At 38.4% G+C, this 72,089-nt stretch overlaps 2 protein-coding genes across 3 annotated transcripts; both read right to left on the reverse strand.

The window, feature by feature from the left end:
• Positions 1–2,644: 2,644 nt before the first annotated feature.
• On the reverse strand, positions 2,645–12,131 carry LOC145777144 (protein NLRC5-like). Of its 2 annotated transcripts, none has more exons than XM_082588447.1 (5): positions 11,162–12,131; positions 10,409–10,477; positions 3,303–3,568; positions 2,879–3,061; positions 2,645–2,787 (listed from the first exon to the last, which is right to left on the reverse strand). In XM_082588447.1, exons 1-5 carry the CDS (start codon positions 12,114–12,116, stop codon positions 2,734–2,736), a joined length of 1,527 nt encoding a protein of 508 aa, XP_082444573.1. In that variant the 5' UTR covers positions 12,117–12,131; the 3' UTR covers positions 2,645–2,733. The 2 variants fall into 2 exon arrangements, with proteins under 2 accessions (XP_082444573.1, XP_082444572.1); XM_082588446.1 differs by having other exon boundaries at positions 2,645–2,790.
• A 47-nt stretch (positions 12,132–12,178) lies between these two features.
• Positions 12,179–16,796, reverse strand: LOC145776825 (uncharacterized). Its single transcript, XM_082588047.1, has 6 exons — positions 16,418–16,796; positions 15,428–15,513; positions 14,848–15,004; positions 13,910–13,999; positions 12,267–12,487; positions 12,179–12,193 (listed from the first exon to the last, which is right to left on the reverse strand). Exons 2-6 carry the CDS (start codon positions 15,443–15,445, stop codon positions 12,179–12,181), a joined length of 501 nt encoding a protein of 166 aa, XP_082444173.1. The 5' UTR covers positions 15,446–15,513; positions 16,418–16,796.
• Positions 16,797–72,089: the final 55,293 nt, after the last annotated feature.

The following is a 72,089-nucleotide window of genomic DNA, read 5'->3' on the forward strand; positions in this document are numbered from 1 at the left end:
AGTTTCATAACTGATTTTCTTGAAAAGTTGAAAGTTTACGTTTACGAAAGTTTAATTTCTTGAAAGTTCACGCGGCAAGCGGCGCGGCTTCGTCACTTCAACCTTCCACGCGGCGCGGCGCGGCACGCGGCGAAAAAGTCAAAAGCGGCCGCGTGCGCGGCGCGGCGCGGCTTGCATCACTAAGTATCAACGCATGCTGAGCTCGTCTCAGCATGCAGAGTTGCCAGGTCAGCAAAGTTTCCAAATTTTGAAAACGAACAGTTGTTTCGAATATTGAAATTAAGAGAGCGAGGTGGTTCTGTTATTAACATTTTCAATTTCTACGCATAAATTCGTTGTTTCTGAAAGATTTCTGATTTCAACAGAATTGTAAGGCATACAGTGCATGTCTTGCATGCATGGAGAATACGCCACTGCATGCACAGCATTCATCTGCAGCTTCGAACAATCTTTTACTTGGTAGTTAAGGTAAAGTAATGTAAACTGCAACACAAACTTTACTTTTATTGATGTTCTAACGCCTCCAAGCTGAAGAACATAAAGAAGGGGTGTTGATTCACAACACTAGTGGTCGTTGAAGAGACCTTCAAGTAGAGGTTATCCCCAATCTTTAATAATAATAATGCTATGGTTTTGTTTAGACTATTGTCACTCTACAGCAGCTAAAGTCTTTTAGCGACCGAGCTCATTTTTAATTTTATATCAGGTTTACGATGTCATCACATTATTACATGACTTATTCTCACTGCGTTATGCAAGATAGATATGCAAGAATGCAAGATCCGCCCCGATAGCTCAGTGGTTACGCGCCGGGCTCAAGATCACGCGGCGCTGGTTCGACTCTCGGGGTGTGCGCTTGAGCAACGCATTTCAGGACTGCTCTCCATTCAGCGGCACCTAGTGAATGGAATAATTTCTCGGCAACAAGACTTCAACAATCGGAAAACTTCACTCTGCCAATCTCGGTAACCGGCCCTGCGTCAAGTGCCTCTACAAGTATGCGAACAAGTACCAGGAATAACCTATCAAGGCTTTGTCAGTCCGAGGATAAAGATTCAAAACCAAACCAAAACCAAACCAAACCAATAGCATTTGGTAGGCTACCGGTACCGCTTTTTAAAGTCTTCAGTTTGACCCGACCTGGAATCGATCTCAGGTCCACCAGCATTAGAGCCAAATGTGATAACCACTTGACCTCTAAGTGGATCGTCACAATCCTTTGCTAACAACACATTGAAACATCATTGTCATTGAAGTTTAGATTGATGCAACGTCGTCTATCGTTGATACTTTGTCGTCGTCACACAAGTCAACCATGTAATAAACAATTTACGGATAACATCAATTTATTATAATATAACATCAAATAATTAACGCCCCATTAGATCAGTGGTTGCCCGCCCGACTAAAGATCAAGCAGCGCTGGTTCGGCTCTGGAGGTGAGCGCTTGAGCAACACATTTCAGGACTGCATTTCATTTAGCGGCACCTAGTGGATGGAATACCAGGCAACAACATTTCAACAATCAGAAGCTTTGTTCTGTCAATCTCAGTAACCGGTTTTTGTGTTAAAGCCTCTACCAGTTTGCGAAACTACCAAGAATAACCTATCAAGGCTTTGTCAGTCCGAGAAAAAAAGTTCCAAAACCAAACCAATAATATCTTTCAAACGTGGATCCTTGTTGTGTTAATGCGATTGCGATCGCCATCAAAGTCAACTTAGATCGTACCCATCTTTAACCAGTGGCTCACCCACAACGTCCTTTATCTGGTGTAATATTCGAGTTTTCGTAAGTGTAGTTTTGCCTAACAAACTGGAAGATGCAAAAATGCATCCAGCTGTCGTGCCTCCTTTTCATTCTTAGATGCTATTTTCCTTACGCATACTTTGCAAGGCAAAACTGTGCTTTATGTTACTTGTGTCGTTCCACTTTACAGCCAGACTGGCGAACCGGAAGTTGTTTAGTTTTGGTGACGAGTTTAGTCTTGCAATATGTATTTATTACAGAAATTGTGATTCAATTATTTGAGGCAAAAATCGCAGAACTGGCAACTCTTACAACGTGTCAGGCAATATCGGCACTTTTAGGGATTGGCAAACATTTTAAATGGTTATTGCATCAAGTTTAGTTGTTTCTCCCCACCTTAATCGGTAAAACTATTCCCAATGAAACTGGAAACCCTGACAATAAGCATATAGGTGAACCTCTTGGAAGAGGTAGGCAGTATAGTAGCGCGCTACTTTCGTTATCGGATCATAATGTTACCCTAACTTTAATCGGTAAAAATAGTTCTAACGGAATTGGCAACCCTGAGAATGGTCATTTAGAGTTTGCAAGTCTCCGATTTAAAAAATGTAATCTAATCTGGCAACACTGTATACAAATAAATTGATTTGAGGTCACCTGCAATGTGCCTCATATCGATGGCTACTTTTAGATACAACTTATCAAAATTTAAATATTATCTCATCTGGCAACACTGTAAACAACATAGTTTGAATTCTTCATATAAAAATAAACAAGTTTAAGAAACAAACTTGCTTTTGTTGATGTTTGTCGACCTCAAGTTGAAGAACATAAACAAACCTTGGTTTGATAATATTATAAACATTTTTGTTGATGTTACGTCACCTGATGTAAACGAGCAGTTTGTTGTTTTATTTTTAATTCAACCAAACAAAATTACTGGATGACATAATTTTATTATAAACATCAACAAATAAATAAAAACATCAACGATCCTTGTGCTTGAGGTAATCACCATTGATGTCAACCTCGATCTTCAACTTCTGTAAAAGACAAAGGGAATAATTGACGTTGATTCAATGTTGACACAATTAATTGTTATAACGTTGATACAACGTAAACAACTCTCACTTTATTGTCCAACCGATCCAGTGCTTCTTGTAGCTTGGATATTTCCTCCAGGTTCGGATCTCTGCTCCTCCCATCTCCACAATCGAGGGAATGATACATCTCAACTCCCTCCTCAACCTTGTGCAACACCTCGATGACGTCATCTACAGATAAGAGGTTGCCTTGGAGATCCATCCAAACAATCTAAACACAAATTAATTATGATTCAACAATTAAACATAAACAATTTATTTATGTCGTGACTTTTTGTTTATTTACTTTATGTTTACAAGAATTGTTAGAAAATGATTAAAATTGGAAACTCGAACTTACTTTGTGAAACTTGTTGAAACTCAGACGTTAAAACAACGCAATGTGACGTTGAATCAACGTAACAACTGACCATAAATCAACGTGTTGGTTATAAAAATTAAACATGACTTACGGATCCAGGCATCAATTTAATCGCCTCCTTCCATGGACAGAATCGGTTGGAAGTCATGCCGTACCAGGACAGAGAAAGGATTCCAAGTCGTGTCGGTATCGACTTGACGAATGACGTCACCGCATGGATGTCATTCTGAGTGTCGGAGCGATACATCCCTATCCTCCCTCCATCAAAATGACGTCCTGCTGTGACAGTCACTTGTAAGTCGTTGCCTTCGCGCAAGATCTTTGAGATGGCTATGATGGAGCGACCATCATCATCATCTAACAATGCAGGAATAAAATCAATTAATATTAGCTCGGCTAACCAGGTTGTCATCTAAAACCCAGTGTTCGAAATTAGCATATTTTTACTTCTGCAAAAACGTTTCCGAAGCCAAACGGCAAAAGTTGGAATTGCTGTGAATATTTATTACGAAAAGATTGTACCAAAACATGTAAAACGAGAAGCGAAAAATATGCTAGAGTAGTCTATCACAACCGCATTGTTTGATTTGTTGTGATGTAATAATACCAAAAGTAACGATAAAGCGAGCAACGCGATACGCACGCTGGTACGGTAATTCACGTTGAATACCTCACGGGGAGGAAAAGTAAGTTAATTTTGGGTTGATTCAACGTTCGAGTCAGCACAAATCGATTTAAGTTTTCCAGCGGGTTATGGAGCTAACAACAATGCCCAATAAGGAATTTACGTTTGTTTTTCTACATCTAGCGACGTTGAATTATGATAAAATAACGGTAATTGCACAACCAGGTACCGGTTATAAATTAATAGCTCCCTGAGAGAAGATTGCCTCGATTTACGTATACCGGTAAACTAACATAATTTCGGCACAATTGGGGCACTGAGAGCAACACAAAGTCTGTTTGATTAAGAACTAGTCAAAATCGGTATCATCAGATGCTGCATCAGCTGGACGAGATAATGGAAAGAGAGGCGCAATAAGGAGTAGATGCTTACAATAATTTGACGTCTACTGGCGTTAAATCAATGCAAACAGGGTGATATTTCTATAAAAGATTCAATACTCCCAGCTCGGCACGTGTCTAAGCGCTGGCGAAGTAGGAAGTAACCAAAATAAAACATCCAGCAATAGTAAGATTGAATCAACATCCTAGTCTGGTCTAGTGTAAGAAAATTATTGTTTTGGTAATCTTATGGTCCTTATAAGCGCTCGTGTGGCTTCGGCATTTTTTTGCCGACGCTAATGCGCCATTCATGCATCTGCGTCAGCAATCACCTCGGCAATTGCCGACGCTAATTTCGAAGACTGAAACCACAGTTTGGTTCTAATCATAAAATAATCAAACATTGAACACAAGCTGTTTACTAAAAAAACAAAACATTAATTCATTTATACCGCAAACAAAAATATAAACAAATTGTTTTGAACAAAAATTTCAGGTTTGAGTCAAAGTTTTAATTTGAAGAATGATATGATAACCTGAGTTGACTTTTGTTAGCTGGTCACAAAATCACAAGTTTTGTCTTCAATCAATCAGTCAATCAATCAATGTTTTATTTGTCAGTAACAGGAACATAGGTAGCCTACATGTTTGAAATATGCAATATACACAATACAAAAGTTACACAAGTTCCCATACCGACAAGGAGACAACGAGACGACCATACGGTCTACTTGTCAATTGCCACCCTACGGAAATTACGATTTTGCCATTTAAAATAAGCTTACAAGAGAAAAAATAAAACGTTGAAACGTTCCCGCGCTTCAACAACAACATACGCAGAAAAAAAAACATATTGATGATAACGTAGGCCTAAACCATGCCTAAACACAAAATTCCATGAAGCAAGCAGAGAATAATCAAGTTTCCGAAGAAACTGACAAGTTGGTTTCCATAACATATCACTTACGATGCACTGTAGCTTTGTAAAATTAACGTTTTGATCTCTTTTTTGAAACAATGAAATGATAAGTTTTTTAGCCTACTTGGAACCTCTGACCAGATCGTATTATTATCGTAAAGTTTCTTGCTGTTGTTTCTCTGGGCAAGAAACTTTACGATAATTGCCTCTACCTAGTGATCGATTTCGAGTAATGGGTAGTACCAAATTTAAGTCATAAGTAAAGTAGACAACCGGAAACAGACATTGCTGTCGGCTGCAGCGTTGGTCAGGTGTATGTCGGAAGGCGTACACCGATGCATAGCGCTCAAGTCCGCTTTTCCGCAATGCAGGATAAAGATAAACAAACAAACAAAGCATTGGTCCCAATACCTGCATGGACTTTTTGCCATATTCTGTGTTAGATCTATTTATAAAATAGTTGTTGCTTGTTTGATATCTTGTGTTATGCTGATGAATAGATGAAGCATTTGTAAATAAATCACAATACGTAGACGGATACTGATTCATATGAACTTTGTACATATGTTTTTTTTATTTCAGTGTTATGTATGTCTTTTAGTTTCAAGATGTTCATTTTGAAAAAAAAAATTAGTGTGAGCATAGTAATTTTGTTTCGTAATTATTCTTATAACCTTTTTTTGTAATTTTATTAATGGATCCAGTGCACTGTCACAGACCTTTCCCCAACTTGAAATACAATATTGCAAATGACAGTAAATCAAAGCGTGATACACATCTTTTAAAGTGTCTGTGTTGACATAATTTCTGGGTTTAAGCAACGCCCATGAACCTTTTGCTACTTTTCCACAAATTTTATCTATGTGATATTTCCATGTTAATTTGTTATCTATGTAAACGCCAAAGTATTTTATTTGGTCTTTTTGTTGAATGCTTGTGTTACCAATGTTAATGTTAAAATTTTTTATGTGTTTTGTATTTGTTATTAGCATGTATTCAGTTTTTGAGGAATTTAACGATAGCTTCAACCAGTTGTAAACTTTTTGCATTTCGGCATTCACATTGTTCTGCAAATTTATTTCACATTTGTCGCTCATGGTAAGATTGGTGTCGTCAGCAAATAGTTTATCATTCATGTTTGTTGAATTCGGTAAGTCATTTATATAAAGTAAGAAAAGAAGGGGTCCCAATGTCGATCCTTGGGGCACACCGCATGTAACCTGTCTTGAGTTTGAAGAGCTTCCATTGACGACCGTGTGCTGTAGACGATTGCTGATATAGCTTTTTAACAATTGTAATGGAGGGCCTCGAAAACCATATGTTTGCAGTTTCTGTATGAGAATAGTGTGATCAACTGTGTCGAAGGCTTTAGCTAAATCAAGAAACACAGAGCAAGTTGTATTTTTATTATCTAGGTTAGTTAAGATGTTATCACAAACGTTTGACACAGCTAACGAAGTGGAATATTGTGGTCTAAATCCATACTGATGTGGTGTGATCAGGTCTTTTTTTTTTGTTAGATAATTGTACATTTGTTCATACAGGCATTTTTCGAATATTTTGGTGAAAGGGGACAATAGTGATATGGGCCTGTAGTTGGAACAATTTTTCCTGGAACCACTTTTGAAGATTGGGGTAACTTGAGCTACCTTTAGTACATCAGGATATACACCTTTATCGATACACTCATTGAATAAGTTGGTGAAGAAAGGGCCGATTATTGGTGAGGATAGTTTGACAAATTTTATAGGTATTCTATCGTGTCCTGTACTTTTAAAGACAGAAAGATTATTAAGATGTTTTAATACTTCTTCTTGAGTGACAGGTTTTAGGAAAAAGGAGAATGGAACACTTTGCAATTTCAGTAATGAGCCAGGAGACGGCAGAGGGATTTTAGATGCCATGGAAGGACCAATTTCTGTGAAATAATCATTAAAACAGTTACTTATTTGTGCAGGGTCAGATATTTTTTCATTGTCAGTGCTAATTATTTCTTCTGGTATGTGAGCTGTGTGCTTATGTTTCGAAGTTTTTCGAAGTCTTCAACGGCTTCGAAGTTTTATCAAATTAGAATCAAATACTTAGGCTAGCTTTGCAGGTGGAAACTAAACTTTTGTTAAAACATTAAACTAACCAGAGTTTGCAAATTAAAATAAACTTTGATTTTTTTGTCGATAAACCTTCGAAGCAACTTTACAACTTGGTCATGAAAATTTCCCAATCAGCCATTTCCTGCTGCAGCTCAATTGAAGCTGATGCTTTTCCAAACTCAGAAGACATGGACAGAAACAAACTTTAAAACATTTGTCTGATGAAACCAAGCAGAATGATGACAGAATTGAAAGCTGAACCAACTATTTCTTGCTGCAACTGAATCAAACCTTTCTCTTCAACCAGTAAAACGACTGAAAACAGAATGGCTGTCACCTGCTAATTTGAGCGGGAGTTTTTATGTAGTGTTGCCGAATAATTTAAAACGTCAAACTGTAAAATAAATTTGTAATACCAAACCAGTTGGAAAAAAGCAATAATTTTAAGTTTTATCAAAGATAAATTCAAAATTACAAGCAACTTTGCAAAGAATTAGGAGCAACTTGAAAGTTGCAAAAAATACGCGTGTATTTATAAAAGCGAGTTTGAGCTTGTTGATAAACTGCAAAGTTGGCAACTCTGTCAGCTGCCAACAAAAATTGTCGTTTGCAGCATTTACGCGGCCATTTACAGCGGTAGGCACTTTAACAAGCAGATTTCTAATAAATCACGAACCAATCAGAAGCTACGCTGTTCATGACGTCATTAAGGTTGCGTTTAGGAAGAATAAAGGAAAAACGCAAATCATTGCTAAATTAAGTCATCAGTTGACTTGGCGCAGAGAGTTAGGGCGGTGCTAGTCATTTCATTGACGTGGGTTTGATTCCCACCACTGCAACAGCTCTTTTTTCTTTTGTAATTACAGAACAAAGTTCAAAGTAATAATCAACTCTCTGGCTGAATGCTGGAATGGTCACAATTGGACAGACAACGTAACATCTGATTGGTTCGTGGTTGGATTGGATATCTGCACTTTAACAAGCAGATTTCTAATAATCCACGAACGTATCCAATCCAACCACAATCCAATGAGATGCTACGTTATCTGTTATTGTGACCATTCCAGCATTCAGCCAGAGAATTAATTATTACTTTGAACTTTGTTTGGTAATTACAGAAGAAAAAAGAGCTATAGCATAGGTGGGAATCAAACCCACGTCATTGTAATGACTACTACCGCCCTAACCCAATGCGCCAAGCCAACCGATGGCAAAGCGATGATTTAATTTAGCTACAATTTGCGTTTTTTCTTTATTCTTCCCAAACGCAATCTTGATGACGTCATGAACAGCGTAGCTTCTGATTGGTTCGTGCTGGATTGGATATCTGCATGTTAAAGTGCCTACCATTTACAGCATTTCTGCGTGGTGTTGCCCAGAAAAAAAAATATAAACACAAATTTAAGTAGGAATTTGTGACAGAAAATTAATTGTTTGGATATTTCATTAAAAGTAATTTGAATAACCGTTTTTTGAAATTGAGCGTCAAGTATTGAATTTAATGCTTTCAAGAAAAAATATTAACGTTTTCTTAGTTCTAGTAGGCTATATACTATAGCCCTTAGAAGGGCCGTAGGCATTGTTCTCTCGAGCAGAGGACTGTCCATAATCATGAAATAATTGAAAGGTTATAGTCGAAGAGTTGCCACCAGAGATGAGGAGCGGTATGGCTTTTACGGGGGCGTAGGCTAAAGTGTTTAAAAATAGTGAAATTCAACATAGGGTCAAACAAGGCTGTGTGATGTTACCAGATTTGTTTAACTTGTGTAGTGAAATGATTCTCACAGAAATAGAAGGCATTGATGGAGTTTTAGTAAACGGAACGTCCTGAAACAATATTCGCTATTCTGATGACACTGTGCTCATAGCGACATCCCCGGACGGTCTACAAACACTAATTAACAAAACTTCAGACATCAGCGCAAAATATGGAATCCAAATTATTGAAAAAAAAAATGCATCACTATCTCAAAACAAAGTCCTGAACCCCACTTTGCACTTCACCAGGGAAGCAGCACAATTGAACAAGTGTCTTCTTTTAACTATCTTGGATCTCTCTTAACAGCGGACGCACGATGTAAGAAAGAGATAAGAAGAATAGGCCTAGCCAAAGACGCATTTAATAGACTACGACCTATTCTATTGGATCGCAAACTTTCTATTCCTCTGAAGGTGCGACTTCTCAAAGTGTTGGTGTGGTCTGTTCTCCAGTATGGTTGTGAAACATGGACCTTCAACACAGAAACTAGGCGTAACATTGAAGCAGCTGAAATGTGGTTTTACAGAAGAATGCTCAGGATTTCATATACTGATCACATCACAAATGCAGAAGTTTTAAACCAGGTACATCAACATAAGGAACTATTGAACAACATAACTCAAAGGCAACTCAAATTTCTCGGTCACATTATCAGAAAAGAAGAATTCGAAAATCTTTGTCTAAGCGGTCGCTTTCTCGGGAGACGTGTTTGCGGCAGGCAACGCACATTTGTATTTAAGTTTCAACGAAATACATCAATCAGCCAACCAAGAACACTTTGGGACACTGCACGACAAAGGGAACATTGGAAGAATTTACGAACCGAGCATCTAGTTCATTAAAGGCGCATCGGCTATGATACTGTAGTAGTAGTAGGCTATCTTGTCAAAAGCATTTTAATTTCAAGGTTTTGCTTGGTAAATAAATTGACATTTGTTGCCTGAACCTTGACCATGCTTTTTCCACTTTTGTTATATTAGATAGCTTACTTATTGTGCTTTTATGCTAACTGTGTTTATACCTGTATCTGATATTTGTTGTTTTAACTTTTGTTCTCAAACCTGGCTGATTATATTCACTTGATAATTTTACAGTTTTGGATTGTCTTAAATATCATAATCATCATCTGCCGTCTCCGATCCGAAGGTTGGCTGTCATTTGCTTCCACATGTCACGTTTATCTGCTGCTCTTTTGGCTTCTCCAATGCTCGACAAGTCAGCCCACTGCTTCACATCATCACCCCAAGTTTGTCTCCTTCTTCCCCTGCACCTGCTTTCTTCCACCATACCTTCAACAACCAACTGATGCAGCTGTCCACCGATCTTTTCAAAACACGTCCCGCCTTAAATATAGGCTACCCTGAAACTGGTGAAACATTTTTAGAATAGAAAACTGTGTTGAACAGGTAAAAATATTTACTTACCTGCAGCAACTTTCCGAGTTTTCTTGTGCAACTCTGAAATAAAAACTTTCTTCTTTTGCATATCTTCACCTAAAAAAAATCACATTCTCATAAAAATTAAGGCTTGCCATCATCAGTTCATCACTTTTGCAGAAGTACAGCAACTCTCTCTAAGCTCTGACAATAACTTCTTTAGCCTACTGAACATTTTAGTTTGTAATCTGTTGTAAACTTTTGACGAGCGGTAGGCTACAGGTCTGAGTTTTGCCAAAATGTTTGCGAGATAACGTGTAAAAAACATAGCCGATTATTTTTTAAAAGGTTTAGCAAGCGCTAGATGTACAGACGAAAGTGTTTGCAAATTTTATTTAGTGTCATGCTGAATGCTGGGTTGTTGTTAGGTTGCGTTTGTTTATGATTGATTTAAAAATAACTTATAATTATATCTTTTGTGAAAGTTTAGCTGATTTCACATCAGAAGAGCGTATCATGATGCTGAATAAAATGCCCGAAGATCAGTCTCATTTAAATTTTAATAACAAGTTATTGATTGTTAAATATTTGTTGACGTTGCAATTAAATTTGTTTTTGAACATCATGAAAAAGTAAATTAGTACACTTAGGAATAACAAAAAACTAAAAAAAAATTTAAGCGTTAAAATCTTCAACTTTTTTCAGCATTCTAACTATAGAAATGCAAATCAAAGATAAAAATGGAAAATAAGAAACAGTGAGCTGTTTGCAACAATGGTTTTTTATCAATCGTGAAGTTACCATTTCCTGTGCTTGGATCCAGCAAAAGACCGCATAGAAATTGTACAACAATGGACCAATGATCATTGAGCAGATTGTTTTGGACGAAGGAAGCGAACTCTCTTGATGGCATTTGATGACAAAGATACAAAGCTGAAAAGTACTCCTGGAAGGTTTGATGTGTGAAATACAATTGTTGGTTACCTTCCAGCAGGGGACATATTTTGTTGGATCCTAATAAAGGTACCACAAAATCCTGAACTTCACTGATGATCAGATTTTTTTGTGTAAGAGTTTTAGCATTAATAAGTACTGTACCCTCTTTTGTCGCGTCATAGGCGATTTCAGTCAATTTCATAACAGTTTCATCTGACAAAGAACCTGTATTGTCAGACGCTTTTAGATTTTTAAGCACACAACGAAACACATTGGTCATTGTGGAAATGCACTTCACTTGTCCAGATGAACCCAACGAAGCTCTGACATAAAGTTGTAACATAAGTGGGTTGTGGCATAATGATTCTAGCTGGGGTGCTTTACTGGTTAATGATTCCCAGAGTTCGTCGGCTTTACTCTGGTTATTCAATAAAGCATCAAACAATTTTCTCATATCTGAAGAGGTTAAGTCACGAAGAAAGAAAATAAGACTTGGTCTGCAGTTTTTAGGAATGGACAGCATAGCGTGTGGACGAGAAGTGAAGATGAGGTGGCAGTGGCGTAGAAATTGTCCTTGGCAAAGGCTTGAAACTAGTTCCTGAGAAGTAAGAGAGCTGTTATAGTTGCATTTCTTTACAGGTTTTATTATATTCCATTCCACTTGATCAAATCCGTCAAGAATGATACAAACTTTTTTTGGATTGTTTTTGATCCATTCAAAAGCAGAAGTGGCTTCGTTCTCGTTTAAGTTATAGTTGTTATCTCCTAATAAAAATTCTTTCAAAGTATATGTGTCTTCATCACTGTCGCTCATGTCCATGAAAAGCTTCCTTAAAACAACAAGATCACCACACTGACAAAGACGCCTAGCCAGGCGTTTGGTCAAGATTGGATTCCCTGCCCCAGGATATCCAATTATTGAAACAAAATCGTGCTTTTGAGCATCCAAAACTAATTTATCAAAGTCAACTTTTTCGTCAGATTTGGTTAGCTTAAATTCATGGGATTTGGGATCATATTTGTTGTCATCGGGAACAATATTTCCTTCGTAAAATTTAACCAAAAAAAGTTCAGCACACACGTCTGGCAAACCATCTGAAAAGATGTTAAAATGGCACAGGTCGACGTCATGTTCAGGGTCATACAGCTTGAGGGTCGTTTCTTTTAGCTTTTCTATTCCGATGTTTGAGCCTAAAAAACAAAAAAACATGTTTCTTAAATTTTTGCATTAAAAAGTAGAAAATGTGGATACTGACGTTTTTCAATTGTCTCTTTCAGTTATTTCCGCACATCATTACAGATGGAACGACTGCGGAAAAAAAAAAGAATTAACTGAAAATGTAATATAAGAAAACACATCTGTTAGTATTCACCTAAGCTAATTAAGCTATTTGTAAATTTATCTTTACAGAACATAAAACAAACAAAAGATGCGCTCACACTACACAGCATACAACGCTTTCTACCCAGGTCCCAGACAGGCACTTCATCTGGTCCAGAATGCCTACAGATTAAGTGCGTGCCGCAAATGTAGGAATGGTTTTGACACAAGGGACTGTACATAAAACACGTCCTCATAAAATTGCAAAAAAATTTCCCCCCTCCTTCCATTTCCGCACAATTTCCGCACTGTTTCAACTCCCTCTTCCTCCTTGTCCGTGCGGAAAACATGACCGATATCTCTGAAGTGCAAGTGGCCATAGCAGTTCTATAAACTTGAATTGCTTGCTTGAGACTATATACTTCTACTGGAGTGGTGGTTTAAAATCCTTCTTTATAGTCAACTACTTCTGATCCGGAGTGGGCCAGTTATAAATCGAGGAGTCGGAGTCGCGATCGTATATTTTTGCCCGACTCCACAGCTCTGGTTACCGGGTTGACCAACTTTTCTAAATACGTCCCTGCTGCTTTTGGAGCCAAACTTTATGGCATTAGTATCGGTTATACTTGCTGAACTAGAAACATAAAGTCCACGTGAAATATGGATTACAAGGTACGGTGCCGATAGAAAACGGCTTCCCAAAGCCACTTTCCAGTTAAATCTCTAAGATCCACAACAAGTGTCATTATCTCCAACTATTTCCAGGAGATACTGACTGTGACAAACATGGTTTTCTGCTCATTTCTAATCTGCTGCTGGAGGTTTGATTTCTTTGGGCTTGATGTACTCTGCAGTAACTGAATATGAATATTATGAATTATATTAGTAACTGAATTATATTATTATGAAATAGAATTATGAGTATTATTATGGATATTTGGTTTCCATAGTTGAATCGAGTTTAAATTTGGAACCGTTTCTTAGGGATACGTCATTTTGAAATAAACAGCTCTACTACATTGTTGATGTTTGTGTATGCCTGAACTCCTACGAGTTTTGCAATCAGACGTAAAACCTGATTGTGAAATCGGTATGGGTCAGATGATTGGTAAAGTGATTTTGTTGTAGGCCTATGGAGGCCTACTATTAAAAGAATGTCCGCATTCCAGGAACCCTCCCTTCTCTCTTGTTCACAAAAGTTTGCAATTTATAAACCCCTCCCCTTGACTGCGGACGTCTTTTATAGACAGCCTCTAATAGTGAAGCTTTTATGAAGATTCGTTTAAACTTACTTTGTCGATGCAAGGGGTGAGAAGATGCAGAAGTTGATCTCGGTGTTGTTTGCTCATAATGCTCATTGCGAGAAGTTGCTTCCAATGTACCTTTATTAACATGTGATCAAAGTTAATTAATGAAACTGCAATTATATTATCTGCGACGGTTGAATAACATTATGCTTCTATATAACCAGCGGAATCCGCTACTTTTACATTGATTTGACGTCTGTAGAAGCTGAATCAATGTAAAATTCTAATCAGCACAATCCGTTACTTTGACATTGATTTAACATCAGGTTCTTATGTTGAGTAGTGACAATTATTTTTTACCCAATCAAGATATCAAAAACGTTTAGTATAAAATGAAGGCGTAAAACAATGTCATTTCTATGTTCAGACGCAGTAGCGGAGCTACTTTCAAAGTTGCAACTTTTCTATTTTAAAATTGGCAAAACTGATTAAACTAGATTGAGACTTCAAATAAACTTTTATCAGACAGATATCATATTAACAATGGCTCAGTAGTTGCCACTGATTATTGAAACGCAGCAGCGGAGCTAGAAACAAATTAATTGTAGTTTCAAGCTATTAAAAATTGTAAGAGAAAATGAACAATGGTTGTGACCACGTTCCATCCTTAGGCTTAGATTCGCTGATTCACAAACAAAACCGGTTAATTATTTTATTGCGTCAAAATGACGGCTATCTAGATTTTATTGTGACGCTAACTGACCGAACAATTCAATTTATAAATTTGAAACAAAGTGTTTTAAAAAAAACTCACAAATTACCCAATCGAAAGTGTTTTAGCTTTTTTTTGTTTTTGGGGATAGCACGTGACCAAGTGCCCTCTTGGATCAGCTATTGCACACACCCGACAAACTAGAACTCTTTCAACATAGAAATATTGAAGAAACAGCTGAAAATATGTTTCAACATGAAAACCATCTCACCTGGCGGAAGATGATGGTGGTGGTGGTGGATGTTCACCGTTTGATTGACTGTTGGATTCTGAACAACCGTCCCAGCTGAAAGTATGGTGTTTTCAGCGTGTCCTACATGAATTGATGGTCCAGAAGACAAACTACTGCCAGATGCCACTGACCGTTCCTGAAAAATGCAAGTTTGAAAGATTGATTGAATCTTTATCTTCGGACTGGAAAAGCTTCTTGAGAGCTTAATTCTGGCAGTTTCGCATACTTGTAGAGGCTTTGAATCACTGACGCTAAGAATTAGTTTAAACAGTTAAAACATATTAACAGTTAAAAAAATAGCCAATCAAAAACAAAATCAGAAATCTAATTTTTTCCACGTGGGATATAAGAATTCAATGTTGGTGATGGTACAAAGCAATTTCTCAAAACAACCACATAGTACTATAAAAGGTTTAGAATACGTTACAAAGGGAGCTTCGGGCCACATTGTAAAAACCACAACATCGAGTGGCCACTGCTAACCGCAAGATTATTATCCAAGAAACGTGGACATTGTGCTTATTTAGTGAACAACGATTTGTTGCTGATGTTGACTCACCTCAACATTTCTGCTCATGTCCCCTCCAGTCGCTATTCTGCTCACTTTTGTGCCCTGAGTTTGACCTTCCAGGATCTCCCTAGTATCTGGAAAGTAAAAGATGGATTCACATTCAAAAAAGAATAACCAAGACGTCTTGACATATAATCTACAATATCGAGGTGGTACTAAAACATATGATTGTTATCAATATCAACATGACGGTTAACAGAAAGCATTGAATCAAGTTTGATATCGATCATTTTCACACTGGTGGTCGCAGGGGAAACATTGAAGTAGTCGACAGCGCTGTGTTCGATCTTTGGCCTTCACCATTACTGGGTTCACTCTGATCACATTCTTTGTCGACGTCATTCATTAATGATTGCCTTCTCTCCATTTTGCAACAAGCTGCTTGCTATAGAGCAGTGGTTCTCAAAGTATGGGTCGCGACCCAAACATGGGTCGCGTAGGGTCAAAAAATGGGTTGCGCTATGGCGATTCAATTCTGCCTAAACGAACTTTTTTTTATTTCATTTTTTAAGTATTTTAATTCCATTATGACTGAATTATTGCATCATTTTTTGTGGCTTCTCAGTTACTTTATCTCAGTAACCTGGAGTATTGCATCATAAGTGTTTTTCTGAGAGTTTTGAAGGCAGCCAGCTACAGTATAGCCATTAGCCATAGCCAACTACAGTGGCTGCTAAGACTCGCTTAGTTTTTCAGAGAATCGCGTTTGTTATTAATTTTATATAAGTTGGAGGCAGACAATGCAAAGAGGATAATAACTAGGAATGCAGTTCATTTTTACGTTTACGAACAGAGAATTCAATGTACCGGCACCGGCCGTGACTTTTATAGTTTGCAGGATTTTTGATATATTCATAAGGTAAACTTTCCACAGCTTTACAAGAAGTGGATGTTAAAAGTATGTTACTTAAACGCCATCTTCACCGCAGTGAACGATCTTAACACATCAAAGCAAGGCAGAAATCAAAATATCCTTACTCTCTCTGAGAAGTTGTTTGCCTTCTAAGAAAAGCTGCAACTCTGGAAGATGAAACTGGAGCGTGGACGAACAGCAGCGTTTCCATCCATGAACGAGTATCTGGAGGAATGGAATCAAATTTCAATTAGCAGATTTGATGTCATGAAACCCATCTTATTGGAGCATTTAGAAAACCTTATCACGGAGTTCGATCGCTACATCCCGGATGTAAATATGGCATCTCAGGTGTGGGTCTAAAATCCGTTTATGGCAAAGGTTGACGACTTATCAGAGGATAGCCTATTGCAAGATTACAGGAAGAGCTTATCGAACTGCATCACAATCAGTTCCATAGACAACTTTTTTCCACAGCGTCACTTGGAGAATTCTGGACTTCGGAAAGGAAAAGCCAATGATTGATGACGAAGCAATGACTTTTCTGCTCCCGTTTGAGACCACGTATCTGTGCGATCAATGTTTGAGACCACGTATTTGTGCGATCAATGTTTGAGACCACGTATCTGTGCGAGCAATGTTTGAGACCACGTATCTGTGCGTAGGACTGTGCGAGCAAATTTTCGGCACTGACAGTTACTAAAACCAAGGCTCGCAATCGCCTCGATCCTAGTGATGGTCTTCGTATTGCGCTCACTAAAAGAGAGCCGTGCATTGAAGATATTGTAAAGGAAAAACTTCAGCTTCATCAATCACACTAAACTAAATCAATCATTTGTTTGCGATAAATCATTGTTTCATAGTACTGTTGTACTACTACAACTACAACTAGTACTACAACTGGTTGTCTGTATCTTTTTTTATTTCATGCATAATAGAAAAAATACATTTTTTGATGTTTGAGGCTTGGGTCGTGAGGTGTTCATAAAACTCAGATTTGGGTCGCGCTCAAAAAAGTTTGAGAACCACTGCTATAGAGAAACAATGAACCGCTGTAGCCATAGCATTGTTGGGCAGCACAGTAGACTATGTGGTGTGTCAAAACAGCGATGACCCTCCAAGCAAACTTACCAGGATTGGTAGATAAGTCAACTTCACCCACCACTTCCTTATTTGGAACAACTGTTCTGGTTTGTTCGTGAGACATTTTGTATTTAGTTTAAGGAACTTGAAAAAAGAAACTGGTTTAAAACTAAGAATCTGTAGTTGATGCTGCAAAACACAAATGTGATTGATTTTAATGATGCTTTCCTTAAGAAAAATATGACGAATCAAGCAATGATAAAATTCCATTGAGCAAGCCAACGAAAACCTTTATCTTTAAAAATAACTTCCACTAACGCTTATTAATTTTCATGCTTTTTTGGCGAAAAACCAGCTTGTTTAACAACAAATGATACAAACTCACCCACGCGAGATTCCTAAGTTATTTTTCTAACTCAAATTTATTTTTACTATCAGCACTACAAACAACACAGTTTAATTATTTTTCTAACTTATTTTTTCTAAGTTATTGTTCTAACTTATTTTCACCATCAAGACTAGAAACAACACAATTTAATTCGGTTATTTTGTTTTCACTTTTATTGGACTACAACCCAGACCTCAAACTTGTCGATTGGGCTGAGAATTGCTCAGCTCCGCAACTCGGGTTTTATAGGGAATGGTCACTTGAGCGAACCATAAACAGAAAAGATGAAAACTTCTTTGTGAGAAACAAGCAAACCTCCAGCAACATGCGATTTAGTTTATTGCGTTACATTGTTGGCACATGTTGAATCAATGCAAATAAAAATATTAAGGTTTTGCTTGATAAAGAGTCAACTGCTTTTTGCCTTTGCTGGCCATCTGCACTTTCACTGCGAGGGAGAGTAGAAAATAATTTACATATAAAATTTGATGAATAATTTACATATAAAATTTGATTTATTTTCTATATAAAATTTATAAAACAATATAAAGTTGTGTTTTTTTTAAAAACACAGATTTTTATTGCAACTCATTACTGTTGAGCTCAAACCAGAGATAAAGGACAAGGGATGGTGCCTGTAGAATATAGTCGACATATAGAATTTACAAAGCATCATCAAGTTTAAGCCATGTGTTTAGAACAGTGGTTCGCAACCGCCGGTCCGCGGACCGGTGCCGGTCCGTGTAATGTTTTTGCCGGTCCTCAGAAGATCTTACTTTCTGCAAAGCTTATTTTAATGTGGAGTCTCGTGCACAGCTGTAAAACTGACAAATCTCCACATAAAATTGTTTGATAATACAGGTGAACTTTTTGATGACATAATTCTGTGCCGTTGATAATGTTTTTGTGACAAATTGCGAGTAGTTTTCAAAAAGTTTTGAAACACAGAAATACATAACCAAATAGGGAATTTTGTCCTTGATTTTGAAAAATTTCAAAGTCGTTGGAGACGAAAATTTGGAATTAGATAAATTTGAAGTTCGGGATAAAGTCAGGCCTGCAATGGAAATTTTCCAGAACCGCAGTTTGAAAAAGCAAAGATCTTGTTTTTCAAAGACTATGCGGAAAATAGCGCTTCGGAATAGAATGAAGACAAGCCGATTTGCTGTGGAAAATGCTGGTACAATGGAGTGGTGAAAAAAGTAAAAAGAGGTGCTGAGCATTGTGAGTCAACACTTGAAAGAGTTGGCTAACAATTTTGACGATTGTTTTGCGTACGGTAACATGAAGTTCCTCGACATGGAAACTTTTGGATAAACAATCCATGCATCGATGATATTAACATTATACAACCTTAATCTTCATGAAAAAGAGAGTCTGATTGAATTACAATATGTTGTGCTTTTACCTTACAGTCCAGATTCGAAAAACGTCATTGTCACACTTTTGGTTATCTTGCAAAGAAATTCGTATGCCTAACTTTCAAAACAATCGATTTGATGGTAATTGTTTCAACTAGCTATCTAGAAACGACGATTCTTTATCATCTCTAGCTTTAATAACAAAGCAAAGAAATCGCCTGGATGCCGAAACAGAGTTAGCCTACGTGTTTTGGAAACTTCTTTGATAACTCGTTTTCCTCACATACTGGCAGCGTAACAGTAGCAAATTTCCCACTGACTTTGATTTTGTATGCAAATGGATTGACATTTTTATGTTTTGAGTTGACTTGATTTTTATTCCAATTTTTGTTCTGAATACAAATCATATGCCTTGCATTCAATGCATTGCATTATGGTGCGCAACGACAACTTTTGGTTAACAAAACGTTACAAATATTCATTCTATACACTACGATCTTTGATTGCCGGTCCGCGAACATTTTTTAAAAAATTTGCCGGTTCCCCACTGTTAAAAGGTTGAGAACCACTGGTTTAGAAAGTGAATTTTTATCGCATACCATTATTATTAAACGCAAATCAGTGATACAGGGTTCAGGCTGTTGGCGATGGTTTGATAACCTTTGGGGAACTGGGAGTTGACACAACAATTGACGCAGTTCGTACGAGGGTTGATACACTCCATACAACACTCCTAGCCTTTGTACATATTTAAAAAGAATACTATGCTCCTGTTTAGTGTCGGAATACTCGCTGCCGCAACCTTAATCCCGGCTAATAATAGCCTTGTGTCTTTATTTCCCTCATGGGAGAAATTTCTAGCTTCATCCTTTGCAATCATCACTTGTGACACAAGTTCTGCCAAAACTTTGTTTGAAACGAGTTCAAGCTACAAGCTATGATTCCCCTACACTTCAAGCTAACATGTTAGGATTCAATTCGGACAAAGCAATGCTTTCAGTTCCAATTATACAGGTATAACTTTTCTTAGACAATGTTGTTTTTAACACGAAGTCCTTACCAGGTCACTAGGAACTCGCGGTCTCTATTATATCAAACACAACGAGGAAAGTTCAAATTACCAACGACTCAAAGAATCCAAGCAATTCCATCGAGTTTACAACAATGCGTTTGTTTACTTTTGTTAAGCTTCGTCGACCCACAAGGCAGTTGTCACAGTAATCTGTGGTCTGTGGTGACGAAAAAACTTTCATGTCCATTCTCACACATGCCGAAAAGTTAAAGATATTTCAATGGAGAAAACTTCAAAAATGTTTTATGTTTTTAAACAGTTAAGACAAAAAATTTGCCGTTGACGCTGCTCTGCGGTGTCGACAACAGCAAAAGCAACGGGCACTAGCGTACGCAGGGGGGGGGGAGGCATTGGGCCATGATGGTATGCCAATGTAGCATAGCCTATTATAATATTATAGCAATGCCAAAAACGTATTACATTTACCGTATTACCGAAGAAAAGATGATCTTATTCTTTTGCTATGCCACCAGACAGCACGATTTTACAAGAATATTCATACCCACATTTTTGTTGAAAATGCTCTCAGAATGCACCAAATTCAAAGTAATTTTTCAAAATTTTCTGGGGGAGGCCCCCCAGACCCCCCCGCCGCTGAGTGTCGTCTTTGGCCAATACGCCGTCGGGCTTCGCCCGCCGCCCATCAAAACCACCCCCTCTCAAAATTCCTGGCTACACTACTGATGCCAGTAACCTATCAGCTATTATTACCAAATGGGCGTTTTTTAATTTTTTTCGTTTCGATTCAAAAGCATTTTCAAAGGCCCCCCCTTGAGAAAATCCTGCGTACGCCACTGGCAACAGGTCAGATTTTTATCCAATTATTTTTTATTGGATTATCATTTCCTAATTTACAGTAATATTTCACAAAATAGTTACAAATTAAATAACAAACTTTGGTCATATTCAAATGATTAATCTCAACCCTTACGTGCAGCGGCGTACGCAAGATTTTCTCAAGGGAGGGAAGAACATTCGAAATAATTTTCGAAACGAAATGAAAACGAATTAAAAAACTACCATTTGCTAATAATAACCAGCAAATTGTAATTGTATAAGATTGACCTACCATAGCTATTGTAGCGGATAGTTAGCTTATCTGCCCATACCTAGCTGTGGAAGTTTAACCTACAGCGACATTCCGAGCGCAGTGATCGCAGGAAATGATCGAGAACAACGTCTAGACTTCTTAGTTATAAGTATGCTTTTATTGTAGAAAGAAAACTTCACGTCACCGTATAACTTAGGAGGTTGCAACCATCTTGATCATAATAGATCACAATTCAAATCACCACAACCGAGCTGGACCATGGCCTAGGATTCCCGCAATAAGAACTGAACAATCGATAAAGATGAGATTGACGCACAGAACTACGGAGAGAGTAAACTAAAAGAAACCATACTGCAATAGCATAGAGACCTACACTGAATGCTGAATATTATAGAACATACCGAACAGCGAACGGCATACAAGTACTGAGAATCGACTGAACGTTGACTGACTGGCCCAGGGATGTCTAACCTGCGGCCCGCGGGCCACACTGCGGCCCACCTAAGATTTTTGTGCGGCCCGCTAGTCATTTTCACGCCAAGTAGTATTTTGAACTTCATGGAGAAAAAAAAACAAAATGTGAACTTTATAGAAAATGAAGAATGGTTGAATGATTTTTCTTTCTTAGTTGACCTCACAGCAGTGCTAGCTGAGCTCAATTTGCATTTACAAGGGAAAGGTTAGTTGTGTAGTTCAATGTTCGAGTGAATATACTGTAAGTAGCTTTACCAGGAAATTAAAACTTTTCATAGCACAATTGAAAGCTGGCGAAATTGTACATTTTCGTAGCTATCTGAAAGAGTTCAAGACAGGTCTGTAAACTATGAAAAGTATGCTAAGTTACGTGGAGATTTGCTTGAAGAATTTACAGTCAGATTTTCTGACTTCATAAAGGTTTAAATTGAATTAAAATTATTCAGTGACCCATTTTCATTTCAGTGTGATAAAGCGTCACCCGAATTCCGACTTGAACTGATTGAACTGCGAAGTCGAAAAAGTTTGAAAACTTTCCACAGAGAACACACTCTTCCTTTATTTTATAAAGAATTACATTCATGTAATGAATTTATTAAATTAGCTGTGAGCAGTTGTTTTTATCCATGAAAAACATCAAAAATGCAGAAAGAAACAGACTGACCGACAAACACTTAGCAAACATCCTAAGAAACAAGACAACGTTCTTTAATGCAAATGTTGAAAGCCTCTTAGCTGGAAAACAATGTCAAAAATCTCATTGACTCTGCACCGTAGAAATAAATTTTTGTTTCTTTCTATGTGTGTGTTATTAGTTCTTATTTTTGAAGATGAAATTAATGGTTTTTAATTGTTTCTTTATGCACCTATTTTTCTTGAAATTTAATAGGTCCTGCGGCCCATTGATTTATTTTAAGTGACAATGCGGCCCACTATGATAAAAGGTTGGACATCCCTGGACTGGCCAAAAGTAATACAGCACTGCACCAAAAAATGATATTACTACTGGCAGAATTGAACGCTAGATGCGGTATACATAGGCGCTGTGGCATCCAGCATCTGTGGGCCACAACGTTGAAAAGACGTAAAAACCACGCATATGTGATTGAAACTGCCGGTTACAAGAATGCGTTTAGCTATTTGGCATTCCAATTCTTGCGAAGCACACGAATGCTTAATCACGCCTCAGAGTCCTGAAGCACAAATGCGCAAATTGCTTGAATTCCTAGCCAGCGTTTCACATATACAATAAGCGACAATTTCACGACAGTAACAAGACGTTAAAAAGACCTAAGCAGAACCGCAGGGCGCTACAGCAGCTAGGTTACTCATTTAGATAGATTCTGTATTGAAAACAAACAATATGATACAACACCCTTGATTTAATCAAATGCAGCTAGTATTCACTAAAGTTCTTAACAGGCTGTCTCACCCTTATTGGGATCATTAGAGGGGTCTGAAAACCATGCAAAAATGCTAATGCAAAAATAATAAATCGGTAATTCTTGAAAAATTATAGAATATTATAACTTTAATACTGTTTGCAAAAAACTCAGAAATGTTAAAGGGCTACTACCAGCGATAGCCGCATAATCCTCAACTAATGCATCTCTAACAAAACCAATACGTTAAATAACAACAATGTCGAAATATATGGAAGTATTTTAACTAAAAAAGTGGCTTAATATGCGACACGGAGTCACGGACATCATTGTTTATGTTGCAGTTCATGGTCTGTGCTGCCTTGTACCAACTTTGTAACTAAAGTTTGTTGCTACTGCCATCTCGTGGAAAACTATACACACGTTTGTTTGATGAAAGATTTCGTTGAATCCAATATCTGATGCATTCACAATCGTATGAGATTTTTTTTATCAAATATTCTTCGCAAGAATAAACTTTAACTATATCAGGGGTGGCCAGAGCTGTTTCGTGGTCGAGCCGCGTATCACAAAATCTAGTTTTAAATGAGCCGCAACACAAAAAGAATTAAAAAAAAGAATTTATTCACTCACAGTGAAGTGTAGGTTATCGAATAGTAGTGAGTGCTGCGTAGTAATACTATGAGTCTACACCTCGGCTGCAAGATGTTTGAAATTAGACTGCTATGATGTCAAAGCAGTTCTGAGCAGTTCCTCCAAGTGTTGGTTTGTCAATGCAGAACGGTGTTTTGACTTCAAAAATTTCATCACGGAATAAAATGACTCACAACGGCACTGAAAATAGTGCTGGTGTGTCTATGTTGTGCTGAAAATAGACAGCAAGATGGGGAAAATGCGTGTGCTGTGCAATTTATTAATTTTCTTCAAATGAGCTTCTGAGGGCGAAAGTCCATCTTTTTACCATCTCAGTTTCACGGTGTTCCCGAACTATGCTGGAAGGCTGCTATAGAGAGCAGCCAGTTTTTAGTTTCATCATCTAAGACACGTAGACCTTCCACTCCGTTAAGTAAATTGAAGATGATGCAATCGTTGATGATGTGGTGTGCGATCTGTTTCTCAGCATCACATTCACGAAGAACAGGCCATTCCTCATTGGTGCATGGTTGAATGGAAAAACCCGACGCTATACGAAGACGGTTGAGGCGCACCCACTTGCATGTCTAGTAGCGTCAGGCCTGTGGGACAGGTGTAAGCGCTGGGGTTGAACGAATGGAGTCGGGTGGCTAGCCGTCTCGTATCGGTTGCTTTGACAAATTGTTTATGAAACCGAAGGTTGACGGTTCTAAATCATATTTTAGACAAATATCAAATAACTATACCGCAAGTACAGATACAGACGCCGTCATATCAAAGAAGGAATAAATGACGGAAGCCTACATTTGAACACTTTGTGAACTCCATAATTCACAAACCTGTAATTACGATCTTCACTGGGAATTATATTGTAAAATATGTTGGTTTTGCCGGCCGGAGTATGACTACATTGCACTGGCGTATCCTGGTCGGTTGAGCAAAGGAAGTTATAAAGCTGGTGGGGGTTAGAGCATGTCGAAGGCACGCGCATTCTAGAGGGGTCCGGGGGCATGCTCCCGAGTAAATTTTTTGCGAAATTATACTCAAATAATTAATTATAGTGCTTTCTGGAAACACTTTTAGGGTAATATTAGTAGGAAATTTATTAGCAGATAAACCGCTATTAACTTATTAAAGATAGCTCTTACACACGAACGGGGAACAACTGCGGCTAAAATTAAAGAACACCAAAACTCAGCTACCTACTGCTGTAGTAGCTTACACCAGTATTCATTTTAATCAAGTCTAGCCTAGACTTCACATATCCTGTCTTATACCAAAGCCTATCCAGCCAGGATAACAGTGTAAAGCTGCATGAGGCTCTAACTTTTCCTTACGAGGCCAATATAAGCCTAACAGCACTTTAAAATTTATAGTTATGTAGCCTACTATACTCTAGGTATAGCAAATTAGTCGTTTTTTACATTAATTCAACGTCTAATTGATTCCACAAATTAGTAAAAAGAAAGGTAAACGCGTAAACTTTGTGCTGCCTTTTTCCTTTGCTTTTCACTTGTTTCTTTGTATAGCAAAAACAAGAGAAGGGATGCAATACGAATTTCTGCTTCCGCAAGCTTCCAACTTTTTTTGAAATTAAAACCGTGCTGAAATCATACGGGGACATGAGTTTTGTATTCAGATAAAAAAAATTACAAAATTGTTTAACTGAAAACTATCATTTATTTTATCAATTTTGACAGGGGAAGCTATGCTTCCCTTGAGGATACGCCCCTGCTGCATTGCAAAAATGGAAATACTTTCAGAAGACATCGCTTATTTGAAAACAAGCTGAACATATCCAAAGAATGCGAACAACTGAGACAAGTCACAAGTGTTCTTTGACGAGAAAGTGTACAGTACTCAACCGCATGTAGTGAAAGAACATCTTAAACAAATACCTAAAAGCAAAGCTACTTCCTTGTATGAGGTGTACAGAAAAGATTGTGAAGTGCGTCAGCACGATGGAGTGTTTTGGCTTTGTAAACATTCCACTTTGAAATACATTATGGGCAACTGCACTGTCAATTTCAGTTTTTTTTTTTCAATTTCTGAATTTTGTTTCTCAACTTATTTTAAACAACCGCTAAGTCAGCTTGATTTTACTGCAGAACTATCACGCAAGTAATTAAATACCCGATCGAACGAAAAGGGAAAGCGCCATACTCGAGTTTCACCCTTGTTTGGGATCGTTAATGGTGCATATCAATGTGGATTGAATGGGATCGAACTTCCAAATTTGATGGGAATCGTGAACGTCCTTGACTTGAGTGGGAATTTAATCTCCGTCGAGATTGTATTAGCCCTAATTCAATGCATTGACGCAGTTAACGCGGAATAAGACGCAGTTAACAACAGCTTTATTGTCTTTAGACGTGGCCGAGTGGTTAAGAACGGCATAGTGGACACTCAGTGGACACCCTAGTACAGGGGTGTACAACCGGTGGCCCACGAGAAGGTTCTGAGTGACCCTCTTGGTATTTTTTAAAATGACATGTATAATCAACTCAGTCGAGTGCGTAATTTATCGGGAACTTACATTTCGAGAAATTGGCATTTATTGTTTGCTTTCGTTGTCTAATATTCTATAGTTCCTAGTGCAGGAGTGTGCAACTGTTCAAGTTAATTTTATTGCATCACAATGTAATTGTTACGCACTACATTTTCCACATTGTTACGCCCACCTCTTTTCCACATAATTGTACACGTACTTCAAGAGTCAGGCAATCAGTGATAAACTTATTTCTTGTTGTAAGGGAGAAGTTGAAAACTTTCTAAAGCTAGAATTTTACAAAAAAATTGTTTTTAATTAAAATATCAGAAAATTCAGAGATTGGCAGTTTTCGTGACATCATTATTCGGCAGCACTTACTTGTGCGAGCAGGTTTTTTCGCGGATGAACCATGTCAAATCCTCCACGATCACTAACTTCTGACAGCCATATGGCAAACTCGCTTCGCGTTGCTACATAGTCCATCTAACTGCATATGGCCAAACTTGTTAGAGAAAAACAGTGCCAAACTTCACATTGAAATGTCGACGTGTCGTAAAAACTTTGTTGACTTTACTATATCTTGGTATGTCTGTTGTTATAGTTCTGTTACTCAACGCAACAAACAGTTTACGAGCCTCATTTTTTAATCATAAATCGATTTTGCTGTTACAGTATCCTCAGTATGATCATGTCAAGACCCCTCAAGATTTGAAGACTTTTGACATGATCATACTGAGGATGCTGTGATAGCGAAATCGATTTATGGTTAAAAAATGAGGCTGGCATACTGTTTGTTGTGTTGAGTAACAGGGCTATACTAATGATACGAGACAGTCAACCGCTTCAAGTTGACAGTTTTCTGGATTAGTTCACAAAATCAGAAAAGTTTTATTATTCAATATGTCTATTGTTCTTATAATTGTAAAAGAGGATAATACACATTTCTAAGATTAGAATTTTGGTGTGAGGGTTTTAATTAGAAATTATAAGACAGCCATTTCTAAGATTACAAATTAGAAGTAAATACTCAAGTGGCCCGAGCAATCATTCGTAAACCGCATGTGGCTCTTTGGCCAAATAGGTTGGACACCCCTGCCGTAGTACAATCTTGATTTAGGCTGCAGCTTTGCAACCTATTAGGACGAGCCGCCACTGCTCACATTCCCTTAACACAAGTGGTTGTTTATAGATTGCTTTTCTTAATCCGCCCTGGCTTATCACGATAAGAATGTGAACTACTAATTAAACTGGGTATATTTCACGTGATACGTGTTTGATACAAAAGTGGATTTAAATTCTACAGTGTTGACAAATACGCTTTTGAAAAAGTTTTTATTTATTCAAAACTCTATGACGTCATATTCAAAACTCTATGACGTCATATTCAAAATCAATCAATAAATTAGCAAAGCAGACTAATAGCATACGGCATAATACAGAAAGAGTGTTGCTTTTTACTTATGGACCTAAATATTTACTTCAGAGTGGATAGATAGAGATGTATTGGTAGAACTATTGGTTGATTAATTTATTGGTTGAATAGAGTAATAGACCAATGTTTTTACAGAAAATCACTATGAAGGTGTTGTTCCAGACGGTTGTTCGCCTGGTCAAACGTCATATAAAAACCGTTCAAGTCTACTGAATATTACGTCATGGAAATTCCTAAAACATGAGCCAAAATTGCGCCATCGTTCGTAAGACTGTGTCAAACCGGTTTAAACCTGTTTCAGTTTGAAACCTGTTTGGACATGAAATATTGCGTCGCGCTACTGCTGGCGTGCCTTTGAGTTATCACAAATTTTTCTGATTCATTCTTGAAGTTGTTTGTTGGAAGTCGGTCGCACATTTAATTGGTTTATTTCGTGCTTGCTAGCTGGACAAACTCTCCGTCTTTTATCCAAGTAATCTGTATCGTAGTGACAGTTTTTAGAGGTGCAAGGCGTTGCATCTCGATTTCGATAGCCGCGGGCTAATTTTACAGGAATACACTTATTGAATAGACGTTTCAAGGAGTGTTTCCTTTTCGGTCACTACATGCAGACAAACGGATCCGGGAACTTTATGTTACAATTTTCCCACGATGAGATTATGGTTTACCGCTGTGACCAGGTGTGTCACGATTTCTTTCTATCTCTTACCAGGAAAAAGACTTGGAAAGGTTCAATGACGTAGTTTAATGGGTTATAACCGAAAAGCAGTCAATTAAATTCACGGATAGTTCTACTGGTGAGAGTTTATATGTAAAAACGCTTGAAGGACTCCAACGAATGGTTCACCACTTCCAGCAATTAATCAAAGTAACAGTAAACAGCAATAGATTCCAATGCTTGCGACTATTGATCAAGTTTAACGTAATCCACTCACAGCTTCTCATACTATTCTAATTTCAATCAGAAATTATATTAGCATCAACTTTGCTTTAACCTTATGCAATACTTCAACTTTTGATCAACAATAATCTTTGCTTCTATTACCAACTGCTACTATTACAGCAATGATCTCTCATAACCAACTCATCAGAATACAACTCCCATAATACAACTCCCATAATACATGATCAACTCAATAATAATAATCATTACACAAATTACACCACTATTTATAGAAGGTTGTTTCGGTCTAGTAACTTCGAGAAGGTTACGTAATGTCACATTGTTCTGTCAAGTTGCAATAAATGTAAACAACAGAAGTGTCTAGATTGTCACGTAGGGAAAATGATTCTAGAATAATAAATATTTCACAATCGGACATCTACTGATAAACACCCTTATGACGTCATGACAAACGACGCTCAGAAATTATGAAAAACAACAGAACATTCCAGATTTGCATGCTTACAGACGATTCTGGAAATGCGTTACATAATACAGATTTCTCATTCAAAGGTTACTTCAGGTCAATACCCGATAATAACACATCACTCAAAATTCCATAATGAAAACAGCACATTCTGTCAAGACGCAAAGCAGCCCGACGCGACGCCTTGCACATTGATCGTGACAAGGTGTCGATGTGCACTTCATATTCTACCTTATAGCACATACTAGTCAACATGCCACACCATACTGCAGAGTAAAAATATAATGATATATACAAAAAATCCACAAGTCATAAAAAACGGTTCGAATTACATAGATGTGACTTGCTCAAATAAGGAAAATAAATCAATTTTTGTTCACAAAATGTGAGGAAGCGCTTCGTAAAAAGAAACACGTGTTATTTTTACAACACATAATAATACAGAACCAGAAATAAGGGAAAAGAAATAATTCTTAATGGCGACTGGCGGCACATTTGATGCGAAAAAGTGGTATTTTTTAAAGCGTTCCCTCGATTCTATAAATGGTACGATATAATAAAAGAGTGTCCTACAAGTCAGCAGTTGTGAACTCATCAAATTACAGTTGAGCAAGTGACAACTGAGCTAGCAACATTTCAGCAAGTGGCTGAAATTGGTAAATGATGAACCCAAGCAAGCAAAAACTGGGCAAGCCGATACTTGGCATGTAACAAGTCAGCGAATTTAGTTTAGCAAGCGATGACCAAGCAAGTCCGATGCTAGATGAAAATTTCATTAGATGACTTGGGCAGTAGCTGTAATGCACTTGCTGAGTTGTCACATACCAAGTTCATAATGAAATGGCCGACTACCATAATAAAATGAAGAAATCAGCCAAGCTTCTCAGAACAGGAAGTTCCACACGCACCGAAAATAACAAAGCTTAACTTCACGTTTCAATTTTAAGAATAAAAATGTTTAACAACAAAACAAGCATTATTAACTGGAGACAGAGGCAAACGGTTTCGAAGCTAGTAATATCTGTTTTGTTACTTCCTACTCAAGTAAGAAGTGTGGATAATCTATGTTTGTCGCTGCGTGTGGAGCGTATATGTCCTGAAAAGCTTGGCTTATTTCTTCATTTTCATTTGTTGACTTATATACACCAATTCAGCTTGAAGGCTATACTTTGCGGATCCTTCTTTTGGATCATAGGCCAGTCCAACATTTGTAGATAAACACATTGTTTTCATACAGCACATAAATGGCCTGTGATTTAAACTGCAAATCTTTTAAGGTGCACAATATTTTTAATTTACCCAATTCAAATATCATTTTCGAGCAATTCTCGCTATTAAATCACTGTTTTTGTACCGTAAAAAACAGTGACGTTCGGTGGCTTAAACCGTTGGGAAAGCAACTTGTAAATATGCTGCAGCAAGGTAGTAGGCCTAGGCACGAAGGGCGTAACCGTCGGGCGAAGCCCGAAGGCGTGTTGCCGAAGGCAACACTTCCAGCGGGGGTCTGGGGGGCCTCCCCCAGAAATTTTTGAAAAACACTTCCAATTTGGTGCGCTCTGAGAGCATTTTCAAAACAAATCAAACATAAAAATCTGTCAAATTGTGCTTCGCCTTTGTCGTGATCATACATCCATTTAATGTTTAGAAGTCACGAACAATCTTAATTTTAACGTTGCAGGACCAAAATCCAGTGTTAGACATGGAAAAGTAGTTGTCTAAATATTCAATTCGTCATGAATATTCATTCTGAGATATTCAGTTAGGCCTACACTACAAAAACTAACACTTAGGTCTAAACATTACAACCGCAAGCAATTTGTACAAAAAGCTGGATAAGTTTGCCTCCTGCGTATAGAAGCTTAACAAACTAAATATTGCACCCGCACCTGAACGTTCATTGGCGAAGTAACGTTACATCAACGCTGTAAAAAGGGCAAAGGCATGACTATGAAAGCTAGTAGGCTAAAGTACAGTACATGGCGAGGAGACATCAAAAAACAGCAACAATTATTTCGGCATTATGATGCTTGTGCGGTGTACCGTGACGAGCACCATTCTGACGAGTTAGTCTAGCCGCTCTAGCGAATGTATGCATTGACGTCACTGGGAAAGCAAGACTCACCTGGTCTCACAATAACACATCTGATTGGCTAAGCAGCTGGTGACGTTTTGCAAAACGAGTGATGATTGGATAAAACGAAGGCGTTTTTTGACATTTTTGAATTTGGGTAAGCAACTTTGATAGTTGCTTACCTTGGAGCCTCAGTGATTGTTTCTGACAGAAGCGTTTGCGTTAATTGGTATTTATAGGCAAGACATGCGGTTTGGTGAAGATTTAGACTACTCACTAGCGTTACGAGTAATTCTAGTCACGAATACAGTAATTTTCAAGTTAAAATAGACATGATAAAAATAATAAGAAGTTAAACCTAGAATTCAGTCATTATGCTTTGCATAGTTTTTGCTCAGGTAAGCACTGCTTTCCTTGCTTTCCCTCACCGATCGTCACTGGTAAAAAATAATACAGCTTCGGTAGAGAGTTTGTCTTGTTTAACCATAGGCATACGAAGCCGAGCAACGTTATCAAGTTTAACAGAATTGAAGATTATTTATTTACAAAAAACACAAAACTACGCAACAATTAAATATCGAACGGTTTCGACATCACAAGATGTCCTCTTCAGGAATAATATACATAGACATTTATCGACTAGAGCTGGGGAATACCTCAATTTGATTTCTGTACAGAAAAGCGCGATTAAAGATCACATTTTCTCATGCACAGAATGTCAAAACAACGTTTCTATCAAGCAATTTGAGATCATGTCCAGAGGCAGGTCTGAGTATCAAACGAAGATCTTGGAAGCCTTGTACATAAAATGTCACAATCCACTTTTGAACAGACAATTGTAGGCTTGCGGCTCGTCTTTCTTGCTCTCTGTATTTTAAAATTAGTTTTTTTGCACCTTGCCTTTCTACCATATCATGTGATCTGTTCAACACCTTTTGATGCAGTTACCTTTGATTCTCGTGGAGCCTATCGTTGAGTTTGAGCTAGTCAGAAGTACTGTGCAGTTTTGTCTTTTCCTGTTAATAGATTTAGATAACCATTGTATTTTATTCAGATGTAGTTAAGTTGTATGTATGTTATTCCTGAAGAGGACATCTTGTGATGTCGAAAACGTTCGATATTTAATTGTTGCGTAGTTTTGTGTTTTTTGTAAATAAATAATCTTCAATTATGTTAAACTTGATAACGTTGCTCGGCTTCGTATGTCTATGGTTAAAAAATAATAATTTACAGTAAATATGGTGCTGGAGATAGCTTTCTCAACTGTAAAAAGAGAAAGCTGAAGACCGTTAAATCGTTTGAATTTTTTTTTATCTTCAAAATTGGGTTGTTTGCGAATCTAATACAGTTAGGCATACGTTGTTTTAATCGGTCCAGAGGTTACATTAGTCCAGAAGTTATAAGAATTTCCAAATGTTTTGTTTAATAATTTGTAACGATGCTCACAGCTGGAATGCAACATTAGCGATTCTAACTATGTTTTAACTTACAATAAAAACGTACATTGCTTCACGGCCTTGTCTCCAATAGCATATAATTCCCACATCAGTTAAGTTCATTACAATTAATTTATGTACGTTTGACAACTTTTTTGTCATAAATACAAAGTAGCTTCTGATTTGACGTAACTTCCAGATCGCATAATCACTAATACACTTTCCAGAAGTTTTATTAACTTACGGAATGATGAAGCCCTGGATCGCTGCACCGGGCGCGAAAATTACAGTTCACACAAGGAATCACTTCACGAAGCAGTTCTTGTGACCCAACAATCATGCAACGAACACAAATCGCTTGACGCCATTACTTGAGCGTGTACGTCTTTCACGTTATCAAACAAGAAGTTTTGTTGCAGCTGGCATCACAAAAACAAAATGTTGATATGTATTTTTTCACTGTTTTTCAAAATAGACGATATAATTTCATGTTTTGCATCGACATTTGGATCAATGAAAGCCTGACCTGGTCGAATACTTAACACGTCATGTCCGAATTGACGATTGGTTGTGCCTTGTGCCGAAGAAACATAATCTCCCTTGCTCTTGACAGTGACCGGAGACGTGGAAATTACCAGCTGCGTCTGAACGGGGCGTGGGGTATTTGCTAGGTGAGCAGTCGTTTGTACTTTTGAAAACGACGAAGACTACTTTACTGGAAAAACAGGATAAGAATAATTTACTGGTTGTGAAGAAACAAATACTGGGCTTAATGACCGAACAAACCTGGAAGCTTGAGCCATATTCTGCTTAGGAGGCAGAGAGGATAACCTACTTGAACACACTGGGGGAACAAATTGATGGTTTGGAATTTTACGGATTCGGTATTGAAATTACCATGGGCACGGCCAGAAGTCTTAAGCGTAGTTGTGTTTAGCTAGCTTAGGTAAGATAAAGTCCGCAAGAGTGATATTACTACTTAATCGGGTTCCAACGCCATCCATTGCAGGGGCAGCTTCGCCACGCAAATTGTCTACGTAATGCGTACTCCCGATATCCTTTCCTTGCTTGAACTCTACAATTGCAACAGATGTGCGTTGTTCATTTTCTCTTCCGATCTTGAGGCCTGTTTTTTTCAAGTTGTTCGTTTCACTTTGGTGATTTTCATGTTTTTTCTTTTTATCCTGAGAATTTTTGACCTCAAATGTTTTTTGGCCTGTTGACTTCGCAGAAGTTGTTTTGCCCTTACTACTTTTGGTGAAAATTTTTTTTCTAATTTCTTGGTTTGCACTATGTGGTTTTGGGGGCTGGTATTCAAATAAAAAAACGTTTTCTTCGTGGTTGGTAGAAAATTTCTGGATTGCAGAAGTAGAAGGCTTCTGCTTAGACGAGTCACTCCAAGCTTTTTTATTGGATTTGTACTTTTTATCGTCAACTTTCTTCTGATTATCCAATCTAATGTCGGATTTTCCTCTTGATTTCTGACTAGGCAAAGGTCTACGGTAGGTTGGCTTTGGAAAAATATCATTTGAAAATGCTGCAACCTCTTTGGTAACTGCTGGTGCCTCCGCAATATCTTCAGGCACGACTTGCGTTGAAGCGAGTAGAAAATGTTGCTCTGGTGTCTTTGATTGTATTATTTTCTGTGCTTGAGATTCAACCAGATCAGAACAAATCTCGTCCCACACTTTGTTTCTTTTTATCCAAAACCGGCAATTACGAAATTCTATTTCAGCAGAACAGTTGGATATGATGAAATTAGTTAGCTTGGGGACAGAGAAACCTTGAACAGGCATGAACGCTTGAATCGGCATATCCTCAGCGCCAAGTTTTTCACAAAGTTGCTCTGATGAACAAACTTTTTCTTTCCTCAACTGGTTCACAATCCACTGCATCAATAATTGATTAGATAGGGATATTGCTGCAGATTTGTTGCTTTTTGAGTGCCTCCAAGTGCGGTCATAGGAATTTGATTCAAAACTAAAACCAGATTCTTTAATTGTGACATAAGTTCCTTGTCTTGAATAAAACAGTGGGTTTCTTTTTAAAACAGAAAGCAAAAACTTGACCGTGAAATTTGTACCTTGCCGAATCATAAACTGTAAAGATTCAAGATATATGCAAACTCCAACCAGGTCACCTTCATCATCATCCGATGAATTAATATCGTTTGTTTGGTCACAGTTTTCTAGAGATGCTTCCGCAGCTGCAGATTGCTTTTCCCTTTGTGGAGAAGCGCCTTTGGTAGAATGGCGTTTGTTCATTTTTCGGCGTTGCACCACTGACTTTGACCGTACACTTATCTGCTGTGAAGGATACGCTGTCCTAATAGTACATATCAAAGGATAATCTCCCAAAGAAGGAGGTCGCTGGAGTGTGTCAAAGTACACTCTGTCACCCCACACACAAGTTCTGTTGGCTCTGCAGTAATAGTCAAGAGCAGCCTTTTCCACTTCTTCTTGAGATTTTCCAAGTACAAATGGATATAAAGAACAGTTTTTGGATTTTGACACATTTTTTATCAACAGATCGAATCTTGCTGACTTGTCATGTGTCCGATCAATTCTTGAAAAGACTTTTTTTTCAACACTCTTCACCTTAATTATATTCAATTTCCAGTCAATGTCTAAGTCTGAGTCAAAATATAAAATAGATTCAAACTGTTTTTTGGCAGCACTATACTTTCCTACACTGACATATTCTGGAAGCAATTGAGGACCGTTGTGAAGTAAATAGCTTCTCAAGACTTTGGCAGCCTCACGTTTCGTTTCCGCAGTCATTTTTTATACTTGAGGCATGTATGGTGTATTCAAGGCTCATCAATGTTCATAGTGTTATCATTGAATAATAATAATTGATAATGTAATACTGAAACAGCCACCAATTTAACGTATAGTCACCTGAAACAAAATCGTAAATACAATGCGCTGTGTGATTATTTATGAAAGAGTTTATGAACATAAAAAAAGTTTTTCCAATGTAATCTTATGATGTATGTATTACATACAGATATATCCTGTCATTAATTGTTGTGTTATTACTTTTTGCACTTAGGCTATGCATACTGCATTTGCATGTCAGAAAAATGTTGCATGACAAAGCAATTACCTACATGCTTCCGCTTATCATGAAAACAATGAGCTGTGATTGAATAAAAAGGTACCATGACACAAAAAGTTTCAGATTGGTTTTTAGCCAAAGTATGAAATAGTAGGGTACAACTTTACCCAAAGTTTGTGGGTATTATATCTGAATTTATTATAATCTTCCCATCTTGTCTGTGATATTTAATGAATGACATTGTTGAAGGTAGATATTTTATGAATTGTTGCAACAGCAAAGTTGTTTTACTAAGTTATAGCATCGCTTCCTAAAGATACGGCCTGATTTGTCACATTTTGCAGAAAATTGCAGATTTTGCGAATTTCAATAACAGTCTGATTTTGCGTTTTTCAACTTACTTTTTCTCATTTTCTACTGCTTTCCCAAGGCAACAAAAAGCTTTTATATCATTAGGAAACAGCAAAAACTAAAAAAATCTCAAAAAGTGTCAGTCAAGCACTAGCAGTAGCTGTAATCAAAATCTGCAAAATGTGACAAATCAGGCCGCATCTCCAGGTGACCAAGATTATAGCTATAAAAATAATTTCAAACAAAGCTCAAGAAACAAGAATCTAAAAAAACCATGTATCAATAATTTCGTTTTGGAGTGTATTTATTTATTGTGAATTGCTGATCTCTGACTAGAAAAAAAAAACACTTCTATACTTAGGGCAGTGCTTCCTACCCAGTGATCTGGAAAGTGCTTTAAAGAGGGCTGCAAATCATTAGGCTATATTATACATTATTATAATCTCCAGTAATAAACTAAAGCATTTTTAAAAATTAATTGACGTTTTGCAATTTTCTTTTAAATAATCTGCGGAATGAGAAGCATAAATCTGCCAGTTGTCAGTTATTAATTACGTGCTTGTGCTCTCATGGCATAAGGAAATTAACTGACTCTCAGTTAGTCTAAATTGGCTTGTGTTACATTGTCAAAGGCTTAGGCTACTACAATACCTTTTGCGGAAAATGCCCTCCAAGACTAGAAATTGGTGGTTGTGCTATCAATCTATCGTACCAAACTGTTTTTGATCTCATAGAGAGCCTGAAACAAATTTTTATTAAAAAGAGTGGGCCATGAGTTAAAGACATTTTTAAAGCACTGCTCAAGTGTACATTTTTACACATTGTCTGATAAATAGGCTACAACAGGTTCAGCTGAAAAACCGCAAAGTCATTTTATCACTTTTCTTTACACTTTTTAAGTATAGCCTATCCTCATGTAAAATTTCTTTCAAAAAATAAATTCTTTAAAACTCAAAAATAAAGCTTTACTTTCATTAAATCTTATAGCTCTGTCCCAGGCTGGTGACACAAATCGAATAGTGAGAAATTAAGATAAAAACTGGAGGCGTTTAAGTGCGTAGTCAAAACAATCTGCTTGAAGTGGGGAAATCCCCATCACTAAGATTGAAATGGTTTGCAGACAAAAAGCAGAGGAGCTAGCAAAATTAGTTTTTGTGTGGGCTTCTTTGAATTATATTACGTTACCGTTCTAATAGGCGCGCACGCACACTACTAAACAGAATACAAAACATATAAGCTAAATCTGAATCATTTAAAGCAATATTGAAAAATCAACATTACAACATAAAATTCCAAATAAAAACTTTGTTTAAAAAATATGTTTGAAGAAACAAAAAGGGACTCCAAGAGAAAACATGGAAGATCATTCATGAGATGATAGAGGGAAAAAAACTCTAATAATGAAAAGCTTCCTTCAACTATGACTATAAATTATAAAAGATATAAAAGAAATAAATTTTCACAAGTATTGCTTTGGTTTTTGGATATTTTTTCTCGGACTGACAAAGCCTTGATAGGTTATTCCTGGTAGTTTTGCATACTTGTAGACTTGTAGAGGCTTTGGACGCACGGCCGGTTACCGAGATTGACAGAGTGAAGTTTTCCGATTGTTGAAGTGTTGTTGCCGGGGAATTATTCCATTCACTAGGTGCCGCTGAATGGAGAGCAGTCCTTAACGTGCGTTGCTAAAGCGCACACGCCGAGAGTTGATCTTGAAGCTTTTTCGTTCACGAAGTCACGCGCTAACCAACTGAGCTATCGGGTCGGACAGTTGGTACTTCAATGGCACTTCAATGACCATCGGTAAAGCTAAAATTCTAAATTCAAACGCAAATTTTGAATGATTTATGTTAAGCAGTAAACGTTCTTCATTTAGCTTTCCTAATATAAATGAGATAGAAGTATCTGATGCTATAATGGGCCTCAAAGCAAATAAAGCTCCAGGCATTTTTGAAGTAGGGTAGACTGGGGTAAGAAGCCCCCCTTAAGCAAAAACACGCACCATTCTTCACCTTCATCATTTACTGAATCATCCACCACGTTAACATAAAGGCACAATGCAACTAAATCAATTGTCCATATAAGCAAAGATGGAATTTTTGAACGAAGCACAAAATATGACAAAATTAAAAAATATTGAAAGGGGCGTTTTACCCCTGCGCTGGGGCAAAAAGCCTATGGGGTAGGCGTTTTACCCCACCAAATTTTATGAGCCAGAAATGATCTTAAACAGAGAAATAGTTTGTTGTGACGTTGCCAGTTTAAGTAAATTTAATATACAGTAACAATGTTCACATTATGCTCCCTACCAAAACCTAACATTTGCAAACTTTAGAGCTCATGTTTCATTATTTCCAAGCTAAAAAAACAAGAAAATATTTTATTTCTGTGTTGATATCTTTATGATTTAAATGCATTCAGAATTCAACATAGGCCTATCTAGGCATTTTGCAGATAGTTATTTGTACTGAAAAGATACTTAATATAACAAACATCAGCACTGTATGTCTACATAATATGCTATGTAGCCCACAATAGATTTAAAAAATATTGTTGAACTAAAAATCATCATCTGAGCTGCAGTTTTGACAGGCATAAACACGTTCACCAGGGGTGCATTCTTCATGAGCCCAATGCTTACACATGCTGCATTGCATCCACTTTTCTCCTGGCCTACTGTTAGAAAACGGCTCCCCATATAGCCTACTAAGCAAGGCCATCTCTCATGATCTAAATCATCAGCAACAACGTTTTCTTAATTCTCTTTTGCTTTCTTTTATCTGCCCTATGCATGGACATTGGACACAGTATTCTTTTGGTTTCTTGAAAGTTTGCTAGTAGCAAGTTTCTTTTCCTGCAGCCTAACATCTTTTTGTAAGGAGAAGATGTGATTAATTGTGCTTGCTCTGATGTAGGCTACGTTTTCGTTTGGGCTTAGCACTCGATGTGGCATGCATGGGTGTGCACAGCTTAAAAAGAACACGTTTTGCTCTTACAATGTCTTCTCTCATAGACCAGTTGATGAAGTTGATGGCATAGTATGATGAAAGGTTGAATCAGTAGGCCTACTATGTTGGCTTCCCAAGAACCCTTCATTTTGCTGTCTTCCCAAGGACTTATCACTTTGCTGCTTTTCCTGGAACCCTTCACTTGGCTGCTTCGTCAAGGATCCATCACTTGGCTGCTTTTCTTGAGACTCATCAATTTGCTGCTTTTCGAAGGACTCATCACTTTGTTGGTTTATCAGAGACCCATCACTGTGCTGTTTTTCCTGGAACCTTCACTTAGCTGCTTTTCTTGAGACTGTGTAATGGCTACATTTTGTGTGTACAGTGTGGTGGTGGGGTAACGATATCAATGCCATTTTCTTATGAAAACTTCACAGCTATAAGCGTTTTGTGGCTATGATGTCCATCCAGAATAATAATGTGTCTTCTTTTGATGGTTTAGCAATTGCACAAAAGTGATTCAACCATGTCATGAAGCTATATCTTCGCCAGTCCATCCACTCTTAGTGCAATGTCCAATTTCTCCAGGAGGTTTGTTATTCATAAAAGAATCTGCCATGCGCTTTCGTGGAAATATGAACATGGGTGGTATGTAAGAGCCAGCTGCATCAGTTGCACAAATGACTGTGACAATTTTGCCTCTTTCTCTACTAGTTATTATCCCCACTCCTCTTGATCTTTTCGTCGCAATTATGTTGGTTGGCTTATAAACATTCGATATGCCAGTCTCATCCATATTCCACACAATTAAGGGGTAAAAAGCCTACCATAGGCGTTTTACCCCAATGGCATATTCTCCATGGTAGGCTTTTTACCCCAATGGCATATGCTTTAAATTTTCAAAGTTTTTCTATTACCATAAAAACTTGGATAAAACTATCGTTAGCTATCCCTAGAATTAGCAACTGACTACTTCGTAACAAAATATCAAGGTGCGTTCTTCTTTCTGAGAAGAGCAGTACTTCATTTCCTGATTTAAATTTTTATAAGAAATCAAGCAAAACCAACCATTTTAGTCTACACTTTTCTTGCGTCAAGTCGGCTTCCTTTAGCATGCGTTTAATGATTACCCACAATGCAGTCATACACGTGGTGACAGTATTTATTTATTTACACAACTCTGTAAGGAGAAATTTAAGGTAGGCTTTTTATCCCGGGTGGGCTTTTTACCCCAGTCTACCCTACTTTCCAAATTTATCAAAATGGCTAAGGTAATTATAACTCATGCCATCTTTTCACAAACGGAACATTTTGCCCAATGCCAGTGTTGAAGAACGTTTTAAAGAAAGCGAAAAGGTTAAGAAACAGTTAAGCAGAAAATTGTCAATGCGACCTACCGTTAAAGAACTTTAGAAAGAAAAGTTTTAATTAACTGGCATGAGTACGTTGCAGTGTACGAAGTCCCAAACTATGATCGTCGTGGAGACAAGCCATGGACTGGATCAGTGGCTTCCAAACTTTTTTGGTGTCGGGGCCAAATTTCAAACTTCAGAGTACGTATACAGCCGCATGAAAACACTCAAGCAATTAACGCGTGCTTTATGCGATTGGTATTGGTTGCAAATTATTGGACTTGTTTTTGTGTTCATTTGCCTGTTTTGGGCTTGTTTTTTGGATTCACTTTCTTGTTTTCAAAAAACAACCTGACATCACTGTGTAAGATGTAAAATTTCACTGACAGTGCAACCTCTACGACACAACGACAATGCACTTCGTAAACAATTTTGACTTCGTAAACAATTTTGACTTCGTAAACAATTTTGACAAGTCAAAAAGTAATCGCCCTAACTATTATAAATAGATTTTTTATATTTTTTGTGGGATTTTCAGGGGTCAATGAGAGCCGCAATAAGGCTAGCTTGGAGCCGCATGCGGTTCTAAGAGCCGCGGTTGGGAATCACTGGACTAGATTAACACAAACAGACAAGGCTTCTATTCGCAAGGAACTAAACGAATCCAAGGCCAATGAAATGAACGTTCACGAAGAGTCGCGTCGTTACACTCGTTTTCATAAGCCATAACTAGTTGCTATTGCTGCCTCAATGTATTAAAATTTATTTTATGACATTGTAACATTGGTCACAGCGGTAAACCATAATCTCTTCGTGGGAAAATTGTAACATAAGATTCCCGAATCCGTTCGTCTGTATGTAATGACCGAAAAAGAAACACTCCTTCGAAACGTCTTTTCAAAATTGTATTTCTGTAAAAATAGCCTCAAAGCTGTCGAAATTGGATGCAACGCCGTACACCACTAAAACTTGTCACTACAGAACAGATTACTTAGATAAAAGACGGAAAATTTGTCCAGCTAGTAAGCACCAAGCAAACAGTTAAACATGCGACTGACTTCCAACAAACAATTTTAAGAATGACTAGAATAATTTGCGATATCTCAAATGCACGTAGACAGTAACTGTGACGCAATAATGAAAGACATTGTCACGCAATTCAAACCGGTGTTCAAAGGTAGTGATGCAATATTTCATAAGGTCTTACGAACGATGGTGCAATATTTGGACATTTTCTAGCAATTTCCATGACGTAAGATGCCAGCTATGTTAAGTAGACCATAACGGTTTTTATATGACGTTTGATTTGGTGAAAATTGTCGGGAACATAGCGGCCCCTAGTTATGACAGTCTGACATGGCATAACTAAAAAAGAATTGACGATAATTGTAAGCCAATGAATAAAAACACACGATACACAAATTGTTTGAATCACTCACGTTTAAGTTAATACGTAAATACAAAGGGCATGCAAAGAATGAACAACAATACGGAATAATACACGACGATACATGAAATTGGTACCATAAGTACATGCTAAAATGACGCTATATACAATGGTTGCGATAATAACCGACTGTTCTGGGCTCAGACAAGTGTCGGCCACCGCAGACAATACCAGGCTCAAACCCTAACACTTAGGTGTTCTTTACGGGGGCGAGGCACGAAATATCCCTCAACACGTAGTCTACTTTCACTTTCCCCGTACTCTCATCATAGTTGCAGACGGCAACTTTAGCTCTACGAACCACAGGCTTCCCTTTCCTAATTTGTGGAACTACCTCATGCACCCTCCCAAGTTGATGCTTCCCACGTTTACCAATGCCCTGGAGAGAACCTACCACTACAAGTTGACCAGGCTCCAAATTCTCGGCCATTTTTCCGGCCCTGAAGCCCTGGCAAGTAAAAATCTATCCATTTGCTCTAAAACTGCTGAGAAAGTGACAAATTGAACCGATAATCCCTTCTTAGTTGGTCACGATCATGTGGTTGCCCAACAGCACAAGATGGGTCTAAGTATGGGGTCAAAAGTGAGGCAGGGGTGATGACAGTAAAATCCCTAGGGTCGTCACTCAAAGGTACCAAAGGGCGTTCGTTCACGATCCGAACAGCACTGCTGGTGTACGTAAGCAGTTCAATAAAATTGGGCTTACGTATTGAAGAGTCTAAAATGTGAAAAAATGCAATTTTAAATTGTTTTACCATTGTTTTCCAAGCGCCACCTTGCGCTGGACTGGAGCATACGGAGGTATAAACTCCCAGTTTATCTGCTTCTGTCTCAGGGCGTTGTGAATTTCAGTTGATTTTATCAACTCGGGTAACTTCTTAGATGCCGCCTGAAAGGTGCTTCCATTATCGGAATAGATAGCATTAACCTGCCCACGTAAATCTGTAAACCTAGTAAAGGCAAGTAAAAAATCACTCAGCGACAATGACGTAACCAGCTCAACATGGATAGCGCGAGATGCCATACATGTGAACAAGAGTCCCCAAGCTTTTTTGTGACTCCTACCTTCAACAAAGGTCAATGGTCCAAGATAGTCTAAGCCGCAATCAAAAAAGGGTTTCCTATGCGCAATTGTGCGAGATAAAGGTAAATCAGACATGAGCTGCCTGATAGGTCGCGTTTTCTCAATCGCGCATACACCACAGTCATTAAGATACCTCTTCACGGAGGCATTACCATTAGCAATTCAAAACTTCTGTCGCGTGGACAACAAAGTGTGCTGTACTCCACAGTGCGCATTTCCATTATGATGCGATAGTACAACAAGCCTAGTGAAGGGGTGTTTCGAAGGCAAAACAATCGGATGCTTTGCTTCAAGAGAGATCTCAGGAGAATTACTTAAGCGCCCTTCAATGCGGATTACACCAGCGTCATCTACACAAGGTCTGTACTTTTTAGGTGAACGTAATTCTTTCAAGCGTTCCTTCTCACGTTGCGAAGCGCCAACACTACCCCGCTTTATCACTTCCTCAAGGGCATCCGGCGATCGTTTGGTCATTAAATGTACCACATCACCATACACGCTCTTTTGAACAAACTTCACAGCCAACTCTAAAGCACTGTTAAGATAAAATGCATCCAGTTTTGGCTTCACAAAGCTACGCTTTCTCGTTTTACAGCACAAAAATTCAACAAAAGCAACCAAATAAGCGATTCTCTTTTTCATAACATACAAAGAAGGTGCGGCCTCGATCAATCTGTGAAGGCCATCCCGTCCAACGTCGAGCGACTCCTCTTCGTCACGAAGATATAGGCTATGGACAGGTACTGGAGTGGCATTTTCTACAGATGGAATTTCTTCACACTGATAGAGAAGACTAGAACCATTCAACCACAACTCTCGAAACTCTCTCTTAGTAATAAGATTTGGCCGTGTGCCAACATCAGCTGGGTTCATATCGGTAGGGCAAAAACGCCAATCCTGGACTCCAGACAACAATAAAATATGCTCAACTCGACGCGTGATAAACTTATTCAAACGTAAATCAGGGTTTTTAACCCACTGCAACACTGTCCGAGAATCACACCAAAAATATTTAATGCAGTCAGGCATCTTCAATGCCTCGTAGGCCTGCTTCACAAGTCTTGCTGTATTCAAAGCGGCAACAAGCTCTTTCCTAGCTATCGGCCAAGAAAACTGATTTTTTACAACAATGGTAGATTTACCCAGAACGAAAGACACACTAGGAACTCCATTAACCAATCTACGCAAGTAAACAACAGAAGAGAAAGCTTGATTCGAAGCATCACTAAACCCATGCAATTGATATGACACAACATCATCCGGACTACACACACCAGAGTTTGCAAAATACCATCTCGGTAACGAAAAATCCTTAAGCAGGTCCAAAGAGCGAAGCCACGACTCCCACTCTTTAACAAAGCTATCAGGGACCTCGGTGTCCCAATCAAACTTATCCATTGCCAATTGCTGAAGTATCAGGCGTGCTTTTAGAAAAAATGGCGCTCCAATGCCTAGCGGATCAAAATTTTGTCCAAGCTGACTGAGCAATGAGCATACTTCGGCGCGTGTGTTTAGCTAAGGGCTTTAAGGAACATGCGATACGCATCTCGTCAGACTCGGTTTGCCACACACAACCCAATGTCTTAGCTGATGGCAAAGTCATATCATCAGTCTGAAAGTCCACATCACGAATCAAAGGTGAGAGCATCTCATTATCCAAATTTGACAAGACAATCATAGCCTCCTTGTTAGCACTCCACTTAACAAGTTTAAACCCACGGCTATCAAACAAAGCAATTGATTCATGAGTGATTTGCTGAGCTTCCTCTAAGCTATCAGTCGAAAATATAAATTCATCCATGTAGGCTACATATTATTTGCAATATTGCAGAGTGTCAGGTCACTAGCACCGCTGGAATTTTGCTCGATCATTTTCTTTATAGCCAAGCAAGCGATATATGGGCTACTCTTTATTCCCCAAGGGTGTACACAAAAACGAAAGGGTACCATTCTACCATTTGCAAGGTCAAATCCTGAATGACTTTATTCAGGTCTGCTATTTCCATATCACGAGACTCAATTTTACGCTGAAAGCTAGAGATGACATCCGACTCTGAAGACGTTTGCACTCTGCACACGTTAGCAACGCTTTCATCTAAGGGTGACTTACCACCACAAGCCAACCAACCGAGAGGAGTGAGCAAAGCATGTGGTTCACTACGATTCTCACCAACACGCTCTTTTTTAGCACACATCAAATAAGCGTTGTCGTTTCCAATCAGTACATCTACAGTACTACAATCATTCAAATGAAACATATTCACGTCATGAAAATGACGGAAACTACTTAAATCCTGCTTATGTGGTAAAGTTTTAACATCGTCAGCTCAAGCTGGGTTAACCACCGAAGTTATATCACAAAACAGTTCATTCGTCTCTAACGACTGAATGTTGAGTTTAACAAGGTCAGCACAAGTAGGTTTCTGACCAGCCAGAGTATCCATTTTAAACGACGCTTTGTCATACTGTTTAATGTCAAGTTCGCAGACCAAATCACTCGAAACAAAAGTCAACTGCGAACCAGGATCATGCTGACAATACACCAACTTAGATTTTCCAGTCATTGGATTCAAAACACGAGCAGCAGTAATGCGGTTAAAGGCTGCTTTAACATTTCCAATCTTAACATTACGCACAGGAACTCTGGCACCAGCATCATCTTTACCGACCGAATCCAGAGAATCACGTGACGTCACATAAAAATCATGCAGAAGAAAATAGTGTTTCCTATCGTTGTTAGGGCAACACTTACGACAGTTGTTTACATGAACGCAATCCCTAACCATATGCTGGCGCAAACAATTCAAGCATTTGCCAGCTTTCACAATGACATCTCTCCGATCTTTAGGTGTCAAGCGCAAAAATTCTTTACAATTAGACAAAAACTGATATTCAACTTGACCACGTGACGAACAATAAAAACATGCCGGTATGTCTCTACGTCTGGCCACACCACCGCGCGGTGCGCCAACAGCAGTCGAGTACTGCGAACTCCCTGAAATCACATTATCATGGGGTTTTACCGACGTCTGCCTAACCGGACATGAAGACAATTTTCCTTTGCCAAACTTTTTAAAATGCTGCGACTCACCAGAATCGCCCATTAGCATAATGCTAAAATCAGTCGACTTGCGCGTTTCCTCCCGTACTACAAATTCAAACAAACTCTGAAAAGTAGGCTCATCAGTACCACCATACTAATCACCTAAAAAGTCAAGATAACGCTGCTTAGCGTCAAACGGGAGTCGCTTAGCCAAATCCAAAACAAAACGTCCTTCCAATTTGTCACGCTGACCATAAGCTTGCGCGTAAAGCAGACACTGCGACAATTCATCTTTAAACTCTTTCAAATCACTGGAAAAGATCGAAGTCAATTTGCTACCATGAGCATAGCGATACTTTCTAATTTCCGGTTCGGCGAAAAGACCTCCACGAACCCCAAAACGCTGCTGGGACAAGCGAGCTAACGACATTTCTATCCTGTCTTCTTCTGACAAGCCAGGAGTGTCGGAAACCAAATTAGCAATCGTTTGCGCAGCTGTTCTAACACAAGCTGCTTGTAACAAAGTCAAACGAGTTCCTTTAAACGGTGAAGCTGCCATTAAGGCCGTAATACGATTTTTAAAGAAGATAAATGGCATATTATTACCATCGTAACCAATCAAGGCCGCCTTATCGAAAAACGTCCTACTATTTTGGTATTCAAAAAAGCAATCCTGTTGTTGAGAACTCGATTTAGCGGGAGAAGACAAACTATATCCCTTAAGGGGCTGAGTGGGCTCAGTCACATGCACAGCCCGATCACGATCCTCATACACGTTAAAATCAGGAGACGCGATACGCCTCTCACAACCACCCAAATTACGTGTAGCTGGGAGATCAAAAACTAGCGGCGCAGAAAATTGTAAAGGGGGCAAAACATTACTTCTGATAGCGGCCCCGTGACCTGTACGCTCTGGGGGAGGAGTTCGGCTATAATTCGCAGGCCTTGGCTCTACAGCCTTCGGAAGACCCTTAGCCGCGGCCCCGAGACCTCCTGAAACAGCTGGAAAACGTGTGGATTGCACTGGTCCACTTACAGATTGAACAGGCGTCTGGAAAAGGTTATGTAAATTAAACTGCGATTGATGTTCATTTCTGGAATGGCTAGAAGAGCCCTTCTTAGAACTACGCCGGGAGCCCAACTCTGATCGATATTCAGCTAAAACTACCTCTTTACGTTGTTCAGCCCTCAACTGAGCGTCTTTGAGTGCGAACTCAGCAGCTCTCGCATCGGCCTCAGCTCTCGCAGCGGCCTCTGCTCGTACGGCCTCAGCAGCTCTCGCTTCGGCCTCAGCTCTTATGGTCTCAGCTCTCGCCATGGCCTCAGCAGCTCTTGCTTCGGCCTCAGCTTGTATCTGGAACTCCTCTCGTCTTAGCTGTAGGTTAATTTGTGCCACTATCCGAGACGAACTCGTAGACATCCTAGTGCTTACATTTGAGGCGCTATCCTCAGGATGTATGTCAGCATCCAACATATCTGAGAACTCACTTACTTTTTGTTCAAAGTTATTTTTTAACGAGTTAAATTCGGGGTCTACCCTATCACGAAGTTCTGCCAAGATTGCAGAGTTAAAAATTTTAGTCAAAAGAGCATGGAAATGCCGTAAATCCTCTTCCAAAGTAGAGAACTTAGATCTAAAAATTAACAGTTCCTGCTTATCACTCAAAGAATCTCGGGCTACAGAAAGTTCCCCAATTTGAGTCAAAATATCCCTTCTAAGATGCCGGGCCTCTCGAACTGACTTAGCCTCATCGTTACTGGGTCCCTCCCCAGAATGGCCTGCCCGACCGCAAAGAACATCATCAGGCTTAAACTCAGTCGAGTCGACGGCGGTCGAGTCTAGAGCTCGACCGATATATCGGTCAGCCGATATGTATCGGCCGATATCAGGTGTAGCCGATATATCGTATCGGCTATTTTTCGCCGATAAACATCGGCCAGCAAAAGCACACTCAAAACCATCCATGCATGCCTTTAGAAGAAACACAAGTTTCTCAAACGTGCTTACATAGCACAAACAATTGCTGTGAGAATATAATTTCCCGCCCATTCTAGTGCGAGCATCTAGAAAATGTTAATACTGTATCCCTTAGCTTCAATTCAAGCAGGAAAAATTTCGGGTTTTACGTTGCTTCAACGATTGATGACATTGAATCAGTGTAACAAAGGTGAATTTTTCGCTAAGAATCGTTGGGAGTGCGGGTGTACTTCTACACTAACCACGCACAGCTTATTTCAAGTCTTACGTCACAATGCCTGGCTTTGATCTCCGAGTGATATTGATAAGGCAAGATTCGTTACAAAATGAGATCATACGAGTAGGGCTATCGCAGCAAGAAGCCGCAAAATTTGTCAAGTTTTGGTATTACAGTAAGAAAGAAAAGATCCAGGGAAAATTAACTTTTGTTCACATGACACGCAAAAATAAACCCGAAGAAAAAATCCTAGTGAAACTTTGCACAGAAGAAAATAGTAGCGTCATTGTAGAAGTGGCAAAAATAAAGAAAAAATCCTGGTGAAACTTTGCACAGAAGAAAATAGTAGCGTCATTGTAGAAGTTGCAAAAATAAACCCAAAGAAAAAAGCCTAGTGAAACTTTGCACAGAAGAAAATAGTAGCGTCATTATAGAAGTTTTCCGATTCGTGCCCAGAGCATTGTGACGCAAGAAGCCACACGACCTCTTTCGGTGGAAGTTATGCGGCGTAATTAAGCAAGCAACCACCTGCGCCGAGTCCCGGGTGGGTGGGCCGCGCCCGCCGGACATTTCAGGAATTAAAAAAAAAAATTAATTCAATTTTAAGTCCAAAAATTTCTGTAACCATCTGCCACCTTCTAATACTAGCCTACTTACCTTATTCGCAAGGTTTTGTCGCCATATGATAGGCCCTACTAGACCTACTAATTAAGCGATTAGTTTTCGTCAATTATTGCCATGTTACATTCATGCAACGTTAAACAACGTTGATTCGTCGTTAAACGAGCAAAAGTGTCCAGCCGCGCTGTTTGTCTCCACTCTGCCACTCGTAAGCCCAGTGCTATAAATCAAGTAAACTGCGCAAACCTGTGAGGAACTTCCAGACAGCAAAATCTGTCATTTTTACATTGGTTCAATGTCCGCAGACGTCACAGCAATGTAAAAATGACGGATTTTGCTGTCTGGGTTCATTCGCAGCAAAAGTCTGACCGCAATTTCCACTGCTGTTACATCGTTTTAACATCGCCAGATGTTAAATCGGTGTAAAAACTGTAGCATTGTTCTTCAAAGGAGTAATTTTCTCTCAAACGACGTCATCAATTAACTCTGCTGCTAAAATGCTCTATGTTGTCGTCTCAACCATCACAGTTGCGTCTGTTACGTCACTGATATTAAACTGTGCACTACTGAACAGTGCACACGTGTTGGTTTGGCCGGATGAAACCGTTGGTTGTCACTCATTAGTTGCAATTCAACTCCTTCGTTAACTGTTCTATTGTAGATTCAATGTAAGCTCGGTTCAATAGCGCAGTTTATCGCTAGATATTTGCAATTTATAGTAGTAGGAACTAGGAAGCCTAGATCTTGGACCTTGGTGGCAGGAAAACAACAGTGGAGTTCTACATTATTATTGGTGATCACGACGTGACGTGACAGTATGTGTTCGCCCACCCAGCTATTTTGAAAACTCGGCGCCTATGACAGCAACCAATGCATAAACTTTCTTGGACTGGTTTGTTGCTTAATAACCTTGTTGGTAACAAATTTTTCGTAATTGATATATATCGGCCGATATATATCGGTATCGGCCTAAAAATTTCATAAATATCGGTATCGGTATCGGCCTGAAAAAGTGATATCGGTCGAGCTCTAGTCGAGTCCTTGTCGCCACCGAGTGTAGACATATTAAATGTTGGGGCTAAATTTAACAATTAAAAAATTAAGTTACACAAACACACAAAATTAAGTTATAAAAAACTTAACTGCAAAGACCGTAAAAATACAAAAAGAATTTAAATGCACAATACCGTAGTTGTACGGGTATTTGAAGTCCTAGAGTTCCACAAAACTTGCTTGGATTCGTTCACTTGAATCTTCAAGCACAGATCGATTGTCTTTAATCTTTTTTCTTCAAATGAATGTCAATGTTGTTTTTTCTTCAGAACCAACAAAGAAACGCCTTTAATTTTTAACTTGAAGTTTTTCAGTACCAACTGAGAAGAAATGTCTTTAATTTTCTTTTGCTTCTGTAGACTACCAACCAACAAGATCTTTTTTTATTATTTTGCTTTAATTTCTTCTTGACCTACCAACTGACAAGAACTCGTCTTTTATTATTTATGTCTTCAAGTGCTTCTTGGCCTACCAGCTAACAAAAACGTCTTTTATTATTTATGGTCACAGCGGTAAACCATAATCTCTTCGTGGGAAAATTGTAACATAAGATTCCCGAATCCGTTCGTCTGTATGTAATGACCGAAAAAGAAACACTCCTTCGAAACGTCTTTTCAAAATTGTATTTCTGTAAAAATAGCCTCAAAGCTGTCGAAATTGGATGCAACGCCGTACACCACTAAAACTTGTCACTACAGAACAGATTACTTAGATAAAAGACGGAAAATTTGTCCAGCTAGTAAGCACCAAGCAAACAGTTAAATATGCGACTGACTTCCAACAAACAATTTTAAGAATGACTAGAATAATTTGCGATATCTCAAATGCACGTAGACAGTAACTGTGACGCAATAATGAAAGACATTGTCACGCAATTCAAACCGGTGTTCAAAGGTAGTGATGCAATATTTCATAAGGTCTTACGAACGATGGTGCAATATTTGGACATTTTCTAGCAATTTCCATGACGTAAGATGCCAGCTATGTTAAGTAGACCATAACGGTTTTTATATGACGTTTGATTTGGTGAAAATTGTCGGGAACAAACATATTCAATTGCAATCGACAATTTATCTGATGTGATTTTTTTTAAATAGCACAGGGACTTTAAAGCTCTAGATCAAAAATTTTTCTGTGTACCATGTATTTTGGCATGGATTCTTTTCAAGCTTGATGATTTCATGTGAATGCTATAACATATCCTAACACCAAGTGGTTAATTTGCATGATATACTGAGGCAAATGTACTTTTTTATCTTCATGCATTGCTTTATAGTCTATTTCAATTTCATTCGTGCTACTATGTGATACAGGAACACATCATATACCGGTATGTCTATAAGGAATAAATCTCATTTTAAAACAATGAAAGAGGGGTGAAGTGTTTTGCAATCTTTGTGAGCATTAGCAGACTCAAGAATTTATATATAGGCCTAACCTACACTAAAATTATAAGTGATTCACACATTTTAATATCACCTGTTTTTCCTGAAATGTTACCGTACTTTATCTTCCATTGTCGTCATTATTCCAAACATGTTGCAAAAGCTTGTTAATGGAATGTAAAGCACACGGTGAAAATAGTTTTGTTCAGAGTTCTTTTAACTATTGAAGCACATCATTTGTTTCTGCTTGGTTAGCTAATCTTTGACTCGAGCGTACTTTTTGTAAGCATATATTGTCATCGCAGGCATACATGAAGTACGGTGAACCTGGGTGAGATAAACTGGGTTTTTGCAGTCAAGCTTTTCAATTCCAAGCATGATAATATAATGTTTCAGGCAGATTGACTACAATTTTTTTTTTCCAAAACATATAACATAGTTCGGAGCATATATATTTTCTTGTTTTGTTCACTGACTGGTTGATAAGCACAACCTTTCTATAATGTTTACTGTGTTCTGTTTTTGTTATATCATACAGATAATTATTATATCAAAGTAAAGGTTAAATATAACCTAATGTGTGTACTAAAACTGTTCTATCATTTATTTATTTGAAAAAGTATGACGTACGTGAACAGTTTGTAACATCTGAGAAAGAGAAAAGTATATGAATTTGTTATTAGTTTTGTGAAGAATTTCCTAGCATATCACATCTGGTTTTTAAATATTGTTGTGAAGTCAGTTTGTTTCAGCTTGGCTCTGTGTTGTTCCATCCATGACTTTTTACTCTATATCGTACCATTGTAATTTTGCTTTGTAATAAGAATAGCCTGCAAAAACTAAAGCACCAAACTTCTCAAGGAATTCATAATATTGACGGCTTGTGTCGACATGTGCGGTGAGAACTATGACATCAAGCACAGATGCTTGGCATAACGACTACATTGAAAAAGCTGGTTTCTTTTCGTTTTATGGTTTGGGATCGTGTATCTATCGTTTCATCACCTTATTTTAAGGCTCCCAGCTGGCAAATCGGTGCTTTTTAACATTGATTCGAGATCTGCAAAGTTGATTCTGTGTAAAAAAGGATAATTTGCAGGCTGGTACGAGACAGAAATCATTTTTAGGTCTCATTATTCAAGGCATGTAGGCCAACAGCTTCACTCGGTTAGTGAAGGCTAGTGTAGTTGTATGGAATATTCTGGTAATTTATATAGCCGGTTAGCGCGGTATGCTAGATTGAGTGTGTCCGAATGACCCATTCCCATGTGCCTAAGTGTGGTTAAGTGAAAAGGCTATCTCATTGAGTTATGGGAGTTGAAAATTCTTGCTTGCGTTGTGATGAATAAGCACCATGTTTAAAGTGTATACAGATTGTTACCTTATCTGCTACCAATGTGTTTCATATTTTCTTTGCAAACATTCCACTTTGAAATACATTATGGCAACTGCAATATGAATTTCAGTTTTTTTTTTCAATTTCTGAATTTTGTTTCTCATCTTATTTTAAACAACCGCTAAGTCAGCTTGATTTTACAGCAGAACTATCACAAGTGATTAAATACCCGATCGAACGAAAAGGCAAGACGCCATACTCGAGTTTCGCCCATGTTTGGGATCGTCAGTAGTGCATATCCATGTGGATTGAACGGGAATCGAACTTCCAACTTTGACGGTAATTGTGGACGTCCTTGACTTGAGTGGGAATCGAATCTCCGTCGAGATTGTACTAGTCCTAATTCAATGCATTCAACGGAATAAGACTGCAGTTAACAACTTCATTGTCTTGAGACGTGGCCTAGTGGTTAAGACCGGCATACTGGACACCCTGGTACAGGGGTGTATAACCCGTGGCCCGCGAGAAGGTTCTGAGTGGCCCTCTTGGAATTTTTTGAAATGACATATATAATCAACTCAATCGCCTACGTAATTTATGACGAACTTACATTTCGAGAAATTGGCATTTATTGTTTGCTTTCGTTGTCTATTATTCTATAGTTCCTAGTGCAGGGGTACGTAACTGTTCAAGTTAATTTTATTGCATCACAATGCACATTGTTACGCACTACATTTTCCACATTGTCACGTCCACCTCTTTTCCACATAATCGTACACGTACTTCAAGAATCAGTCAATCAGTAATATTTCTTGCTTTAAGGGACAAGTTTAAAACTTTCTATAGCTAGAATTTTACAAAAAAAGTTTTTAAATAAAATATCAGAAAATTCACAGATTGGCAGCTTTCGTGGCATCATTATTCGGCAGCACTTACTTGTGCGAGCAAGTTTTTTCGCGGATGAACCATGTCAAATCCTTTACGATCACTAATTTCTGACAGCCATATGGCAAACTCGCTTCGCGTTGCTACATCGTGCATCTAACCGCATATGGCTAAACTTGTTAGAGAAAAACAGTGCTAAACTTCACATTGAAATGTCGACGTGTGGTAAAAACTTTGTTGACTTTACTATATCTTGGTATGTCTATTGTTATAGTTCTGTTACTCAACGCAACAAACAGTTTACCAGCCTCATTTTTTAATCATAAATCGATTTCGCTATTACAGTATCCTCAGTATGATCATGGCAAGAGCACTCATGATTTCAAGGCTCTTGACATGATCATACTGAGGATACTGTAACAGCGAAATCGATTTATGGTTAAAAAATGAGGCTGGTAAACTGTTTGTTGCGTTGAATAACATGACTATAACAATGATCCGAGACAGTCAACCGCTTCAAGTTGACAGTTTACTGGATTGGTTCACAAAAACAGAAAAGTTTTATTATTCAATATGTCCATTGTTCTTATAATTGTAAAAGAGGATAATACACATTTCTAAGATTAGAACTTTGGTGTGTGGGTTTTAATTAGAAATTATAAGACAGCCATTTCTAAGATTACAAATTAGTAGTCAATACTCAAGTGGTCCGAGCAATCATTCGTAAACCGCATGTGGCCCTTTGATCAAATAGGTTGGACACCCCTACCTTAGTACAATCTCGATTTAGGCTGCAGCTTTGCAATCTATTAGGACGAGCCGCCACTGCTCACATCCCCTTAACATAAGTGGTTGTTTATGGATTGTTTTTTTAATCCGCCCTGGCTTATCACAATGAGAATGTGAACTAATTAAACTGGGTATATTTCACGTGATACGTGTTTGATACAAAAGTGGATTTAAAATCTGCAGTGTTGACAAATACGCTTTTGAAAAAGTTTTTATTTATTCAAAACTCTACGTCATATTAAAATCAATCGATAGATTAGCAAACCAGACTAATATTATACGGCCTAATGCAGAAAGAGTGTTGCTTTTTACTTATAGACCTAAATATTTACTTCAAAATAGATAGAGATTTATTGGTAGAACTATTGGTTGATTAATTTATTGGTTGAATAGACCGTTTTTTTTTTTACAGAAAATCCCCATGAAAGTGTCGATGTGCGCTTCATATTCTACTTAACAGCACATACTAGTCTATACATACTACACAATACCACAGTGTAAAAATATAATGATATATACACAAAAAATCACAAGTCATAAAAACGGTTTGAATTACATAGATGTGACTTGCACGCATAACGAAAATAAATCAATTCTTGTTCACAAAATGTGAGGAAATGCTTCATAAAAAGACACATGTGTTATTTCCACAACACACAATAATAGGCTATAGAACCTGAAATGAGGGAAAAGAAATAATTTTTAATGGCGACTGGCGGCTCATTTGATGCGGATCACAGTGGAATTTTTTAAAGTGTTCCCTCATTCTATAAATGGAACAATATAATAAAAGAGTGTCCTACAAGTCAGCAGTTGTGAACTCAATACGTCACAGTTGAAAAAGTGACAACTGAGCGAGCAACATTTCAGGAAGTAAATAGGTAAATGATGAACCCAAACAAGTAAAAACTGACCAAGCCGATAGGTTAGGCTACTTTCCAAATCAGTTAAGCTTATTTAATTTGCTTATGTACGTTTGACAATTTTTTTTCCATAAATACAAAGTAACTTCTGATTTAGCGTAACTTCCAGATCGCATAATCACTAATACACTTTCCAGAAATTACATTAACTTTCGGAATGATGATGCCCTGGGTCGCCGCTGCACCGAGCGCGAAAATTACAGTAGACATAAGGAATATTAACTTCACGAAGCAGTTCTTGTGACCCAACAATCATGCAACGAAAACAAATCGCTTGACGCCATTACTTGAGCGTATACGTCTTTCACGTTATCAAACAAGAAGTTTTGTTGCAGCTGGCATCGCAAAAACAAAATATTGATATGTATTCTTTGACTGTTTTCCAAAATAGACGATATAATTTCATGCTTTAAATCGACATTTGGATCAATGAAAGCCTTACTTGGTCGAATACTTAAGACGTCAAGTCCGGGTTGATGATTGGTTGCGTCTTGTGCCGAAGAAACACAATCTCTCTTGCTCTTCGTGGAAGGTAAAAGCTGCGTCTGAACGGGGCGTGGGGTATTTGCCAGGTGAGCATTCGTTTGTGCTTTTGAAAACGATGAAGAATATTGGATTGGAAAAACAGGATTAGAATAATTTACTGGTTGTGAAGAAACAAATTTTGGGCTTGGTGACAGAATAAACCTGGAAGTTTGGGCCATATTCTGCTTAGGAGGCAGAGAGGGTAAGCTACTTGAACACACTGGGGTAACAAATTGCTGGTTTGGAATTTTTACGGATTCGACCGTATTGGAATTACTAAGCGAACGCCCAGAAACCTTAAGTGTAGTTGCGTTTAGCTCAGGTGAGCTAAAGTCCGCAACAGTGTTTCCTAATCCGGTTCCAACGCCTTCCATTGTTGGGGCAGCTTCGTCAAGGAAATTGTCTACGCAATGCGTACTCCCGATATTCTTTCCTTGCTTGAACTCTGCAATTGCAACAGATGTGCGTTGTTCATTTTCTTTTCCGATCCTGACGCCTGTTTTTTCCAAGTTGTACGTTTCACTTTGATGACTTTCACGTTTTTTCTGTTTAGACTGAGAATTTTTGACCTCGAATGTTTTCTGGCCTGTTGACCTCGCAGAAGTTGTTTTGCCCTTGCTACTTTCGGTGGAAAAAAATTTTCTAATTTCTTTGTTTGCGCTCGGCGGTTTTGGGGGCTGGTATTCAAACAACAAAACGTTTTCTTCGTGGTTCATAGAAAATTCCTGGTTTGTAGAGGTAGAAGACTTCTGCTTAGACGAGTCACTCCAAGCTTTTTTATTGAATTTGTACTTTTTATCATCAACTTTCTTCTGATTGTTTAATCTAAAGTTGGAATTTTGTTTTGATTTCCGACTAGGTAAAGGTCTACAGTAGGTTGGCTTTGGAAAAATATCATTTGAAAATGTTGCAACCTCTTTGGTAACTGCTGGTGCCTCCGCAATATCTTCAGACACGACTTGCGTCGAAGCGAGTAGAAAATCTTGCTTTGGTGCCTTTGATTGTATTATTTTCTGTGCTTGAGATTCAACCAGATCAAAGCAAATGTCGTCCCACACTTTGTTTCTTTTTATCAAAAATCGGTCATTACGAAATTCTATTTCAGCAGAACAGTTGGATATGATGAACTTAGTTAGTTGGGATACAGAGAAACCTTGAACAGGCATAAACGCTTGAATCGGCATATCCTCAGCGCCAAGTTTTTCACAAAGTTGCTCTGATGAACAAACTTTTTCTTTCCTCAACTGGTTTACAATCCACTGCATCAATAATTGGTTAGAAAGGGATATTGCTGCAGATTTGTTGCTTTTTGAGTGCTTCCAAGTGCGGTCATAGGAATTTGTTGCAAAACTAAAACCAGTTTCTTTTATTGTGACATAAGTTCCGTGTCTTGAATAAAATATTGGGTTTCTTTTTAACCCTTTGCTTTTCAACGTTTTTTTGGAAGTTAACTGCTCAAGGGGGGGCCGTTTTTGGATCAAATTCAATCAGCTGTTACGTGTTATCCGCTGATGCTATTTCAACAGAAGTTGCACTGGTGTGAAAGCAAATCATTTGTCTATAAGTTTGAAAAGTCATTATTTTAAAATTTTATATGTTAAACTTGATATTTCAATTTTTGCAAAGGTACCCAAAAACGACAATTTTGATTTAACTTGCCGCTACTTAATTACCGTGCTAATCCGATTTCATGCAAACTTCTAAATAACAAAGACCTGGATCGAACGCACGAAGTGTGTGTGCGGTGTGCCGAATCATTGCATTGATTAGAATTTACGACTTGCGAGCAAATCTTATTGTAAGCTACTCACTGATTCTAAAATAGTTACAATCAGAGTATCATTGTTACACGAATTTGAAAAAAAAAAACTGCGTTTGTTGTCTTACATTTTTATCCTAAACTAATGCATTCCGAAACTCATGGCTAGCTTCTAGTTTTATGGAACCAAATTTCTCATAAGTAACACCTTAGCCTGCTTGAATAGCTGTTTACATCTTCGTTTGTGTATTTTAGGTCTACAATTGAGTTTGTAGTATGAATATTTTTAGTAGAGAGAAGACAATTGAACAAGTTGTTGAAATTATCTGAAATCTCTAAGTTCAAATTAGGTGCTTTTGAAATTGTGGATTTGTGTCAAGTCGCATCACAAATATCATGCAGGCCACATCATAAGTCATTTCGCTTACGGGTGTTTATAAACATGACTCATAAATTACATCCACAAAAAATACAGCATTTACATCAACAAAGCTAAGTTCGAAGCTCACTTTTTATTGAAGATTGTGTCAATCAATTTGAAAATACATTTTTAGTCCGCCAGCGTCGAAATAATGCAACAGCGAATTGAGGAACGTGCGTAAACAAAGGAAATGTAAAATAACCCACAGTCAGCAAATCTACATAAATTTAACGTTTACAAATGTTGAATCAATGTAAAAGGACTGGATTGCTGACTGGGTCCTTATTGTTTGAAGCACTAAAAATACGCGTAAAAGCGACAACATCAGCAAGGCAGTGATTATGTTTCTGGCCAAAAAAAAAATAACTTTTGACTTCAAAGATAAAAATGATTATAACGAAGCTTCAAAGTTTGTCGTAAAACATTTTACAGAGATACAATAAACATAATCATTTTGTGCCAGATTGTGAGAAGACTTCCTAGATTCTTTCCAACCATTTGCATGATTGCAAATTATTTTCTATAACTTTATATTGCTAAAAAATGGCTTCTTTGTTGAAACAACGTGGCTACAATTCTATAAAAAATTCTTAGGCCTACTACATTGAAGTAATGAAATTTTTTTTGTGATTTTGCTGATGACGTTTTACAATATCCGAGAAGTAAAAAATAGTAATGATGAATTATTTTACAAAACCGTGGTTTGCAAGTGCTTCACAAAAAATTGTTGGGGAAAAATTTACTATTAGACGTAAAACGTTTGTAAAAGAAAATTGTCGGTTTACGTATTTATAATGTTTATTGCGCTGTTATCGAATTATAAACTGCCTGTATTGTCTACCTTTGTGGTTGCCGGCCAGCTTAGAGCAGCATGCAAACTAAGCGTTTATGGTATTTGCATCGTGTTATGATTCTCGAAAATTTCCCACAAGGTCTTTATTTTTATCGTGATATTTTTGTGCCTTGTCTGTCCTGAACTTGAAGTTATTGTGCAGCACAATCCACATCGGTTTTTAGACTCAGTCTTCATTGAAAATCTTTTGTGTGGTGCATCATTTCAAGTAGTGTCTTCCCCTAAACTGTTACACAAATCGCCCAGAACCATTGTGTTATCTTACAGCAGTTGAGAGCCCGTTATTGTATGTGTGGAATTATTACTGTAGATGTCTGACTAAATTCATGCCAAAGTCGAGCAAATTCTGCTTTCGGGATCCTTGCCGTTATTTACGGTATTTTTTGTTGATGAGTTTAGGCAGCATTTTTCCAAGATAAATGAAGACATCGGTATTGTTCGTCATTTAGATTTAGTTTTCTCAGCATTGTTTATTCATTCTTTGATCCACTAGTTTGTCCCACTTTTGGTATAATCGGATCGTTTATAAATGGCGGGTTTTCACAATAGCCGGCCTCTTATACATTGGCGCAACGTATTCAGATGTTGAATCAATGATGAAGAAAGTTGATTTGTTGTTTGTCTTATGTGACGCCTAACTTTATGCCTCGTCTACAGTACAAAATATTTTGTAATGTACATTGTGTACATTGTACATTTTGTTTGTAGGCCTACATTACAAAATATTTTGTAATGTAGATGAGGCATTATCATCTTTATTTTGCGCTCTTTGGAACAAAACACAGTGCACTGTGAAACAAAAATACAAGACATAACAACAAGTAGGCGACATAAAGCAGTGAAGGGACGCCATCGAGTTAGCTGCTACGTGTAAATGGAGCCTATCTCATAATTTTGAGTGTATCACACAATTACTATTTGCAAAAACGCTATTTCTCCGGCTTCTCCCAAAAGCATTTGCAGTGATACATTTCCTCAATTGCAAGTTTTGTCAATGAGAGCATTTCCATAGAACGTTTATTTCGAAACCAGGTTTTCGTGTCTTTATCCAAGAGAAGATTTCTTATTGTAACGTTTTTTATTCGTCAATGAATATTATCTGCTTGAAACAACTGTTTTGAATAGTTTGTGGCCTCCATAGCCTACTATTTTGATCGTGGATTGCTATTCTTCTTTGTAGAGCTGATAACGCAAAAAACGTTTGCTATTATTGTTTTTAATTAACAGCTTTGCGATCACTGGCTTTTCTTTGTAGCATAAGAAATAACGCGCTTTGTATTATTGAGGTCAAACCAAACAAAAGAAAGCAAGAGGATGCTTCTCTCTGCTCGCGCATATCGATGCACGAAGCAATTATGAGCTTATGGCTTGTCATCGCAATGTAATCCATTTCACGCTTTGCTGGAAGTTAGCTAGAAATAGCAAAAATTCACCAAAATCTTGAATTTACAAGAAAACTACACAACTTTTAGCATCAAATTTAATATCATCAGATCCGCCTGGCAATTTTAGGAAAAGTCAAGAAAAACCAAGTGCATGGCGTTACTGTGCTTCAAATAATTAAAGGAAATATGAGGGGGGGGCCAAATCTGGCCTCCCTTTGAGGAGCAAAGTGTTAAAACAGAAAACAAAAAGTCAACCTTGAACTTTGTACCTTGCCGAACCATAAACTGTAAAGTGTCAACATATATGGAAACAACATCCAAGTCACCTTCATCATCATCATCATCATCCGATGAATTGATATCGTTTGTTTGGTCACAGTTTTCTAGGGATGCTTCCGCAGCTGCAGATTGCTTTTCCTTTTGTGGAGAAACGCCTTTGCTACGATGACCTTGGTTCATTCTTCGGCGTTGCACCATTGATTTTGACCGAACATGTATGGGCTGTGGAGGATACGCTGTCCTAATAGTACATATCACAGGATAATCTCCCAAAGAAGGAGGTCGCTGGAGGGTGTCAAAATGCACTCTGTCACCCCACACACACGTTCTGTTGGCTCTGCAGTAATAGTCAAGAGCAGCCTTTTCCACTTCTTCTTGAGATTTTCCAAGTATAAATGGATATAAAGAACAGTTGTTGGATTTTGACACATTTTTTACCAAGAGATCGAATCTTGCTGACTTATCATGTGTCCGATCAATTTTTGAAAAGACTTTTTTTTCGACACTCTTGACCTTAATTATATTCAATTTCCAGTCAATGTCTAAGTCTGAGTCAAAATATAAAATAGATTCAAACTGTTTTTTGGCAGCACTATACGTTCCTACACTGACATATTCTGGAAGCAGTTGAGGACCGTTGTGAAGTAAATAGCTTCTCAAGACTTTGGCAGCCTCACGTTTCGTTTCCGCAGTCATTGTTTTATACTTGAGGCATGTATGGTGTATTCAAGGCTCATCAATGTTCATAGTGCTATCATTGAATAATAATAATTGATAGTATAATACTGAAACAGCCACCAATTTAGCGTAAAGTCACCTGAAACAAAATCGTAAATATAATGCGCTGTGTGATTATCTATGAAAGAGTTTATGAACATAAAAAAAGTTTTTCCAATGTTATCTTGAGATGTATTTATTACATACAGATATATCCTGTCATTAATTGTTGTGTTATTACTTTTTGCACTTAGGCTATGCATACTGCATTTACATATCAGAGAAATGTTGCATGACAAAGCAATTACCTACTTAGGGTGCGGTGAAAAATTAAAATTTTAGAATTTCAACAAAAAGTATGTCTTAAATGGTGGCCCTACACCTAAAAACATGTCTGATGGTGTTTTGGAGTTGTTGTACCCCTATCTGTCCGTGCAACCTTGGAAAGTTGTATGCGCAAAATCATAAAAAATAGCATAACTCATTATCCATGCGTCGTAGAAAGTTAATTTTTGGCTCTATGGAATCAGAAACACCATGTTTCTATTTGTTCCAAGAGAACTTTTAACTCTAAGAGCAATAGAATTTAAGTTACGCGTGAAAATCGAATTTCAGGCCCAAGAGAACGAGAAAAGTCAGAACAGAAATCAGAGTAAACGAAGAGAACTTTTTTCAGCTGGTTGATGCGATTTATTTTGATGGCAGAAAGGATTTAACTCTAACCTTGGTAAAAGAACAAACAGGAAAAACTTCAATGTCTACACAATTCAATTGGAAGAACACTACATTGTTGTTGTGGGTGAGCCAGAGGACTTAGTTTATTTGACACACTTTACAACAAGCAATAGTAAAGGAGAAACACTTGCTGAACATTTGTATAATGTCTTGTCAGGAACTGATCTGGAGCATAAACTGAAAATTATTGGTTCTGATGGAACTGCTGTGAACACTGGCAATATCAATGGCTGTATTGTTAACCTGGAGAGACACCTTCAACGCCCATTGCAATGGGTAATTGGTTTACTTCATTGCAATGAACTGCCATTACGATTTTTTCCTTACTAGATGGTTGCACAAAAAGTCCTGACAGCTTTTCAGGTGCAATTGGAAAAGAAATTGGCGGTTCAGTTTCCGAATGGCTTATTGCAGAGTTTCAGCCACTTCCATATTCCACTTTCCCGACTTTAGCAAATGACGTTACTGATGATCTAAGTTCAGACCAATTCTACGCTTATAGAATTTGTTGGTGCATCATTTTAGGAGAAGTGGATGAGGATTTGAGATTTATGGAAGTAGAACCTATCGTGCACTCGCGGTGGTTAACTCTTGAATGCAGAAGATCCAAGAACCTTAAAGTTTTGGCTGAATTTTGTTTGAAAGTATATTTTTCTTCTTGGTTTGACATCAAACTGAATAACAAGATTTCTGATGACAGCAAGAATTTCTTCAGAATGTTGACGACGACGAGCGTGTTATCAAATTTTAAAATCAGCAAGTAAAAGATGAGGCCTTGAAAACTCTTCAAAGAAATGCTTATTTTGGCCACCACGAAAACACCTTGCTTGCAATGTTGTGTGAAGAGGATGATGATAAGTTATTCGAAGATTGGGTGTAAATAAAATACGAGCATTACGAGATGGCTCTACTTCTGAATGGCATCGAGAAGAAAAAGATGTGATTGTTGAAGATGTTGATAATTCCAACCAAGCAATTCGAAAATTTGTTTTACCAAAACTTAATGTCAAGGCAAAGTCATATCATGAATTTACTGATTTGGCACTCGAAAGCATCACAGAGCCACCTGCTGTCAAGGACTTAAGTGATGCTGATTTAAACGTGCTGTATGACAAACCGTTGAGTTTAAAGCATCCCTGTCACAATCAAAGAGTAGAGAGACATGTCAAGCTTGTTACTGAAGCTGCTGGAGCAGTAGCTGGTTTTGAAAAACGAGATGGCATGATACGCCAGCGAATCAAATCAAGAAAACTTATGAAAAAGTTTCATACTAAGCATCAATTTACTGTCGACAAACTCTCTTAGAAAATAAATTTGACAACACATCGTATTGTGTTGACTGATGCACTGCTTATGATTGTGTAATGTATTGCTTATGATTAATGTCCCACACGTTGATTAGTCAAGTCAGTGGCGGCTCGTCTATAGAAACTGCAGAACTGCAGCACCCCCTGCACATTTCAGAATTTATTTTTTTTATTAATTTTACGTTTTTTTTTATTTTCTCTATAGATCCTACGGACTAGAAGTTTCATAATTTCTGAATTTCAAAAATTATTATGATTTTTCAAGTTTTATATTTGGAAGCTCTGAACTGCAAGCTCTGCAGTTGCGATCTTATAAAAGAAGAACTAACAGGAATGGTGACGTCATAATTTGGCTGAGGTTGCTTTAAAACTGCACAATTCCGAACTGCAAATTTTGCAGTTGCCTGTCAGGCTAGCTATTGTTGCAAGTACACTTCATCGTTTTCAAGCACAATCTTAGGTGGCTGCGATTGATGCTGTTACATTGTTAGACTAATGTGCTTTGCTTTCTGCACTAAAAGATAAAGCTTAGACTAGGTTATCATTATCGTTCTTACTTTAAATTTAAGCTAGGTTCATTGTTTATTTGTGATAATAAGTTAAGGTCAAAAATCTAGGGGTGTAACTGTAAAAACAACGCAACTTCTTAATTGGCTAGATTTTTTATCAACATTTTGCTGAGCAGGGTCTGCCATATTTACATTAATTCCACATCGCATTGTTATTTTCAGGTTGTGTGTTGATGGTTTATAAGTGCTAGTCTACTTGTGCAGCAAGTTGTAGACTGGTAGAAGGATAGGTTATGACATGGGAGGCTGCAACGTGGTGCTGTCAATGTGAACTTTCATATACGAACAGTTAATAAAGTTCATGAACATTTGGAACCCTTAAAATTCTGCCTTGATGAAATACAGTCTACATCAACCACTGATCATACCATTTCAGAAGCAACAGGTATTTTGCATTAACTTACCAACGAAAAATTGCTCTGTTGGTTGCAGCTGTTTCATCAAATATGCCTCATGTTGAAGTGATTTTCAACCAAATGCAATCTCGAGATATTGATGTGTTGAAAGTACATGAATATATAAGCAATTTCAAAAGTGCAATTTCTGTGATAAGAAACTCAAAAGTACTGTGAAAATTCTTCAAAAACACTTATGGCTGAAGTGAAGGAGGTGTGTGACTGCATATGCGTTGACATAATGGCTAGATATTCCTTCACCAAACAATTAGTAGCTGCAAAATTGTTCAACAAGAGAAGCTTCAATAGCTTTAAGAATAAACTGCCCATAGGCCTACATGAGGTGGCAGTAACTGTTGAAGCATATCCCATCATCATCATAGAAAAAGAAAAGTTTGAAACTGAACTTGCAGTATTCTGCAGCAGGTCGGACATGCATGAATATTCCGCGTTATTTGAATTGTTGACATTTATTCAGAAAAGTAATTTAAATGATGCTCTCAGTGAAATTTCCAAACTGGTAAAATTCCCCCTGACCATTCCTATGACCACAGCAGAGCCTGAACGCTGCTTTTCAACATTAAAAAGAATCAAAACTTTTCTGAGGAGTACCATCAATCAAGAAAGGCTCTAATCACTAAATGCTCTTGCCGTCATTTCAACGAAGGAAAATGTTTTCATCTCCCAGACATTAACGACAAAGTCATTTACCTTTTTGCTCAAAAGAAAACAAGAAGAATGGATTTTGTCTATAAATAAGCTTGGTTCCAGTTGATATGAAGCAGTTTATTTGTAAGTAACTTATGTTTTGTAGTTTATCCCACTGTTTACCTAAGTTGTATCCACCCTAGTAGTAGTTATAGCGCATGTGCAGCATCCACTGTAGGAACTTTGTGTCTTTTGTTTACTTGTTATTCATAGTGATGAAATAATCCATCATAATAATATTTGTCAGACAATCCACAAGAAATCTTGTATTTCAGCAAAATAAAAACTTTGCTGGATCATCCATGGCCTTGACTGAGTAACTCACTACTTAGCGGAGAGTTCAACTCGTCAATGATGCAAAACACCAATTTGGGAAAAGAAATGTCTGGACAATCAATGGCAACAGTTTTGTATTTATTTATTCACAGACACACATAATCAAATCTTCAGAAGACATCCTAAAGTTAAGTATGTATATACTGATTAATTAATCTTTTAATGTTTCGGGTTAGGCCTATTAATAGCCTATCTAATTTGTTAAAACTGGTAACTATTTACAAAACAGTGCTTATATATGATACTGCGAATAATTTTAACCAATGTATATTGTATAGGCTATATTGTCACTCTCATGTTGGACATTTCCTTGTTACTTGTAAATTAGGAGAAAAAGTCTGCTTTGAATTCATCGTATTTTTTGCCCCAACAATGATAGTTGTAGCAAGATCCCGATATCAATTGAGCAATTGTGTTCAAACTGGAAAATGGTGTTTTCGTGTTTAAATTTTACAACAATTTACTACCAGATTGCTTCTCCAACCGTTTTAAATATGTCAAAGAGGTTCACAGCCTGTGTACAAGAAACCATGATAATGATTCTCTAAACATTCCATACTTCTCAAAAACGCTTGTAACTCAGCATTCAATAGAATTCACAGGTGCAAAAACATGGAACGAATTTCCTTCTTCAATTAGAAAGAGTGATACAAAGTCACTTTTTGTCCACTAACTAAAGCAATGTTCATTTAAGCAAACAAAACGGATCGGATACACAATAGAAAGACAACGTAGAAAGGCTGTTTTTGCATTCTTATGAAGATTCCAGTTGCCATCCGAAATACTTTACAAAAGATTAGACCTACCTAACAATAATGTTGACTGCTTGTGCTGTACTTTTATGTTTGTAGATATTAACAGCAAACGCAACACTCCATAACTAACACGACACCAAAGGAGATGAGAGCTTCATCAACACCATCAGGACATCATCATCGACCAGCTCATCCATTCCATCACCCACCAGGACAAGAAACAATAATTTAAACTGGATCTCAAACCTCAATCGTTGTAGGCTACTGTGTGGTGTGCAGTTTGACCATAGGAATAGCTCAACATCTGCTCTCCTGGGCCATATCGAAACGGGCTATTGGCTGAGGATGGGTTTCTTTTATGTCCGGTTTTCTTTCTCCATCTTATTATTATTATGATTACTGCTGAGTGCTCATCCACATCAATATTGGAACTGACAAATTCAATCCACAACACTTTTCATTAGGATGTCATTCATTACTACATTTGTGCTTGTTTATGTTTTATTGTTTACTGTTTGTTTTTTGGGTTTTGTGGCCGTGCTAACTAGACATAGCCTACTACATGATTTTCTATTCAGGCACGTTTTAAACATTTCAAGGTTTTGCCACCTTTTCCCATTCATTAACGTGCTGGTAGGCCTATAGGCTATCGACAATTGTAGTTAGTAGTATCTTTTTGGTGTCGGATGCGTTAATGACAAAAAATAAAATGATTTACTGATATTCATGTTATGAGCAAAATGTTCTCATCTATTACTTCAGATTTCCTATTTTGCACCAACCTTTAAGAAAAAGCAATTTTTTTATTTCAAAGTTCTAAAAGTCCACATTTTTAACTGCTCAAAATCTTTATTTTTTGTCCTGAAAACACCAGGAATGGCATTTTAGAGCATATAAAAGTGCAAAATTTTCTGGGGGGGCATGCCCCCAGACCCCCCTAGGAGGCTCGCGCCTTCGCCGCTCGTCTGTTCCTGTTGCATTGTGATGTCATACTTGCCATCTCAATTTGCAGCACCCCCACCACCAAAGGCCACGAGCCGCCACTGAGTCAAGTGACAACATTTAAAGAGCTTAGTTTAAGTACCGGTAATTAGCCCAAACTAGGCTACAGAGTTTCTTGTCCCAAAGTTATTTGAGCGCATCATACACAATTTTGCATCATTGTTTTGTAGGCTACAGTACCAGTATACTATAAGCCAGTGCTCCATTATCGAAATTTGAAGTGTAAGCTCAACAGTCAAGCACTGACAAATGACAGAAATGAAAATTTTTCTTGTTTAAATTTTGTCATTGGTTTGTCTAAACTTGTTGTCAATTTTGTGACAGTTTTGCCCACAATATGTCTCAAATTTAGATATTTGAGCATAACTTAAATTCTATTGCTCTTAGAGCTAAAAGTTCTCTTGGAACAAATAAAAACATGGTGTTTCTTATTCCATAGAGCCAAAAATTAACTTTCTACGACACATGGATCATGAGTCATGCTATTTTTTTATGATTTTGGCCCCCCCGCATACAACTTTCCAAGGTTGCACGGACAGTTAGGGGTGCAACAACTCTAAAACACCATCAGACATGTTTTTAGGTGTAGGGCCACCATTTAAGACATACTTTTTGTTGAAATTCTAAAATTTTAATTTTTCACCGCACCCTAACCTACATGCTTTCGCTTATCATGAAAACAATGAGCTGTGATTGTATGAAAAGTTAACATGACACTAAAAGTTTCAGATTAGTTTTTAGCCAAAGTATGAAACAGTAGGGTACAACTTTATCCAAAGTTTGTGGGTTTTATATCGGATTTTATTATAGTTTTGACTCTTGACGTCTTGTCTGTGATGTTTAATGAACGACATTGTTGAGTGTAGATATGTTATGAATTGTTGCAACAGCAAAGTTTTTTTGCAAAGTTATAGCTATAAAAATAATTTCAAACAAAGTTCAAGAAACAACAATCTAAAAAAAACTGTGTGTCAAAAATTTCGTTTGGTCAAAGGAGCTGGCGTACAATTTCCGCCCTGGTCAAACATGCCATGACGTCAATATAGGATGAAGTAGCTGCTTTGTGCCTTGACTATTTTATCTTTGCTTTAAAGGGGACCTGAAATGAAAAATTAAAATTTTTTTGGTGATTCTTTAGTGTATAAGTATTATATTTTTCAAAAAAATTTTTTGATATGCCTTTTTGTTTGGGAGATATAACCAAATGAAAATCGGCCACCTGATGGCGCTATGTGTCTTGTGACGTCATCGGCTGGCAACCAAGTAAACAGCTTCATGCATTTGCCTTAGAAACGTCGCATAGGTCATTGTATATTGAGCATGAACAAGATGTCTGAAACAAGACAAGGATTTCTCTTTGCACCAAAAAGACGGCGACTTGACAGCGAAGAACATCATTCTGATTCGTGCTCTGACAACACCAGTTCAGACAGCAGTCGGATGGAAAATTTGCATTGAAAAAAATGCAGGAAAATAATTTGCTTGAACCAAATGGTTTATATCAACTAAAAGTAGCCTATGTATTCAGAGTTGCCTAATATGCCTTTGCCTACCCTGCCAATGTTTTACTGTCCTACTGACCTGTTTCAAAGTCTTGTTGTTTTCTCGCTTTGCTATTCGATCCAAACGCCCGATCGTACTCACAGACCTGTACCTAGGTCGATCGAGTTTTGTGGGTACTGTACTGTACTGTATTGACAGTGGCTTTCACATATCTTGAAAAATCAGACAGAAGAAACAGCTTCAGGGATGAGCAGGTGTTTGGACTTGGTGCCTTGTAGCTCTGCCTGTAGATCGCGTTGGTAATCGCTGGCCAGAAAATGATTGGTGCACACACGGCAGTGCTTGTTTACAGGTGGGTTTTTGAGTTTCATCGCTGAGATCCATTTCTTCAACTTGTCGTCATTATTCAGAGGTAAACGATGAAAGATTTGACGATTTCCCGGTTAGTACAACCGGGAGCCATACAAGTAGCCACCATTTTAAGGGTGTAAAAACTCCCTTAGCACAAAATTATTCGCTGTTTCGGTAGCCTACGCGATTTGTTCCTTGTGTTTGTACGCAAAACAATAGGCCTTGGATGCCGCTTTGCCAGCCAATGACGTCATCAAAAATTTTGACCAATCAGAATCATTCAATTCAAAAAAGGTTTTTTTAGGTTTTTTAATTAATGGTAACACAAAAAATAAAAAAATTGTTGAAAAACGTTTTATTTCAGAAAGATCTACAAATACAAAAGCTATGTATTTTCGTTGCAGTGCACCTTTAATATTTTCTAACCGCAACCCTCACCTAACCCTGAAGGTTATGGTTAAAAAATAGTGAAGTAAAGGAAAAGTAGAAAAGGCATTTATACAACTTTTTCTTGGTTGAATGCTGTTCACACACACTTCACGGGATGTACGACAAGTGGCTCCTTGTGCCCCATCCTGTGAGTAACATCTGAACCCAAGCAGATGCCAAGCGAAACTTGTCAACCAAGAGCCTCCACCCAGACGGCACAGCTGTAAGGGGCAATGGACAAGTTCATACGCCCCACCATTCTGCAGCTCAACACAGACGGCTATACAACAAGCAAGATCAAAGTTGTGGAACAGCTTGCCCATACCAACCGGGCACTCTTCATCCTCCTCCAAGAGACCCACTGCACCTCTGGAGATAGGCTAGCTATTCCTAACTACACGCTAGCCGGGTCTACCGCAGGAAGCACGGCATTGCCATGTTTGTGCATGAGAGCCTGAAGTGGACCTTTGTCGACCAATCTCCAACTGATGCCGAGATTGAGTGGGTATGTATTGATATTTTAGACTACAACATCGTCAACATCTACAAGCCCCCACCCTCACGAATGTTGCCACAATCCCTTCCAACGTTCTCCTCCCCCAGTCTCTACGCTGGCGATTTCAACTGCCAGCACATCGACTGGTGTTACAGCAGCACAAGCAGCGACGGAGAATTGCTGGTTGACTGGGCCTTTACAAACCATCTTTCCCTCCTATTCAATCCAAAGGAACCAGCCAGTTTCCACTCCGGCCGCTGGGGAACAGGGACAAACCTGACTTGGCCTTCGCGAGTGTCGACAGCTCTCTTCCTGACAGACGTGTGCTTGAGAAGTTCCCGTGGTCCCAACACCGGCCGTCCCTCATCATCACCCCAAAACTTGTGGCTCCTGTCCGAGTTCACCGGTGAAGCGATGGAACTTCAAAAAAGCCGATTGGAATCAATACAGCCTCCTGACCAATGAGTCTGCTGCAAAGTTACCATCGACAGAAACATGCAACGCAGACAAGGCATACCAGGACTTCTGCAATGCCATAATACCTGCGGCAAAGGCCACAATACCACGTGGCCATCGAACCAGCTATACATCATGCTGGGACTCTGAGAGTGAAGCTCTCTATCGCTCATACCTAGGCGCCACAAGTGGTGCTGCTTCTAACACCGCCGCCACCAGACTACTTGAGCGGCTGGACACAAAGAAGCTTGAGCAATGGAACGAAGCTTTCCAAACCATCGACTTCTCACATTCAAGCCGCAAAGCATGGAGCATCATCAACAACCTCACTGGGCGCTCAGCAAACTCCCCTCGTCAGTGCCTCGTTTCTGCTAATGCCATCGCTTCCCAGCTAGTGTAGAACGGGATCTACAAGACAAAGGACCGCAAGGCATCCCGTCTTGTTGCCAAGGAATTATCTGTCCTGTGGCGAGTGGAAACAGCACAAGAAGAAACAATCTATGGAGACGTCACTCCAGAGGAATTCGCCACCACTCCCCGCCTAGTGAAACCACACAAGTCTCCAGAGTCGGATAAGATCTGCCCTGAGCTTGTGCTCCATGCTGGCCATGCCCTAAAGTCCTGGTTACGTAAAGGCTCTTCCTGCCTGCACCACCTCACAATCCCAAAAATTTGGAGAAGAGCTTTAGTAGTTGCGATCCCTAAGCCTCACAAGCCACCAGAGGACCCAAGGAGTTATCGTCCGATATCTCTCCTCTGTGTTCCTTTCAAGATCCTCGAAAGACTGATTGATGCTCGCGTCAACCCAATCATCGACCCGCTCCTTCCAAAAGAGCAAGCTGGGTTTCGGCGCGGAAAACCACCGTAGATCAGGTCACACTCTTAACCGAAAACATCGAGGATTGTTTTGAGGCAAAAAAGAAGGCCGGCGCTGTCTTTCTAGATCTCACAACTGCCTATGACACCGTATGGCATCGCGGCCTTACTTGCAAGCTGCTTCGCCTGCTTCCTGACCGACATATGGTTCATATGATCATGGAACTTGTCGGGAATCGAAGCTTCACCCTCACCACTGGTAGCTCACGGCGAAGCAGACTGAGACGCCTGAAAACGGCGTCCCACAGGGATCGGTCCTGGCTTCACTTCGTTTTAACATCTACACCCACGACTTGCTAACTACGGTCTCCGCAAAATACGCTTATGCGGACGACCTGGCCATTCTCCACTCCACAAAGTCGTGGGAAAATCTAGAAGACACCTTGAGCCAGGACATGAAAACACTCTCAGCTTATCGCCAGAACTGGCGACTGAAATTCAGCGAAACCAAAACTATGGCAGCAGCTTTCCACCTCCATAATCGTGAGGCTGAGCGTGAGTTACACGTCCAGAACAACGGAAAATCTCTGTCCTTCTGCCCCGAACCAAGATATCTTGGGGTAACACTGGACAGATCGCTCACATACCGCCACCATTTGATGTCACTGCGCAAGAAACTCACATCCCGCGCTGCGCTACTCAAGCGCCTGGAAGGCTCTAGCTGGGGGGGCGAGGGCTGACACTTTGCGTATAGCAGCCTTAGCCCTTGTCTACTCTTCAACAGAGTAGCCTACTGTGCACCTGTTTGGTGCCGCAGTGCTCACTGCCATAAACAGCGCCCTGCGCACAATGACCGGATGCCTGCGTCCCACACCATTGGACAATCTCCCCATTCTCACTGGCATCCAACCCGCTAAGCTTCGTCGCGAAGAAGCCACTCTGCCCCTCGGTTGACGGGCACTGGAGCCTAACCACCTTCTCCACCACAAAATCTCTGCTCTCCCAAACGAGCACCCCGTCGACTGAAATCAAGACACCCATTCGTGCCAGCCGCTCAACTTCTAATCAACAAAGCTGATGTACAAGACATCTCTGCGGCTACTTGAGTGGACCATAAATGGAGTTCTGAATGGAAGTCAAGCGCCACCAGACTCTATTCGTTCATCCCCGACGCCGACACAGGCCCCATCGACCTATCACTACCAAAACAGGCATGGGTGCGCCTCAACCATCTTCGTACGGGCGCCGGGCTTTTCCGCTCAACCATGCACCAATGGGGAATGG

The sequence above is a fragment of the Aplidium turbinatum genome, chromosome 9 (genome assembly GCF_918807975.1).
Source record: "Aplidium turbinatum chromosome 9, kaAplTurb1.1, whole genome shotgun sequence".
Taxonomy (NCBI): Eukaryota; Metazoa; Chordata; class Ascidiacea; order Aplousobranchia; family Polyclinidae; genus Aplidium; species Aplidium turbinatum.

Bases quoted from the DNA above. Each gene is read 5' to 3' on its own strand.
- LOC145777144 (XM_082588446.1), bottom strand. From the start codon at position 12,116: ATGGACATGAGCGACAGTGATGAAGACACATATACTTTGAAAGAATTT. The intron at 10,478-11,161 runs GTAACTTCACGA...GATTTTTTTTAG, and splicing joins GGATCCAAGCACAGGAAATG to GTGAAGATATGCAAAAGAAG. The intron at 2,791-2,878 runs GTGAGAGTTGTT...TGTCTTTTACAG, and splicing joins TGGATCGGTTGGACAATAAA to AAGTTGAAGATCGAGGTTGA.
- LOC145776825 (XM_082588047.1), bottom strand. The intron at 14,000-14,847 runs GTGAGATGGTTT...ATGTTAATAAAG, and splicing joins CCACCATCATCTTCCGCCAG to GTACATTGGAAGCAACTTCT. The intron at 12,488-13,909 runs GTAAGTTTAAAC...TTTGTTTTTTAG, and splicing joins TCACCCCTTGCATCGACAAA to GCTCAAACATCGGAATAGAA.